This window comes from Meriones unguiculatus, chromosome 2, assembly GCF_030254825.1.
Source record: "Meriones unguiculatus strain TT.TT164.6M chromosome 2, Bangor_MerUng_6.1, whole genome shotgun sequence".
NCBI classification, from domain to species: Eukaryota; Metazoa; Chordata; class Mammalia; order Rodentia; family Muridae; genus Meriones; species Meriones unguiculatus.
Window position 1 is genome coordinate 172,290,244 of NC_083350.1, and position 58,864 is coordinate 172,349,107.

At 46.3% G+C, this 58,864-nt stretch overlaps 1 protein-coding gene and 1 long non-coding RNA gene across 3 annotated transcripts in view; both read right to left on the reverse strand.

Annotated features, from left to right (window-relative positions):
• Positions 1 to 1,293: 1,293 nt before the first annotated feature.
• On the reverse strand, positions 1,294 to 37,487 carry Rarres1 (retinoic acid receptor responder 1). Its single transcript, XM_021659630.2, has 6 exons — positions 37,009 to 37,487; positions 17,520 to 17,585; positions 12,728 to 12,911; positions 5,789 to 5,925; positions 1,990 to 2,052; positions 1,294 to 1,910 (listed from the first exon to the last, which is right to left on the reverse strand). Exons 1-6 carry the CDS (start codon positions 37,249 to 37,251, stop codon positions 1,743 to 1,745), a joined length of 861 nt encoding a protein of 286 aa, XP_021515305.2. The 5' UTR covers positions 37,252 to 37,487; the 3' UTR covers positions 1,294 to 1,742.
• Positions 37,488 to 50,718: 13,231 nt separating this feature from the next.
• LOC132652228 (uncharacterized) overlaps positions 50,719 to 58,864 on the reverse strand; it is a 14,764-nt gene continuing 6,618 nt past the window's right edge. Inside the window, exons 3-4 of one of the 2 annotated variants that reach the window (XR_009589707.1) lie at positions 53,768 to 53,938; positions 50,719 to 51,255 (exon numbers count right to left, since the gene is read on the reverse strand). This is a non-coding gene — a long non-coding RNA (uncharacterized LOC132652228). The remainder of the gene's footprint in view (positions 51,256 to 53,767; positions 53,939 to 58,864) is intronic. The other variant, XR_009589708.1, reaches the window with a different exon arrangement.

The window sequence follows — 58,864 nt, forward strand, 5'->3', positions numbered from 1 at the left end:
CCTGATGAGGATAGTGGGAAAGTTTTAGTTTTGACTTTGTGGGTTTTGCATATGGTTCCTCCTCACGCTCTTCACCAAAATTAGTCTGTCTAAGGGTTGTTTGCTTATGTGGCTGAATTATGATCAGTTGTAAGCCTAATGGGAAATGCTTTTTGAAAGTACTATCTTGGAGAAAGCTGAAGCATTGTACAGGCGGATGTTAAAAGAATGTTAGACTCCACAGGACGGCGGTGTGCTCTAATGGACACAGTGCTCATAGATCTGTTCTGAAAGGTCATTTAGGGAACTTCCGTTAGAACACTTATCTGTTGGCTGGACTTTGGCTTAATGCAGGCATTATATATTGCTTCTTGGGTGTTCTGAAAAAGTACTTTGTCTTCACTATTACACGAGTGGAAGAGTGTGTTTCCCTTTAACAGTTACGCAGTGGATTTAGAACTTGTTGAAAGGAATGGATACTGGGAAGGTAAATAGAAAAAAAATATATACAATTAGATCTGCTTCTGGTTGTGTTGTTGTGCCCCTGTCTAAAACCTTTCTCTGTAGTGTAAACTTTCCCATTATTGAATCGTCTATTACATAGCAGACTAGGGTAACATAGTCCATTTTTAGTAGTTGACAGTGATGTGAAAATGATGTTCATTCTGGAAAACCATATGGGCAGTTTTGATCTCAGCTAGGAATATACCATATGGGACTCTGGAAATCTGGGACAATGGCCGAGGACACAGCTGCCAGTCACGTGAGCACTGGGGTACACAGCCCATGGTGTTGCTAAGCTGGGCTGTTTAGGTCAGGTGTGTTAGCTGGGTTTCCAGCTCCTGATATTTTCAACTTAAAGTGGGCTTCTGGGGCCGTGACCTCATCCATCATGAGGCTGCTTCTGCGTTGTTGTGAGGCTGATGCCTCATCAGTTACTGGCCAAGGAACCTGGCTCGAGGCTTTAAGACAGACAGAACTGTTCATTAAATTTTAATGATTGTGAGAGGCAAGTGATGGCAGCGTTTCCTGGATCAGTTCTTCCCTGCCTTGAGGGGCTTCACTGAAGTTGATTATATTATGTTTGCTTTTATAGATTACTTATACCAACACTGGATCCAAGTTGTCCTGATGAATAAAAAAATAAGGATTTGGTCTATTCTGAGCTGTATCAGTGGTTCTTTAAGTGTGTGCTTGCAGTTTTTATCATGTGAGGCAGTGTGCAATTTAAGATTTGAGTCAGGCAGTATTGGGATTTGTTTTAATTCCAGGTTAGCCTAAATCTTGCTGTGCATACAAAAGCTTACAAACACATTTTATTATTTAGAAATACAATCATTTATTTGAAAATAGATATCAAGTTAAAAAGAGAATACTTGCCTGAAATTAGCAGTTAATATTTCCCTACAATTCACTTGCACTGAAAAAAAATGTTGACATAATAAGGAGGAACAATTTAGCAACGTAAAAGAGCTGCAGTGTATCCAGAGTTAGGAAAAAATACAAATTCAGAGATGAACCCTCTTCCCAAAAGCAACTGCTGATCCACCTTTTGTGTGGTGATTCATTATGATTGGTTAAGTCCTGAGCAGACAGGAACACACAGGCTGGCAGTTAAACACCAAGGCTTGTAAGTGCAGGCTTGCCCGAGCTGCTAGAGTGCCTGGACCTTTGCTCATACAGGAGTGATGAAGTAGACCTGTGGAGTCGCTGTGTTTGGAATATGATTGAAGCAGATCTTTTTTTTCTCTCTCTCTCTCTCTTTAGAAATTATTGAGCTCTGTTGGTGCCATAGCTGAGGTTTCTTCCATCCCAGAGGCTTCTTCCATCCCAGAGGCTTCTTCTGGGCTCTGGGGTTCCTGACAATAGTACTTTATTTTAAGTGGTTTACCAGGGTACCAGACCATCTGAATACGACAGGGTATGATTTCCTAGGAAACAAAGGTTTAAACATTATAAACTTGAAAAACTTGAAATAAAGACAGTTTAACACACAGCTTTGCGTCTTACCTGTGTTGAGAATTCATGAAGTAGAGCAATAAAGTCAAAATCAATGCCATCATCTTCAGTTTTCTGGAGGAAGGAAAACAGAGTTAGTCCAATGGACAGGCACTGTGGGTTTTTGTGAGCTCAGGGTTTGAGAGGCTAGGTCATGTGTGTGGTGCCTTAGCTCTTTGCCAAAATAACATGTGTTCTGGGTCAAGTTCTAGAAGTCTGTCATTGGGTTCCATGGAAGAACTGCCTGAAAGTCCTTAAAGCTTTTTTTCTCTCTGGTATTTATGATTTTTGTTGATGGCTGAAGTCTGTGAAGATAAGGAGACTCTTCTGGCAATCACAGTGATCTAGGTACTGCAAATGTACCTCTGATAGGTTCGCTCTACTCTCCTCTGATAGAGAAAAGCATATTATTTCTACCGTGCTTACCAAGGGCCAGGAATAGAAAATACAACCAAACATGTGCGGGCCTGTTTTTGTTGCTGTTCCCTAAACAGAACGGAGTAACAATTGATACAGCCATTATATTGTACATAGGCAATCTTGAGATAAATTGTGTGGGGCTTATGAGCAAATATTGTGGTCTCAGTCCCCACAGAAACAAGGGGATAACAGAAGGAAATGCTGATCTTTCCCAAGTCATGGATGCTGCTGCCTGTTCTGTTTCTTGAGTCCTGGCTTTACCACGCATTCTTAAAATGTTAAAATTTATATGTACTTTTGAGATATGGTCTTATATAGCCCCATGCTGGCCTGGAACTCTGTAGCTGAGGCAGGTCTTGAATTCCTAACCTTAACCTTCCTGTTTCCATCTCCTAAATACTGAGATTACAGGCAGTTGCTACCATGCCTGGCTTTGAAAGCAGCGTTTTTGAACGAAATTATGGTAGTTTTCAGGTTTTCAATAAAAAGGGACTGGATTTTACATAAACGATAGAACACCAATTTCATTTAACAAACTTCTGCTCAAACCACGGAGTAGTGCTGAAACTCTGTAGTTGAGAGGTAGAGTACCTGCCTCACGTGTGTGAAACTATAGGTTCATTCGCCAGCAATGACAAAAAGAAAGCTATTGCCCGTGGTAAGTGTGTAAGTTGAATTATAATCCACTGTGACTGCAGTGTTCCGTACTAAAGCTGTTGAAGCACGCTCTTCCATTGTTCTTCCTTCGGGAGGAAGGACCCTGGAAACCATACCCAAGGCACAGCTGGTTACAGAGCTGCAGAGGTGAACGGAGACCTCCAGTCTGCCCTCACCACGTCAGGCCCTGCCGCGAAGTCATTATTTTTAGTATTATTCAGAAATAACCTCTTTAGCTTCTATTTAAATTATCACAAATGCCAAGTGCTTTTATTCCAAATTGATGGTGATTTATTATTATTACTACTACTACTTTTTTATTTTTGTAACTTAGCACTTTAATCTTCCTGGAAACCATGAGGAAGTCTTGTTTGACCCCATTTTTTTGTGACCTTCCCTCCATGTCCTCTCCACCTCCTAAACAGAGAGACTAAACCCTAATAGAATCAATGTGGTTTCAGTAGAGCAAGTAGGCCTAGGCTATTAATATACGTGATGGAAGAGAGACTTCTCAGCAGAATAGATATGGCCAGTGAGGCCATTTCTGTTACTTGGCTTGGGCTAGTGGAGACCTTATGCTGGGATAAAATCTGGAACTGACTAGTGGTGAGTGGTGATGTGGTAGGTAGGTATTTTAGAGTGGTTACAAGATTTGGTGGTGGTGGAATAGAATCCGAATAGCATCAATTCATATTTAAGGCCCGGGGTACACCGAAAGCCTTTCTCCCCACTTTCTCTTAGCTGATATATACTCCTGTCCTTGCCATAGTCAGTTCTGTTGGGACGGCCACTTGTTCTTCAAGTCTAAAGAAATAGTCGGGCTACATGATGGGGTCTTATTTCATGAGTGTACTTCAGCCCATCCTTTCTTTGCCTCCTCTTCTGTTGGTCCTTGTTCATTTGGGGCTGTGAGTGTATAAGTTTACATTTCCTTATGCTACTGCATTAGCAGGTAAATTTAACCCTGGGTATTCAGATGATAATTTGCACCCAGAAAGTTTTGGGATGTGATATCTTCCTGCTTCTGAGCTGTCTTAGCTTTATCAGCTCCATTATCCTGTTAGAAAGAGGAACGAGGGAAACATAACAAAAGAAGCAGGGCCATACCCTGACTTGTTCACTAGCAATAACCGAGTAGGGAATAATTGACATTAAAAAGAATTCTATAGAAAGATCGGTGAAGAAGACGACGAAGCTAAGTTCCATTTAATGCTGTTTTACAATGGTCTTTGGAAAGCTGACAAAATTATTAGCATTAAAAACACCAAATGTTTGTCAAGTTCCTAGAAGATACTGATGAGCCACCCATGCGTAGATCGTGAAAATTATTCCTGTTAGTAGGTACTTAGAATTGGTTCAGCTTTTAGGCTGGAACCCCCCCCCCCCCTCTCCCCGCATCACATTTACCTGAGAAAATTCCCAACCCTGGCTAAAGGCAGCTGTTTGCCTTCTTCCCCCTGCTCAGGGCAGCAAGCCTTGCACAGATCACTACATTAGCGTGGGGGGTCCGCGTCACCACCTCACGTTCCCAACACCACCTCTCGTCCTCACCCTTGGCTCACGACTGCCTTTCCACGGAGAGGACAGGATGGACAGCAGAGAACTTGGACTGGCTCCCACCCGGGCTAGTGTCACCCGGGACTACTGTCTGGCTGCTGTTGTCTCCTTCCTTTCCAGATGGCCTCCGCTGTTAGATCTATGATTAGAAGTGTAGCAGACTCTATGTGTACCACACTTGAGATCTCGCCCAGGCAGTGGTTTTAAACCCCATCTACACGGGCGTAATTATACTGCATCACTGTCTTAAACACAAGCCTCTATGCTGACTGTCTTCTTGCCACAGACCGAGGAAGTTTCCTCTAAAGCTGTTCTTGGTGTCCTTCCTAATCAATGAATAGAAGCTGTCCTCCCAGGTTCAGGCCTAAGACCCATCCTTTAACTCTTACCATTCTTTAATGTGCACATCTAATGTTCACATAAGCAACATTGCCCGTCCTCCTGACCCCAAGCATTCCCCCCCTCCATTGCTGCCCCTGAGTCTCTGCCACCGCTGAGCCTTCCTGCTGCCTCCCTTGTTTCACAGGAGTCTGTTGTCAGAACGGAGCCAGAGAGATCCTGTGAAAATCACACCATGTCACGCTTCTGCTGACAGGAAAAAGACAAGCCTCAACCAATGACCTCCCAGACTTACGAGGACAGATACCCTCCAGTTCCTGCTGTTTCATCTCATTTCCTGCACAGGCTCTGCTCACTCTGTGCAGCCACACAAGCCCTGCTGTTCCTTCAACCCCTCAGCACCGTGCTGCTATGGTTTCCTGTCTCAAATTCCCTTCTCTCTCTCTCACAGCCTTTCGGCTTCCGCTTCAGTGTCACCGCTACTTCCATTGGCCTTACTTTGACTATGCAAGTTGTCTGTCAAGATCCTGTATTTCCTTCTTTCCACTCTCTTTTCACTCACTTCTCACCACCGTTTGATACATGTTTGTTGGTTTATTAACTCTTCACTGGCTTTTTTTTTTTTTTGGTCTCATTGAAGTCAACAAGTGTGGTTTTGTTCACTGCTGCCTCCTCAATCCCTCAAACAATCCCTGTGCCACTGCAGTCACTCAGATGTTTGCTAAATGAACGAAATCTAATTAAAACTCTTGCCATGAAGATAAACATTCTCATTGGTTCAGTCAGGAGCACTGCATCCTTGTGGCTCTGCTGGCCCCGCTAATTTTCAGGGTCTTACCAACTGCTTCACACTACTGAGCTGGATCAAGTAGTAGTGCAAAAACTGGGTTGTCTTCTCCCACATCACGTAAGAGCTGCCGAGAAAAGCCAAGTCCCAGAGGGGTCTCAATGAGGGATCAATATGCCCATGACTATCTGAGAGGAGAGAAAAGCACATTAGTACTAAGGCCTTCTTAAGACAAAATGTGAGAAATTTCAGTGATGAAATCAGGGATGTAGTATCCAGGTCATCTCAGCATTAGCTCAATCTGGACTTGTCAAGATGGAGCTTCTGTGCTTCAGTTTGCTGTGTCACGTAAGCCCAAACTGACATGATGGCAATTTGCAGCACCATGTACGTACAAAGCAACAGCTTCAACAATGCTAAATGTTAATCTAGACATTTGTTAGTTGAGAAAAATATTAATTTGGTTAAAAAGTCCACCGCCATCTTCTTCCCTGCTAGCTTGGTTAAAAGTGCCATGGTGTCCTTTAACTAGTGGCTTTAAAGCTAACCAATGAATCGGCAGCTTCCCAGTGACTTCTTAAACATATGAAAAAAAATCAGAAGTTTTTCCTGTGCCATTTGTTTTTGAACCATTTTGTTGTTGTTGTTTTTAATTCAGCAAACACTTAAAACCCACTCAATACCAGACTTCAAGAGGTAGGGATACAAGGACTAATCACTTTTAGAAAGTCAAACTTTAGTTATTAATTTCTAGGACAATGTCACTGACAGCCACTGTGTGCGGTTGGTGGGGACAGCCTCTGTCACAGCCTGGCAGCAGTGTGGTAGCCAACAAAGCAAGTGCATTAGGAAACATTCTTCAGGTGAAGTAAATATTCGCGTAAATCCTATTGGCTGGTAAACAGTTGACTAGTCTGGCGATTCACCATTCAGAGATGACGCCCTAGTGACTTTGGGGCTTGTGAGGGCAGAGAAGCAGAGCTGATGCACTCTCAGAGACCGCTAAAGGACAAACAGGAAGGGACCGAGTCTCTTTGGCCTGGAGAGTTTAGGGGAAGGCGCCAAAGGAGCAAGGTGTTTTTCAGGGCCTTGAAGCCCAGTCTTGTAAGCGGGGGTGGGGGGCGGGGGGCGGGGGGCGGGGGGGGTGGGTGTGCGGAGAGGGATGAGTGAGCGAAGGAGTGCGCTGCCAGGCTCAGGCTCGGTGACTGGTCTTGAAGGAATAAATGGCCTCATGTGCAAAACCAGGTGGACGTGGATTCTGTCAGTATGAAGTTTGTACAGGCAGACAGGAGGACTGAAATCTAAGACCTGAGAGGAGTATCGCGTAGTCCTACAGACATGCCGCTAGAGTGGTTGGCAGACAAACTTCAAGAGTTTGAGGACAGCAGAATGGCTCCTGGATGTTTTCTGGAGGCCACTTCCTAGGAAACGGCAAATTATTAAACACTAGGAGACAGGGGTGACAACGACCGACTTTTCTGGAACCCTAGAACAGTAACACAATTGAAGGGCAGAATATACAAAGCTTGCTGGGGGAGGAGCTTGTTGAGGTTGGTATTAGATGGATGAAGAACAAGGCCAAAGAAACCACGGAAGTGTATGCTGTCACGGTTTCTGTTAGAGAGTGTAGAAGATGGTTAGGAATGCTCCAGGCTGGGCAACGTGAAGAGACTTCTTAGGAAGAGCGAACACAGTGAGGAAGGAAAGGGCCAGTGGTTCTGTGAAGCACTCTGTAAAGCAGAACACTGTCTCTGGGACAAGATCAGGAACTGCTGGTGGACAGGATTTCAGGGATGGGAGGATGTTGATGGGCAAAATCATGGGAGAAGCTAGAGAAATATGAATCGAGGATATAAAGAAAAGGATCTTAGGCAGGCAGAGGTGCCGCACACTTTTGATCCCAGCACTCGGGAGGCAGAGGCACGTGGATCTCTGAGTTCAAGGCCAGCCTGGTCTACAGAGTGAGTTCCAGAACAGCCACAGCTATACAGAGAAACTCTGTCTTGAAAAAAACAAAACAACAACAACAACAACAACAAAAAAGAATGTTCCTGGGATGGAGAGAGGATGGTTTAGCAGTTAAGAGATTGTCTGCTCTTCCAGAGGACCCTGGTTCAATTCCCAGCGGCTACATGCTGATCTACAACCTCTTGGAACTCTAGTCCCAGGGGATCTGATGCCATCTGTCCTCTGTGGGAATTACACACATGTGGTGCATAGACAGACATGCTTGCAGGCAAAACACACACACACACACACACACACACACACACACATAAAACTAAAGTTTTAAAAAATCAAGGTCCTTGGTTGAGAGTCTGGGAAGGTAAGAGCTGGTGGGCTGTGAAGTTGTGGAAGCAACGAGCTGGGCACGGGCGGGGGGAGGGCGATCAGGGGAAGAGCTAGCCACACAAGCCAGAAGGCCTGAGCTCAATCCTGGGGCTCCACATAAAGGGGGGAGAGAGCTGACGCCACAAGACTAGCCTCCACATGCATGCCCCCCCCCCACCGCCATCCCTCACAGAAATCAAAATAAGTAAAACCTAGAATTTGCCAAAGCAAAGGGCCCATGCTCAGCAGAGCAGAAGGTGAACTGCCTCGCTGTCAGTACAAGAGGCAGGCGTGCTCTGCTGTAGAAAGGCTCGTTTCACACGGAGCAAGAAGACAGCAGTAATGAGTGCTCTCGGGGGCTGGCACCTGGAGGGTGCTTTCAGAAGACAACGCGAGAGTGAAGATGAAAAGCCTTGGTCTCCTGCTCTGCCATCGTCCGCTGCTATGGGATTCCTCCGAGGGCTTGCTCCCATCATGCTCTCTGTTAGTATCCAGACGCCTCCCACTCAGAACTGAGCGCTGCTACGGACAGTCAGTCGACTTCTCAAGGTAACGTCTGGAAGCAGTTGCCGTTCTGCCAGGACATGCTAGTCAACAGGGAGCTGCTCCTGGGGCGATGCCTCGGACGTCGGCCTTCCGGCAGAGTTATTACCGTTCTAGGAATGCATTTGTAGTGTCTCCTTCATGTGAGTAGCTAGCTGGACCGTTACAGTTCCAGGGTGTGTCAACAGAACATCCCTGCCTCGGTTCCCTGTTGCAGGCAGTGCCAGGCCCATCCCTGCCCCCAGGCCCATCCCTGTCCCCGTTCACCGTTCTGGCAGCCTTTTCTCCTCCTTTCCCAGTGACTGAAACCTTCATGCAGCTCACCAACACTTGCTTTATCTTACGGTGGCTTTAGATCTGTGACAGCCAAATGCATTACCGTCAGACAAATTCGTGACTCTAAAAGCTTTGAGGACATGTAACAGAATGAGTGCTCTCTGCGAGACAGGGCATCACTGACAATTTGTAGCTCCCCCAGTCTTTTCCTCTGACGGAGATTGTGTTCCTCTGTGGGAAGAGTGTGAATTAACTGAAGAGAGTGAAATTATTATCCATAATAAAAGCACGAGGGAAAGCACTGTGGAGCCGAGATTTGATTGTCATGCTTATGAACTGAACTACCAAAGTCTAGCGCCTCAAATTAACTATATACTGGCTAGAAACCGCTGAAACAGCCAGGCATGGTGGCGCACACCTGTAATCCCAGCACTCAGGAGGTAGAGGCAGGTGGATCTCTGTGAATTCGAGCCCAGCCTGGGCTACAGGGCGAGTCCAGGACAGAAACCCTGTCTTGAAAAGCAAACAAACAAAAAAAATTTTAAAAACCTGCTAAAACTTAAAACTCCAGGCCTGTCTCCACAGTCGGACTCAATCTAAATCTAAAGCCAACACTTTTGTCTGGTTTTGTTTTTAGAAACTATGATAAATTCAATTGATTACAGACATCCACTGTTACTTGATTTGAAACTGGATAAGTAGATTAAATGGGTAATAATATTGAACAAAGCTATATTTTTTCAACAAATAATAAAAATGCATTTTAATTAGAAGGTTAAAGTAGGTATATAGTGTGTGGTTTGTTGACTTACAACAGTATTTTTATAATAAAAGTTCATGTCTTTTAAACAAAATAATTACATTTTGTACCTCCTACTGATAGTTTGTACTTTCTAAGCGCTTAGAGCAACTGCCTCAATTAGTTTTATCGTGTACTCAGCAAGTGACACAGGACTATCCCCTGGAAGGAGAGATGAGAAACTGTGAGTTCATTAATAAAAAGACCCCCTTAGAGACCAGTGAACTTTCAGCACAATCGGTCTCTTCAGCCCAAAATACAGACCAAGCTTTGGTTTCTCTGTCCCGTATATCACTCCTCTTGGCCCTAAGTGGATAGTTGTGCGTGCACAAACAATCAACGCTCCGCAGCTGCAGAGTTTTCAGTCAGCAGACTCACATTTTGTTAATGAAAAGTGGCCTCCATTATGACGGAGTTATGTAAGTACGTGTGTGTGTGTGCGTGTATGTGCGCACGCACGCATGCACAGAGGTATATGTCTGTACATCATATGCACATGTGTGTCCTTGTACATATGCATGCATGGAAGCCCTTCGTGTCCTTTGGAGCTGTAGTTAACAGGTGTTTGTTGGATACTTAGCTTCCTACTTGGCTGATGGGATCCAAACTCATTTCCTCGTGATTGTGACGCCAATGCTCTTCACCACTGAACCATCTTTCCAGCCCCCCCCAAAAAAAATTTTTTTTGACATTTTATAGTAGCCAAGTCTAGGTAGACTGTGGAATGGTCCCTACCCAGGACTTAGTAAGTGAATAAGATCCAGATTACTGGTTTTACTGAAAAGGGTACCAAAGCTAATGATAACGCAGCAGGTATTTCTGGAAAAAGTCCTCTACAGTGTCAGCAGTTAAAGCTTGCACTGCTCTCTCAGAAGACCCATGCCAAACAGCCTACAAACACCTGTAACGGGCTCTGGGGCTCTGGTGCCCTCTTCTGACTTCCAGGGGCACATGCATCCACATTCCCACACATACACACATGCACATATACACATAATTAACATTTTTTTAAAAAAAGCCAACTATTTCCCAAACTATAAGGGGACAAGATGCCCATTTAACTATATATTTCTAAATATAGGCAAGCAGCATGGATACTTTAACAATATGTCCTGAATTCTCACAGCTCTTTATACAATGGAATACTACTCAGCAATCAAAAAGGAGGAAATCATGAAATTTGCAGGCAAATGGTGGGATCTAGAAAAGATCATTCTGAGTGAAATATCCCAGAAGGAGAAAGACAAACATGGGATATACTCACTTATATAGACCTATAAGATATGATAAACATAATGAAATCTATACACCTAAAAAAGATAATCAATTGAGCGGACATGGGGTAAGATGATCAATCCTCGTTTAGAAAGACAGATGGGATGTGCATTGAACGTATGACAGGAGTCTACTGAGCGCATCTGAAAGACTAACTAGCAGTGTTTTCAAAGCAAAGACTCATGACCAAACCTTTGGCAGAGTACAGGGAATCATAAGAAAGAAGGGGAGTTAGTCTGATGGGGAAAGGATAGGAGCTCCACAAGGACCAAATATATCTGGGCACAGGGTCTTTTCTGAGACTGACATTCAACCAAGGACCATGTATGGATATAACCTAGAACCTCCACTCAGATGTAGCCTGTGGTAGCTCAGTAACCAATTGGTTTCCCAAAGTGAGGGGAACAAGGAGTATTTCTAACAGGAACTCAATGACTGGCTCTTTGGTCTCCCCACCCCCGAAGGGAGGAGCAGTCCTGTTAGGCCACAGAGGAGGGCTTTGCAGTCTTGAAGATACCTGATAAAACAGGATCAGATGAATGGGGAGGAGTTCCCCCCTATCAGTGGACTTGGAAAGGGGCACGGTGGAGATGAGGGAGGGAGGGAGGGACTGGGAGGGAATGAGGGATCGGGACACGGCTGGGATACAGAGTTAATAAAATGTAACTGATAAAAAAAAAAAGCCAACTATTTCCCAAACTATAAGGGGACAAGATGCCCATTTAACTATAGATTTCTAAATATAGGCAAGCAGCATGGATATGCTGCTGAACAATATGTCCTGAATTCTCACAGCTCTTTGGCTCAAGCTTTGATCTTTGTTGTCAATGAACAGTTAGGTGAGAATCCTTCGAATCCTGGGTGTTAGAAATGCCAGCAGCTGTATTGTTGCTGGTGATTAGTAAGTGGGGCAGCTGAAGTTGGGGATGGAGCCTGAGGTCCTCAGGTGTGGATGAGGAAATCAGGGGTGCCTGGGCAAGCAGGGAGTGTGGGATGGAGAGTTCTATAGAGGTCAGATGTCGAGCTCATACCCAAGTGCAAGTCCAGAGATGACTTTTGCGGTTTGGGAAATTGGATTTGCCAGTAAGTGCTGAATATCAACCGCTGCCCACACACTCTGTTGAGTGCCAAGATAAATGAGCTGTGCTCCACTCCAGCTGAGTCACTGCAGAGGGCAGGGCACATCTCTTGGAGATGGCTCCAGTGCCCATTAGCCACTGACCTGAAATGAGATAAACGTGACCACACTGCAGCAGTTCAGAACAGCCCAGACAGCCACTCAGCCAGCCCCGGGGGCTGAGGGCTGAGCGCAGGCTGAGTGCCCCGTCAGCTAAACCTCTTAAGGCTAACAACAAAAACAGTACAAGTGTCCTCAGGTTCCAGACTCCCCTCAAATCTGCACTCTAATCTACACACTTTTTTCCCCAAAAAAACTTCTGTCTTTTATTTGTAGAGTCAGTTCTTCTGGGATGCAAATTGTCAGCTAAAGGGACTCAGCTTTGGGTGACATTAGTACACTGTAGAGGTGAACAGAAAATGACACCTGTGCTCCTTGTTTAAATTGTGGGACACATCCCAATCCATGGCTGAAATTTAGCATCTCTCAGGACATGCAAAAGTAAACAATCATTCTTTTTGAGATGTACTGATTATATATGTATATATATATTTTATATATGTATATATATTATATATATAATATATATATGTATACACATGTATTTTACACAGACACATACATATAAAGCCTAGCAACTGATCCTTACCAGGTATGCTGCTGATGTCCAGCGGAGTCTTCACTTGCTTCATTTGCTTGTAAAGCAGATAATCCCTCGCTTGTCTCTTCACTTTCTCAGTGAACCGCGCGCAGGTGACATTAACAGCTGGCCTGGGTTTATGATTCTTGAAAAACACCCTTGCAGAACATTTTCCCAGCTGTTCCTCACCTTGCTGAAATACAAGTTTGGAGGTTACCCAGGGAGGCTCCTTACCAACTGTCCTCACTGTAGTTCACACAGACACAGACCAAGAAGCCGGCGAGCTTGGCTGGCTGGCGTGGACAGACGGGGCTGAACGCTATAGAAGGTGCTTTTCTGTGCTCCATGGCTTGTGGTTATAGCCTGCTAGAATTAAGAATCACCTGGGAGGTGGGCCTGCTCAGGGGGTGGGGGGGCTGATTGTGCTAATCAATCCGGTGTGAGTGTATGTGATCCTCGATTGTGTACGTGGAGAAAATGAGGGGAGCACCCTGTATATTCATCACTCCCTGCTTTCTGATTCGGGGCACCGTGTGGACTGTGCCCTAATCTGTGAGCTAGGCCGTTCCCTTTCCTCTTGTTGCTTTTGTTGCTATTTTATCAGAGCAACAGAAAGGTAACTAAGACACAGCAATGCAGTATACTATTCCATCTTTGCTGTCATTTTAACTTTTACCGTATGGTTTCCTCTTTACATAGTAATGCTGGGCCTCTCCTAGAGAGATAGCATTGATGTCTGTTGAGCCGTTGTTGGCACAGACTTTTGGACAGTGGCTGCTTCACTCTGTAACCAGCACAATGGGTGCTTGGATGTTAAGCTTGCTAACTTGAATTGGAAGACGAAGCTGGTTCCTATTAACACAAATACCATCACATCCATGCATGGATTAGCTCTTTTCATTCCACACTTATAAGAGACCAAAATGCTGAAGTTTACAAAGTAACCCACTTTCCATCTTTGGATCTCAGGACTTGAATTGGTTCCCATCTGAGCTCGGCTATCAACCTGCGCTGTAATAATTCTGCCTTTCTGTTCTGAGGGCTGATCCAAAGCGGACACCCCAGTCTTGCATAGAGTGAAGCTTGTCTGCACTGCGGATCCTGGGCTCACCCTCCCTTATTTCAAATCCAAAGACACTGGAGCTTCCACTGGACTTCAGTCGAATGCTCTTGGGTAGTGATTCCTCCCCATTTTGGTAAAGGTTATTTAAACTGACCATTAGAGCCAAGGACCTGTCCCCGGAAAAACGCACATGCTCATACCACCAACGTTAGAATTGGAATGAGGAATTCACAGTCACCAGCTGCAGCCCCACCCAAACCGAGCCAGGAGTTCCTAGTCAGGGTGTCCTATCCACATGTGGCCAGCTGAAGCAGCAACCTTCATTCCTTTTCAGTGCTTTAAATGGCACCCTGGTTAAGGCAAGAACTGGAAATAAAGTCGAAAGGTCCACAGTGAAAGAAATTATAATCAAAGTTGGGTCTTCAGAATAAGCCTGTGTCTAAAGCTAGTTCAAAACCACCGAAATAAGCTCCCCATTGGGCAACCGCTCTCCTGCAGTACTGGTTCCAGGTGGGAAGGGGTTCCTGGGGTGCATCATGCTGGCGCAGCACAGAGAAACTGGAAGGCTCTTTGAGCTCGTACCAGAGCGGCCCTCCGCGTCTCCTTTGGTGTCAGCCATTCCCAGGGAAGAGGCAAGATGTGGGTAGCAATGTCTCCTTGGTTTGGCCCCCACCGCACAGCTCCATGGAAGCAGGGCACTAAAAACGAAAGACTCACCTCCACGCTGGTTAGCTAGCTGCACTCCAAGTCCAGGGAACGCATTGTGGGTCAGAACAACCCAGGAATTGTTATCCCCTTAGCTCTACTCTTGTGCTTTCAGTGTGCAAAGAATTAAGCATCCTCCCAATCCTTAGAGAAAAGCTAACCGTGAGGCTAATAAAGCCAAGTCTGAGGGTATTGTTTGTGAATTCTGCTCAGCCCTCTTCAGGGGTACCGAGTTGGGGATTAGCATGCTTTGTCCTCTGACGGTCCACCTCCCTGTGACTCTTTGATGTGGGGCATGGCCTGCAGTTCCCAGGCTTCGAAGACCCAGACCACTGCTGACAGTCTGGGCCGGCCTCTCAGTCTAGCTCCTCACAGCGATGTCCATCTGCTTCTAATTTCCACAGCGGCTTTCCGCTTGCTCTCTCTCCTGAAGATCGAGCGAAGGCGACTTAGCAAATCCTGGGCTGTGTGACGGGCATGCAGTGAGGCACCTAATGCGGACAGCGTGCATAGGCACAGATGAGTGTCTTATGCAGTGTCTCTATGCACGTGATTCTTTAACCTGATATGGAGTTGGCCCTGTGCTATGCCAGCCTGCCAGCTAGAAATGTCACCAGCTGCCAGGGAAAAGAACATATTGACATTTCATAGTGAGTCACTCTTAGGACTATGGTGTGTGAGGAGGGACACCCAAGGGAGCTGTGAAATTCTCTCCCAGGGGCCCCAAAGGAAGAGGAAAAAAAAAACAGGCATGTGGAAAGCTTTAAAGGCAGATGTATAAAGCCACTACTTTTTGAAGCTGTTAATAAGAGATGAGAGAGTGGGCATGGGGTGTGGCAGCAAATGCTTGTAATCCCAGCACTCATCGAGATAGAGGCAGAGACAGGCAGATTTCTGTGAGTTCGAGGCCAGCCTGGTCTACAAAGTGAGTCCAGGACAGCCAAGGCTAGACAGAGAAACTCTGTCTCAAAAAACAAAAATGGGGAGGGAGACAGAGAGAGAGAGAGAGAGAGAGAGAGAGAGAGAGAGAGAGAGAGATCAGATAAGGAAGCTGTTCCTCAAGCATGGTCCAGGAATTCCAACTGCTACCACAAGCGCTGTGGCCACAGAGCTGCAGCCTGACATCCGTGACCTGAGCCTTTGAAACCAGGACAGATAGGTGACCAACTAGAACTTCTCTAATTTGCATGGTTCCTGATCACATGGCTGAGACTGCACACCTGGAAATTATGTACAAAGTGGCTCATGCTAACTTTCAGAACAGTATGCCTGCCAATATGATCTGTCCACCTTCACGTGACAGGAATTGTCCATTGTGAAATGCCACTCAAAGAAACACCGTCTCCCAGAAGAAATGGGTTTTAAAAGAAAATGCTAGGTGCTGAGCATAGGAGACCTCGCTACAAGTCACTAGTCAGGGAGGCTCTGGGTGTACTCCAAACATCATGATTAAATATTAGGACCCTGTTACTGAAGGCATCAACCAGGGTTGCGGGACATCAAGAAATCAATCTCAAACTGACCAGGAAAGTCTCCCTGCTGCCTGGTTTCCACAGGGCGGGAAAGTGCTCCACAGGCTGCTGGGGGAGAAAAGTGATCAGTTGTCTTATTCCTCACTAGACCCTGCAAGCTGGAACACTGACCTGCCAGGACAGTGGTACCCACTGGGGCAGTAGTGGCGTGATGCGTATGGAGGTGACCAACCCGTTTCTGCCAGATTGTGAGGTCTTACTGAAAGCCCTAGACTTTGGCAATTCCAGCCCCCAGGCTATTGTTCTGACAAATGGTCACACTGTCCCATGACCCGTACATGTGTTACTTTCAATCTTGGTTGGAAAAGTTTCGCTTTGCAGCGAGTGGCCAGCAGTGCTGAGACGCATGATTGGTCAAAATGCCGAGAGTGAGTGAGTGAGTTCTCAGCCACAGATGAGCAAACAGGATATCTGCGCCAACCTCCCCCTCCAAGGCTCAGGAACAGCAAAGAAGGCTGTGCAGAAAGAATGTAAGAGCCAGAGGGAGAGGATGAAACCTATGAAAAGGCTGTCTTCATGCTAGAGAGATGGCTCAGCCTTGAGGGCGCTGGCTGCTCTTCCAGATGACCCAGGGTTGATTCTCGGCACTCCCTTGCAGCAGCTTACAGCTGCCTGTAATCCAGTTTTAGGGGAGTCCAACGTCTTCCAGCTTCCAGGGTCCCAGGCACATGCTGAGTTCACGGACATGCCTGCAGGCACACACCCAGTGCATAGACACGCATGCATGCAGGCAGAGCACCCATACACACAGAACAATTTTTAAAAGCTGTCTTCCAGGAGGTGACTGATGCGCATGTCCGCTCACGTCAGATGTGGGTGAGCTGCTGAGGCCCCACCCCTAGCTGAGAAACTTGGGGGAGGGGGAGACTCACTTTTCTTTGGTGATGTGGCCACTGGTAGGTTGCTGACGCCACACACATCTGTGTGTGGTCAGTACCAGTTAGACCCGGTGTGCTATGGATAATAATCACAGCAGTGACGCTAATGAGCATGAGGTCTGCAGGGAGAGAGGTTGGTGGGTGTTTCCGGTGTGGGGGGGATCACTAGGAGGAGAAGGGCACTAGGAGATGGAGAAGTTCAAAACACGTACCGTATACGTGTATGGAAATTTCAAACTTTTAAATGAATTAAAGTAATTTTTAAATGAAAACTGAGCCTATTGACTTAAGGAAAAACCTTCAGCACGACTGTAAAAGTAACTCCCCAGTGGAGCCCCTCCCCCCCACAGTCCTGCCTTACCTGCTGGCTACATCCTAGTCACAGCACAGCCTGCTGGCCTCCTTCAGCGTACTCAATAAGCTATTTTCCTATTGCGGTGAAGGGTACGTTCACCTGCCGCCAGCCAGGCCTTTCTCCACCGCTTAGTGGGTACTCGGTCTAAGCAAACTGGATGAAAAGAGAACTATCTCCAGGCTTGATTTGTTAGGCGTTTCTGTTTTTCTTCGAAAGACTGTATTCGCAGACATTGCTAAAGGCGACGTCACCACGCAGGGCGGCTTACCTGCTCGGGGTTGTAGCGCTCTGTACTAAACACCAAGTTCACTTCACAGCCCCCTTGAGGGTCGACCTGAAAGACAGAAACCAAATCTTCACATAGTGGAGGCTCCACAAGCATTTTCATATCAAGAATCATACTCTTGTGGGTTATAATGGTGCACGGCACAGAGGCAGGCAGATTTCTGTGAGCTTGAGGCCAGCCCATTTGATGTAGTGAGTTCCAGGACAGCTGGGACCACAAACAAAGTACATCCTGTTCTTCGGGACGGAGAGCTGACCCGGTAGTTAAGAGTTAAGGGGGGCCTGGTTCCATGCCCAGCACCCAGATAGCGGCTTACAACTGTCTAACTCCAGTGCCAGGGGATCCGTGCCCTCTTCTGGCCTCCAAGGACCCCAGACATGTATCTAGTACACGTACATACATAGATATACACTCATTCCCATAACACTTTTAAACTACCAAAAGCATGGTGTTCTTGAGGCAGTGGGGCATGGCAATGGAGTTGCTGTACATATGCCTCAGCGAAGCTGGGGATTCTTCAGGAGGACAGAAGATCTCAGACTCTGATCTGATTAAAGTGTTCTGCTTATGGCTTGGCTCCTACTCACAAAGACAAAGCTGGGGAAGGGATCTGGCGAATCCCCAGTGGAAGCTGACTTTTGTAAGACTAGTTTAGTGAGAAGCCAGGGCATGCACAGGGTGGGCGTCAGTTCTTACACACACACACACACACACACACACACACACATACACACACACACTGTCCCCAGGTGTTCTGCACCAGCCCCAGTGCCTGATCTCGGTAAACCTCAACAGGAAGGTAGATGAAGGCTTCCTTGTCTCATTCTTGGTCAGATGGGATGCAGGCAACAAATGAATAGTGAGTTTTCAGGTGAGAGCATAAAGAAGGGGATGGGTAGTCCAGGTAGGTGCCTGAGACAACTCAGCGAGGTTGAAGGACAGCAAGCAAGGCAGCCCCTGTGACTATATCTGGGGATGCCCTCCAGGCAGACATACTGAAGGACTCCTCACGACTTATGCTCCTTGATATAGACTCAAATTAAGTGTTCCCTAGAGATCCTGTGCTAAAGGCTCAAAGGCTTAGTCCCTCGAGGTGCCATTGGGAGAGGTGGGACTTTAGGAGATAGTGTTCAGTGACAGGTGTTTAGGCCGCTGAAGCCTTTGAAAGGCCATGCTCTGTCTCCTCCTTTTTCTAGCTTGCCCTTCCTGGCCATGAAGTGGGCAATTTTGTTCAGTCACGCATTCCCACTATGATGTGATTCCTCACCAAAGGCCCGAACACAGACAGAGCCATCCTAGATTGAAACTCTGAAACTGTGAGGCAAAAATAAAACTCTTCTTTTCATGAACTGGTTGTCTGTTATAACAGAAAGCTGACACAGACCTTCCTGGTAGTCTTCACCGGCAGGCAAAAGTTCTCAGCTGTTTATACGGATGCTTGGATGCTTTAAACTTCTAAACTGCTTCTAGCACACATTTTTGGAGTAAATGTAAATTATCTAGAATTTTATATTATTTGCCACTATTTTTAAGACAGAACAAAATGATCATTCAATAAAAAGAGTATTATCTAGAAAAAAAAAAGGGACCTTTGTGTTGCATATAGCTGAACATAACCCTGATTAAGTGGAATTTTATAAACATGAATTTCCTTTTAATTTTGGTCCAAGGACCTAATGACTAACCATGGTTATTTTATCTTAAATAGATCATATATCATCCAATCCTACTATCACAACTGAATAAAAGATATGCTTTTAATTGGTAATTCTTTATGTAGAGAATGTAAGTATGAAGATGAATGGCTGTTTCTGAAAGAGAATGGTGTTCATTTAGGGTTCACTATAAACTTTCAACATGTTTCCAAAGGCACACACAGAACCCTGTCTGTTCACCCATTTCCTCTTGTCTACTTCCTGTATCAGGCACTGGGAGCTAAGAGATAAATAGACTACCCTAGCCACCTTTTCCAGAGCCTCTTTCTACTGTGGAAGCACCAGAACACAATTGGTGCGGCTGAGGGCAACCTGTGAGTGAGTCCTAAGTTCAGGAAGGTTTTTTTGCAGCAGGCAAGGACTGAAATAACTATTTGTTTTTTAATTTATAAATTACATTTTTCTTTGGTGTGTGTGTAGGTCAGGGGATAACATGTAAGAGATGGTCATTAGGCTTGGTGGTGTGATAGTTAAAGCTACGTTTTAACTTTACATGATTGTGCTTAAGACATAAATGCCTCTAACCTGTAAGCCCCACTTGCCCAATGACAGATAATATCTTTGAACGCTGGGCCCTGTGGTTCATTTAAGAGACAAGCTGTGTATTTCCGCTTCTGTTAACAAGCTTGGTTACACCAGCTGCACAGGATGTGTGCTTGATCACATGCAGGCAGGAAGTCAGGGTATATTTTTGCTTCTGATTGGATGGAGGCAGGATGTATGTAACCTTGCAGGCCTGCCTCTATAAGCCCCTGCCTAATGTAATTCAGTGAATCCCCAGTGTGGACCTGGCCTTTAGTCATGGTCCTGGCCAGTATTTAATAAAGCTTGCTTCATATTTGAAAAAAAAAAAATTGTGGTAGTGGTCTTATTCTCTCCTGGTGAGATTGAGAGTGACAAACATTTATGCCCACTAAGCCATTTTACCAACCCCTGCACGAACTCTTGAACCATTGTTAGCTAGACAAAGGTGTGGAAACAAAGGGTAGGAGTTGGCGTCCCCGAGAATGGTCAGAGCTCGAGGAAGGCAATGCTCCTTGCCCACAGGTCAGATGTTTGAAGGCTAGCTGCTGGGCTCTGCGCCCCTGCCCTCCACATCTGACCCCGAGGACCTGACATGTTCCCTGGGGTGTCATAGCTTCTGAATGCTGTCTTATCTGTGGGAGCCAGAAGGCCCCTCAGGTCTCCAGATAAGAGGGGCAAGGGTGGAGGGGAGCCCAGGAGCCCTGTAAGAGAAGAGGCCGAAGAAGATAAGCTGGATGGGAAGCCTCTGAGGTGTGCAGGAGGACTTAGCGAAGGTGGCCGAAGTGCAGAGGTGGATGGGATCTTCCAGGGATGACATAGAGAGAGAAGAGCCAAAAGGAACATAGCCTTCATGTCAATGACAAATCAGGACTGCTGATTTTCCAGACAGAAAACGCTCTTCGGGTCTTCCCTTGTCTTGAATAGAACTCACAGAGATCCACCTGTTTGTGCCTTGGCGTGCTGGGATTAAAGTCAAGAGGTGGCCTTAAGATAATATTTGAATTAGCAGTGTTTTGGAAACACATGAAGCTAAGTGAAGTCTCAGTAAACTGTTCTTTGGCAGGAGGGGGAAGGAGAAAGCCAGGGCCGGGTTCATCAAGGCTTTCAGCTCAGCTGGTCTCTCTGAAGTGTTACTTTATTTGCTATTTGATCTTCTCGTTTTAACTAGACCCCCTTGAAAGCTTCTACATTTTTATCCAAAACAGGATTTTCGTATTTTCAGTTGTCCTTTATCTTGTATCAAGGCTCACTTTTATCTAATCTCCCCAAAGCCTATCTCCTCATCCTTACCCAAAGTCACAAGCTGCTTAGCTGGCCTGCTTGAGATAAGGCCCAGGAGTCAGCAAAAGGGCGTGGGGGACCTCATCTGGGGCCTTGGGTTTGCCTCTCACTGTCCTTGATTGGCAGCCTTCGCTCTGCAGCAGTACCCTCTCTAGGACCACAGTGTCTGCCTTACCCTCACCCTAAGCAGGGTGAGGGGAAAGCAGGCAAAAACACCACCATTGTCTGCCCTCGGGCAGCCTGAAGCACAAAACGACTCATTTATATGCCACTGTGCACATGGTTATCTGATTAGAGTTGGCTTATGAGCTTAGAAGGCATGAGTGAGCCGGTCTAAGGGTCTGGAGGTGATATTTGAGTTCAACTCTGAAGACTGAGGAGGAGTTGACTTTGGGAGTGGGAATGGGCACAGGTGGGTCATCTACGGGGGGAAGAGAGGGCTGAGGGGCCTGAAGAGCGGCAGGTTAGTGTGAGCATGACTACAGGGAGGGGCTGTCGTTAGGATCTCTGGTGGGAGAGCAGAGAAGGGATACAGCAAGGAGAAGGCAGAGAGTGCAGAACACACAAGTGGGGAGGGCTTGGACTGAGGTGGGGACCATGAATGTGGACGGAAGTGCACACTGGGTTGATATACTTCCCTAGGAAGTACAAAAGGGAGGCTGGAGAGATGGCTCAGTGATTAAGAGCACTGGCTGCTCTTACAGAGGACCCAGGTTCAATTCCTGGTATCCACATGGTGGTTCACAACCAGCCTTAACTCCAGCTCCAGGACCTCTGATGATCTCTTAAGACGTGTTTGCATCAGGCACGCCTGTGGTGCACAGACATACACACAAGCAAAACACACACACACACACAAAGCTAAATTTAAAAAAAAAAAAAAAAAGAAGGTACAAAAATAAGTTATACACAGTTATTCAAGGTGTTATTTGGTCAACCGTGGGCCAGATGTGGTTCTGTAAGATTATTTAGCCCATGGGCTGGAGAAGTGGCTCAGTGGCTAAGAGCACCGGTTGCTCTTTCAGAGGACTTGAGTTTGGTTCTCAGGAACCATATTAGGTGGCTCATAGCACTTGTAACCCCAGCTCCAGAGGATAAGTTATAGTGTCCTCTTCTGCACTTTATGGGCACCTGGATACACACACACACACACACACACACATTAAAAAACCTTAAAAGTGTACCCTATCGAATTACATGTAACGTGCAACACTCGATGAGACATTATTGTCCTACATGCTTGCTGTGCTGTGCGTTTACCATTTTAGAATACATTCTACTTATAAAAAGAAAAGCTTGGGGCAGAACAGTATGATGTGCTAGGCTGACAAAGTCCTGCTTTGGCAGGTCCAGGGGAGAATCTGGGGACAGGACAGCAGAGTCAGCCTTTGCTTTATCTCTTAGGTCGCCGAGCTGATGGCTCAGGCAACTCATCATGACACACTATTGAAAGAACAAGAAAGAGGAGAGGAAAGGCCCCTAGGGACTTGGGACTGGCTGCATTGCACTAATGAGGAAAACTTAAACTGACCACTTTTTTTTTTTCCCTGCAACCAAGGCTGTGAAAAGTGACTTCTGGCCAAAAGACTGTAGGGGGTGTAAAAATGGGCTCTGATCTGAGATTAGCTCCTGCGCAGGAACAAGCCTGCTTATCTTAGAAGGCTGGTGGCAAGGCCCTGAATCTACTAACTTATTTGTGAATCTACATGGGAATAAGAAATTAGGGAGAGAGAGAAAATAGACTCCTCACACACTCAGGCATTCAAGAGGGAAAGGTGGATGAAGTTAAAGACTTCAACCCCGTTTATTTTTTGGTCACAATTTTTATACTTCCGAGACAAAGCTCTCTACACCGGAAAAAGAATTACCTCATAGTCAAAAAGGCAATTAATCACAAAACAGATGAATCTGAGCAAGATAATAGGTTATCCCTGTTTTTTCATAACTATTATCTGTGTATCCACTACATTAGCTCATAGTGAGATCAGAATGACAAAGGTTGACAAGGCCTAAAGGTTAATAGGACCAAGAGGTTACAACAAGGTATATCTTTTTTCCATTAAGACTGACCTGGCCATGCATTTTCTAGCCATCTCTCAGTTTATAGTGAGTTCAGGACAATAATTCTGTCTTTCAGTCCAAGATTAGTTAATTGTCTATTTTCAGTGTACAAAGAGACCCGTGAATTTATCCTGAAGCTAGAGTGAAAGCATATCTGAGCCGGAAGTCTGTCTCAAGCCTGTCTCTATTCTAGTGAAGTTTATGTGTCAGTGACAAGTGAAAAATCACAGAATTCTTAGCAGATTTAGTTATTCTGCAGGAGGGGCTACAAAAGCTACTTGCATTAACTTAGGAGTCATTATCAAGAAGTATAAAATCATCCTCATAATGATTCTGCAAGAATCTGCCTGGCAGAGAAAAGCAGTCATATCTGAGCTTAGGCACTGAAAAAAAATATGCCATGATATATATATATGTGTGTGTGTGTGTGTATATATATATATATATATATATATATATATATATATATATATACTCATATGGGGGATACAGCAAATACAAGCATGGAAAGGCGATCAGCAGCAAGAAGCAGTCTAGAGATGGGGTCCCCAGGGACTTTGCCTGCTAGGGCACACCATCACAGATACTGCAGCTGTGGGCCACCTCCAAGAAGCTCACTTGCTTGCCTCAGGTCCATTCCTGCATGTGTGGCTCCTGACAGTTGGCAGCCGCTGCACACAGTTTGCCTTTTGCGCCTCTTGCTGGCATTAAGGAGCCACGCCGAGTGACTGATACCACCTAGCTTTGTGTGGTGGCACATTATGATGCTCATACAAGGACAAATAGCCTAACAGTGAGGTTCGCCACACACAGTCCCAGTGTTAAGTGCCAAGGGACCACAATGCAACACCAGAAACACATTTTTGTACTGAGACAACATTAACATCAGGGGTCATTGGAGATGGTCATGTCTGCAGAGCAGCAGACCGGGCTGGGTACTTCCCGGGCACCCTCCTCGAGCTAAGAATGCTATGGCCGCTCTTTGAGCCCATCGGAGGGAAATGCAAAGTAAAGAAACTGAGCTGTCACCTAATAGCTCCTGGACTACTAGCAAAGGGAAGTTAGATGGGCTCCCTTGCTGGTCATGACTTGGGCTTACAAGCGCCTTGCCTGGCTGCTGGGAGGCCAGCCTGGTACAGCCTGGCTGTCGGCAATGCTCATCGCTCATCAAACCAAATCGGCATGAGGGTTCTCCAGCCTAGACACCCTGCTCTGTATGTCTCAGAGAAGCTGTGAGCAGGTTGACTGAGGAGATTGACTCATGAAGGTATTAAGTGAGGTGCCATGTGGTATGCTGGCTTCCGGGAGCAGCTAATGTGGGTGCCTACACGGAATGAGATGGCAGTCTAAGGGAATGAAGCAGGCAACCAGGCAACGTGGACAAATCCTAAAAACCTTGATTCGCACGCAAACTAATATATCCTCTATAAAAATGGTTACAAATAGACTGCACAGCTCGTATTTGGAAATTGCTGCCAGTGGGAGGGTGGTGAGTGGTGGGTGTAGGGCAAGCATAAAAATGATCTCTCTGTGTCTCTGTCTCTGTGTCTACGTGTCTCTGTCTCTCTCTCTCTCCTTCGCCACTAAGAAAAGGTAAGCATGGACCTTGAACCAGGAACTTGCTTCTTCAGCACCCCCAACACCCCCCCCCCCCAGCCCTTCCAAAAACAAATTTACAAGCAGGCCTTTAAAGGACTCAGAAGCATTTAAAAACATCAGTCTAACCCAAAGTGACGACACAGATGCCGAATCCCAGGGCTTAGGTTAAGGTAGGTTTTCATTAATTTTCTCACTCCTAGAATAAGTAGACCCAGGGTAAACACAGCACAAGGATTTGAGTCTAGCCCAATTCCCAGGTCCTGGGATAACTATTGATGGTCAGCTGACCCCCTTCGCCCACCGTGCAGTCTGTCTCTCTCTCTCTGTGAACCTTGTATAGTAGGCTGCTGCATCTGTGTTGTGAAAAGTGAGGCCATTCAATTCATCTTAAAGGCGCCTATTCCAAAGCTGCAGAGGGGAGACATTCTCCAGCTTTCCCACCACAAAGAGCAGCCTGCAGTGAAGAGCACAGTGTCTAATGCCCAGCCGGCATCTCATGCCACCCAAAATGACCATCTGCAAAACAGATGAGGAGGCCACACTACGGTCTTAAACACAGCCAGAGGCAGAGAACATTATTCTCACGCTTTCCAGAGAATAAAGTTCTTTGCTGAGAAAAGGCAAACAAAACGAGTGGCCGTGTGACTATAGCATGGAGGAATTAGCAGCGCCTTACTTCAGACTCCTTTTTAGCTCCGTGTGAGAGAAGAGTCTATGTGCCCCAGCCTGGAACGCCTCGTGTCTGACAACCTGGACCATTAGCTATGTGTAGTTTATATCTGAATCTGGGCTTCGTGCGTTTTGTTTGTAGATTCTGTAGTTCCCACTCCCTGGTGGCCTTGAGAAGAGTTGTGTCTGCCCCTCCTGGCTGCTATGCCCTTCTTCTGGTTTCTGGGGACTGCTCAGCAGTTTTGACTTTGTTGGCTTGTCTTGCAGTCCTTTGGGAGGGTGGGAGACGACTTTCAAAGTCCTGTTTGAGAAAGCATCCAGTGGGGTGCCTTCAAAGGACTAGATCCATCATCACCCAGCGATCTTTCTTCTTTGGTAGGAGAGATGCTCCTCAGATCCTTATCAAATCAATACCATGTCTTTATTTAGTGCTTATGTATAAAAGCACTCTGTAAGCCACCAGGAAGGAAGGAATTTATTTCTGTCTGTACCTATTACAGTCAGTCATGCTCATGCATCATTTATCTATCTTTTCATCTATCTATCTATCTGTCTGTCTGTCTATCTGTCTATCTATCTACCTACCTATCTATCCTGCCCACATCAATCCATGCACATCTATCACTCTCATTCTACTCTGCATCACTTGGCTTCACATAGATCCTGTGTAGGAACTTACATCGCCAAGCCTGAAGGAAGATATGCTCAGGGTATATCAGAAAGACTGTCATTTTATAAATGAAGAAACAAGCAACTTGTCCCAGAACAAGGACTTTCCCAGTCAAGAGCTGTTAGTTGTAGCATGTGGCCTATCCCCAGAGCTCACCCTCCCAGACTCAAGCACAGAGGTTGCAAATCAGATCTCAGCAGCAGCCCCTTCTAAGAAAAGGAAGGCAGCAAGCTGGCTGCTGGTGTGTGTGCCCAAGGGGGAGGTGGAACAAACCCTTGGCCTGAGGTGGACTTTGGTCTGTGCCTGCAAAACAGCTCCTGTAGATGAGAACCTTTCTCTGGGAGGGAGTGGCCAGGAAGGGCCTGCCTACTGGTTTGCTACAGTTTCATAGCAGAGGACCACAAGCTGGGTGGCTAAAAACAAGAGGTAGTTTTCTCCTCACAGTTCTGAAGGCTAGAAGCCTGGCGTCAAGGCGTCAGCAGGGCTGGCTCCATCATTTGAGACTGCAGGCGGAATCCATCTTTGCCTCTTCCTGGCTGATGGGTCCCAATCCCTGGCACCCTTAGCTTGCAACTACATCACTGCAGCCTCTGCCCCTGAATGCTGTTCTTCCCCCTGCCTGTCTGTGCCTTCTCATGCCACTATGGCCCTTTTATGACAGTGGCCACTGGATTTAAGGCCTAGGATAATAGTATGACCTCATCATCTCTTCATTACATCTTCTGAGACTGTCTTTACAGTCAGGGAGTACCAACTAAGTTAGGACTTCAACAGGTTCCTTTGGGAGGATATGATACATTCCCCCGCAGCTTGGATGTAAAGATGCTCTAAGACTGTAGAAGGAATCCTAAGCATAGAACCTTTAGGAGTAATTGTGAACAGAAGCATGGCTCTGGATAGCACTGGAAAGTGCCAGAAAAGGTTAGGACCAAGACAAGCAAGAGGAAAAATATGTGCTCCCAACAGGGCAGCATCTGAGCCAGTACACAGGAGAAGCCCAGCTTGAGAGTTCAGGCATTAACATGGGGCAGACTTGGGGTTGAGGTCACAGGGCCAGGCAGCGGCCAGGTTAGAGAAGGTCTGTTGTGAGGCCTTTTTCCCATGCTGTGGGTGTCCACCAGAATGTCCCAGGGGACCTGCTAAAACCCTGTGGGCTGGGCCCGCCCACCCATTGAGGATTAATTCAGTCAGGCTGGGGTGGGCTCTGAAAACTTGCCTTTTAACAAATCCCAGCTGATATCAATGCTGCTGGTCCCGGGACCACACTCGGAGAAGTTCCTTTTAGCTGCCGAGTGGAAACACTGAAGTTCTGCGGGATAAGAAGCGACAAGCTATTCTCGAAACCACCGTTCCCATCAGTCCCAAACAGGAGGCATCGCCAGCATCAGTGAACTGCAGGAGTTCTTTCAAAGGGTGCCCAGTGTATACACCCGGACTCCCTGGAGAGCCGAGCTAGGGTTCTTCAGAGATCAAGGCGGCAAGCCTACCCTCTGCGTCAGCAGCAACTGAGAGAGCATCAGCCTGGTACGAGCTGTTTTCTGAGAAGAGACATTTGAAATCCAGCCATTGCTTCCTGTCAGAGGGATAAGGGCTCTGCTCTGTAGCAGCCGGTCCCCTCCTAAGTGCAGGCATCTTAGTTACTGTCTATGCTGTGACGAAACAATGACCAAGGCCATTCACAAAGGAAAGCATTTAAACTCCTGGTCCTGGGGGATAGCGTCCATGGCCATCATGCTGGGGAGCACTGTGGCAGGCAGGCGGGAGGGCAGGCGTCCACATGAGGCACAGAGCTGGCTGGGGTGTTACGGGACTTCTTCAGGTGAGATAAAGCCCTGAGGATCTTAGAGTTTGAAGTTCTCCGATCAGTAGGCTCCTCCCTCACATCTCCATCCTAAGTTACAGGATCCCACTTCCTCCTAATTAGAGATTAATGCTTTAACTCTGGACACATCCCAAGGCTGGGGTTTGAATTTTTATTGTAATTCAGCCGATCTCATAATAAGAGCTTTGGTTTGATTTTCTATGACTTGAAGCTCCGTGGAGATTGCTGGAGATTTCTCTTCCAAAGGACACTTAGGAAACTTTAGACTGCTTATCCATGTCTGAGGCTGGGCAATTGTATTACTTAGCTCATTCTTTTCCTTTGTTACTATATCCTGAGATGTTGGAAATGGATTAATTTTATCATAAAGCTCATTTTTTTTTTTTTTTGGTTAATTTATCTGGAGATGCTAGAAGCAACCAGACAGAATCATCATTTTCTTTATTTTTCCACGAATTCTCAAGTTTTATGTATAAGGACAGTCACCAGATTTTTTGGCTCTCAGTGATTCGGGATAATCGAGTACATTTATGTCAATAACTTTGATAAAGGGTTCACACCATGGATTTTCAGTGCTCTCCATGCTTCTAGAAGTGGCTCCAGTGAGTGTGGGTGCGAACAACCTGGAAAGCCCCTACCAGGTCCTTTAGGATGGGATTTAGGCCAGGCATGGTGGTGAACAGTACAATTCCTAGCAGAGGAGGTGATCCCTGGGAGTGTGAAGCCAGCCTGGTCTACAAAGTGAGTTCCAGGGCAGCCAGGCGATGTAGAGAGACCCTGTCTCCAAAAGAGGTTTGCCGTTATTAGAGCGGCTTACAGGCTGTAGTCCAGCTAGTCCAACAATGGCTGTCTCTTGACAGAAAAGGCCAAAACTCCAGGAGATGTTTAGTGCACAAGGCTGGATGTCTCAGCCAGTCTTCGGTCTGTGTTAGAGTCCCAGCGAGTCAGTTCTACCAGCAGCGGAGGGATGCCCCGGCATCAGGGTCGACAAACCTGTCAGTGAGAGTGAGGGCAGACAGGCAGAATAAAGCTTCCTCCTCCCCTGTCCTCCTAGGTCAGCTGCCGCCAGAAGGTGTGGCCCAGATTTAGGGTGAGTCTTCTGACCTCCTGCGATCCAAGATTTAGGGTGGGTCTTGCCGCCTCGATGGCCAGCTGTTTGGGTTTTAGTTCATTCCAGGTGTGTTTAAGTTGACAGCCAAGCTTAGACACCACAGCAGGGGTGTGACCTAAGACCCTTCGTGGACGCCTGGAAACATAGACAGTGGCCAGCCCCATGTGTGGCATTTGTCCTATAGAGGCATGCCTGTGACGCCAGCACTGAGTTAGGCGCTCTAAGGGATGGACAGGCTAATCCTAGCTATCAACTGTACCGGATCGAGACATGCCTGGAAAATGAATAGAGCACACTCCGGGGTGTGTCCATGAGAATGTTTCTGGAGATAATTGGCGTGTGACGAGTGGAACAGAAAAGGGCAGACGCACCCTGAACGTGCGCCTGATAATCTAAAGGCGCAGGGGGAAGAAAAAGATGGAAGGAGGAGGAAGCGTGTGCTTTAGATGGCTTCTCTTCCTGCTGACCTCTGTAGCACCTTATTTAGGGTCTATTTAAAAATGTGGAGGAAGTTCAGTGCGTATTTTTAATAGTACGTTTTGTTCTTTCATAGTTCCGCACACGTACACCGTGTTCTGGTGCAGTGGACACCCCGAGCTGCCATTCTCACTGCGGCTATTTCTGTGCTCCAGACTGAGCAGCCTTCGCGTACGCACATGCGCAGTTACCCTCTGGGCCTTCAGCTGTCCACACCGTTGGTTTGTTTTGTTCTTAAACCACAGGTTCTGGAAATGAGCAGCCACTGGCCTCACAAGCTTCCCGTTCTGCAGGTGGCTCCTGTGGTGCTCCTCCTCTAACTGGGTAAGCGGGTCTCATAAACCCCCACTTAAATTATCCGTACATTTTAGCGGTGCTGCGCCACGAAAAGACCCCAACCAACAAGGGTTTTGAGAACTAACAATAGTAAAATAGAACGATTATAATATTCTGTGCTCCAGGACCATTCCTAGATAAAATGGCTACGACACAGCACTGACGCTGTGACAGTTGGGTAACTAGGACAGCTGCTAAGTAACCAGCGGGTGGGTGGCGTTTACAGTGTGGGCACACTGGACCCACAGGGCGGGACAGGGTGGGCTGGCATGGGATTTCACACTATTAGGGTGGGACGTAATTTAAAACTTGGCAATCACTTATTTCTGAAAACCCCCTCTTAGTATTTCTACTACTGACCGACAGTAACCAACCACGGAAAGTTAAAACCGCGGTGGCTCTGTCAGAGGCTATTTTCGGTACTTGTATGTCTACCAAAAAGTGAAAAGCGCATGTTCTAAGTACAACTCTACCAATGCAGGTCTTGTTTTCAGTAAAAACTGTTCATCATCAGCCACAAAGTTATTTTCAGGCTAATGGATCAAAGATGTTTCTCTCTGCATTGGGATTAGAATCTGGTTAGGCTCTAACCAACGTCGCTGGCTTCATCTGTTCTGCTCTTTTCTGAATTATTGTATAAAATCATTGAGGTGTGAGCATTAGGACTAAATATAAATGACTTTAAGCTCATTTGTAACACAAGAACTTGATGGATGAGACACCCCAAGCTCATGTGTAGAAAAAAAAAAAAAGAAAAAGAAAAAGCCCTGTGCTCCCGCAGAACCCACCCTTGATTCCCTGCCGTTGCTGGCCAAACCCTGGCCCCTCCTTTTGTCTTAGGCCCACACCTGAGGACTTCCTGTGTTTTCAGGCAGGGGAGGTGTGCAAGAGAGAAGCAGGTTATACCATCAAGAGTTCAGAGGGGCTCTAGTCTCCTCTCTCACCACACTGGGACCCACTGCTCTAACATTCTGCTTCTAAATGTCCCTTCCGGCTTCCCATTTGGTGAGAAAACATAAAGGCCATGCTATTCCAAGAAAAGCAAACCTCCCCACTTTATAAGGTTACTTTCATGAGTCAGGCTTTAGTTGGAGAAAAATAACTCATTTGTGAGTAAAAACTGCTGTGCCATTCTTAGGTTCTGGACAGAGTGCATATTGTATTATACCCCGGAATTATATTATTGCATTTCCTACTTGCAGGCAAGGGCAGATAAAACAAACCGAGTTTATATTTAAAAAGTCAGGTGCTTTCAGAACAGGCCACAGCCAGAGGAGCACAAGGAAATCTTTACCTGTGGACACCTTACATCAGCAGCCGGACTCAGTGGGCCAACATGGAAGGTGTATTGACTTTCGTTTGGCAGAGTCTGGATATAGGTTCTTGACCTGGGGTAGGAAGCTAGGAGGGAAATTGTCAGAATCTATTTTCAGCTTGGCTCATCTCCGGGCCCATGGTGGGGCTAGGAAGGAAAGGCTAGATGTAAGAGGATCACGGCTTCCAATGTCTCCTCTCTCCAGGGAGGAAGGAGCAGAAGGGCCTTGGCCTGGCCTTCTCCAAATTTCCCAATGACCTCAGCACCCTTTCTGCCTTTGTGATTTCCGGTTACAGGTACCTAACATCTCCAGCAATGTCTTGCTCTAGTATGGTACAGGAGCTGATGTGATGCCTCCTGACCTGCACAAGCTTAGAGTGTAATCCAAGAGGCAGGTAGAACCCCAAAGAGAAAAAGGCTGACTATTCAAGAGCCTGGTCCATCGCAGGAAGTGGGGCAGGAGGCAGGCAGTTCTAATGAAAAAGACTGCCATGGTTTCAAGGGTCTGGCAGAGAGCAAGGGCAGCCATTTCCCAAGAACCATCAATGCCTGGTGATGTGGGAAGTATTTTCAAGGGCCTCAGGACTGGTGTGGTCAGACAAACAATGACCCTACAGATTTTATGTTGCAAAGTGGAATTTCCCCAATGTCATTCATTAATGGTTATGGACTGATGAAATTATCCTAGGTTATTTTGGAGATAGGAGATGGGACGCTGCTGGCTTTGGGGATAACAGACAGAACCATGAACCAAGGATTACAGCTGACACCAAGAAGAGGCTAGGCAATGGGGCTTCCCTGGAGTGCCCAGGGGAGTGGGGCACTGGGACGCTTTGCTTTCCGCCTAGTGTGACCCACTTCAGATCTCTGACCTCCAGAACTTCTGGGGAGTGTATTTCGTGTTTGGAACCCACTAGCGCTGTGGTAAGTTGTCATACGGTCATAGGCAGGGATAGAATTAGCTGTGATCCCTGATGCGATGTTTGCTGTGGACATGCACCCTTGGTGTGGCTGTGAGTTCACGTACACTTTCTTTGCTGCTACACAGGAGCTCCTCTCTCCTAACTTGATTTTAGTGGTGGATGATGCCCTGAGCAACCATACAAAGTACCCAAGCCAGACACTTGTCATGGCTATTAACCTTAGCCAGTGCGGGCCCGGCTCTCCCAAACATTCCCCAGATGAGTCGCCACTGCCCTGGCTGCCTGTATGCACATCTAAGCATGGAGTGGCTCACTGCTTAGCAGTCACTGAAACTGGGTTATTTGGTATTAAAAATTAATCTTTTGGGGGTTGAGTGTTTGCATTCAATTTCCAGTGGAACCATCAAGAGCCTTTCTCTCAGAAAGACGGTAGGGCAGACTCCTGTGGGCAATGTTCATGCCCCCCCCCAGTAGTCTTTATTTAAAGCACTACTAATCCTGTGTGACTACAAACATCCCGGTCTTACATGCCAAAAGCCGAATGTGAAATGCTGTGGACAGGGGGCAGAATATGAACAAAAGCAGCTTGTTACAGAACAGTTGAAGGCATTCCTAACTTGCTAGTTTATCTGGGTACTGTTAGCTTGGGTGATGCGGGCACACAAAGCCAGTCAAAGTTTTACACCTGCTGGCGTTCTCCACTCAGGCTCTCCCTCAGGGAGCTGGAGCGGTGCGGCAGAGACTGCAGTCTGCCTGAGCGTTTTCGGGCCAGGGTGGGGTGTGCTATCTCTCTGCTCTGTGCTGTGCTGTGGGGTCTCCCCCCTGGTGGTGTGCTGGCCAGGAGGCAATGCGGCTCTCACAGGAGAGCCTCTGATCTGGCTGTTGTCTCTCAGAGGCCCTGGAAGCAGCTGAGGTTTTATTTCAGTGCAAGAAAACACAATTCCACGTCACTGTTTTATTGTCTTGCCTCCTGCGTGTGCTTTGCTGCCTCTTTGATTCTCCAGGTTTTGTTTCCATGTACTACATTCTACGTAATGCATTGCTTTCCCATTCCTAGTGATTGGCTCTGAGTCATTGACATTAGTGGAGGGACGGCTTCAGGAAGAGTCGGGATGGGATCTGGTGTTGGACTAAAGTGCTCTGTAGCTTGAAAAGTGAGGAGGTTCTTTCCTAGTGCTGTGCCTGCGCTTGGGCCTGTGTGGCCAGGGGACAGATGCCAACCTGCTTCAGGCCTAGAGAGGGCTAAAACCTGTAATAACAGCCACTTCTCTACCTTCTGGCTTGACAGGGGTGGCCCAGTGCTTACCAAAAACCAGCTGACTTGCCTTCAGGCTGGCTATTCGGTCTGTAAAGAACAGGTACAAAAAATGTGTCATGTCCACTGACCTCTTTTCCTGACATTCCTGGGACAGAGGCCACGTCCCAAAGCAACCCAGGAGGAATGGGTTTCTTTGGTTTGCACTTCCGGCAGAGCCCATCGCTGAGGGAAGGCAGGACAGGAACTCAAGCAGGAACCCGGAGGCAGGCACTGAAGTGGAGGCCGCATTGCCTCACTTGGCTCCCCATGGCTTGCCCAGTCCTCCTCTCAAAAATGCAACCCAGGACCACCTGCCCAGGGTGGCAGTGCTCACAGTGGGTGGGGCGGGGCCCTCCCACATCAGTCATCCATGGAGAGTAAGACTGGAGTGTTATGTATCGTATCCAAGTTTTGGTCACTGGCAGTGGACCAAAACGCAAACGGAAATGTGTAGGATGGGCATGTTTTGTTGCTAGAAAGACCCCATGGTGCTCCAGTCAAATGCCCTCCATCAGAATGAAAGGGATGTTGCTAGTTTTTATTGTAATGAAGCAGGGCAATCCCCTTCTCCTAATACGCATTGCCTGGCTTTTTGAATTGTCTCTGGTCCTGGATGGAAAATGAGGCATTTGTCAGTTCCCGACCAACAGCTGATTCCTGAGTGAATTGGGTCTCTTAGAAAGCATATGGCCGGGAGTTATCCTCGAATCCCGAAATTTCTGTGAAAGCAATGTACCCAGGGTTGGAGGAACCCCATGGGCCTGCCCCCCGTAGTCTAAGAACTCCTACCACCACCTGGAATCTTCTCCAGGCCAACTGTGGTCCTGAGGTCGTGTCATGTTTTGGTTATGGAATGGTGGTGTGGGACCAGGAACAAGGAGACATCAGGCAGCAGCAGGAAACACAGGCCACTGTAAAGTCTCTTCCAGGAGACCAGAGACCACTTCCTTGCATTTTCTTAAACCGTAATCTGCTGTGATTGCTGCATTTGACCACCAGAGGGCAACAGTGTTTCTAGAATGAGGGCTCTTGAGGCGCTAGGAAGAGACTCTGGAGCTGGAAGGACCCTTTTAAAAACCATTTGGCTTCCGGGCTTTCATGTTTTCGTTTTTATTTTTTTAAGACAAAATTTACATCAAGAATTGCGTCCCTCATCACGACCTAGTTTGCGCACATATGATCGAACCACACCATGAAACGCCACTCTTGCTTTTGTTATGTACTCTCACAGTCCACATCATTTCATTACCTAGGACTCGGGATGTGGCTCAGTGGTAGAGCACATGCCCCGTATGTATGCATGGGGCTGAGGACTCAATCCCAGAACCACAGTTTAAAACAACTGGACCCAGTTAAACTGACTTCATAATTTGCTGATGGGCCCTTACTTTGAAAAACTCACTTAGTCTCTACCCCTGGCACCAGCTGGGTCTTGGGTGACGGACAGATGCAGTGTGGTAGTCTAGCACGTTGTTCTTCTACCAAAGTGCCCACGGGACGAAGACTGCAACCAGAGGTTAGCCATCGACCAGCGGTTCCCTTCTGCAGTGAACGCAAGTGGCCGCTCTTGACACTGGAGCAGGAGCTCCTACACTTTCTCCATGCTGACCCCACCCAGCTGAGCTTGTGTTCTCACTTAGGTTGGCCAAACACTTCCGAAACCGAAAGAATGCCAAAGATGCCTTTCCTAAGGATGCTAGGTACATCTGAATTAAGGCCAGAAAATCTAGCTTGAGGCCTAACACAAAATGCTCAAGAAGTAGCTCCTGGGAGGAGACTACCCTAACTCATAGTGTGACACTTTGGTGGATGTGTCACTTTGGTGGATGTGTCGTATGATAACATGTTTTATAACCACATGGTGTTGGCAGAGTATGGACTATTTTCACCCTGAGTGGGGTGTTAGCTAGAGAAGGCCACATATAGGTGGTAAAACAGGGACCGGTTTACAGCATTAACACGACCTGTTGGAGATCCTAGGAAGCCAGCTCAATGCAATCCCCATCAGGAATCAGCCCCCATTCCTAGCCATTCCTCCTCATGTTTGCCACTCTCACAGACCCTAGCATGTGCTTGCTAGATGTTTCTCTCCCCAGCACTGGCCTGCTTGATCGTCTTTAAGGGTGGACCTTTCTTTAGTAACCTTTGACAGGAAACAATTTCACCGGATTCATGGGAGAAATTGATTCTTGACACACTGACCTCTTTTCCTTGGCTCCTGCAATCACATCAACCAGGGAGGCTAAGGGGAACCCTGACCACAGGGGATTGTTTCTCCGGGTTCATGCCTTGGGTCCCCTGTTTATTTACTCTCTCACGCACCCCTTTTGATGAGGCAGGTCTCCTCGGAGTCCAGGAATGTTGTAGCACTACACACGATAAGAGCTACAGAGCACTTGGCGAAGGGAAAGGGAGTGAGTTCTCCCCAGCTTCTGAGAGCTAGCTTCTTTTGTAAAGACACCAAGGGCTCCTTTATCCAAGGGGTAGCTAAAAGCACAGAAATGTAAGGTATTTTATGATTTAAAAAAAAAAACACATTTATTTATTACATGTGTGCCCGCATGCCATGGCAGGCCTGGGGAAGTCAGAGGACAGCTTGGAGGACTGAGTTAGTTCTGTTCTTCCACCTGCAGGTCAGAGGACCAAACTCCGACCAAACTCAACCTTCTCAAGCTTGCCAGCGGGTGCCTTTGCCCAGGCCAGCTCACTAGTCCTGTCTTAGGATTTTTAAAAGCCATCTTGGAATGAAGGAAAAGAATTCCCGCTATTCAAAAACTGGTGTACTTTGTCAGTCTGATTTTTGATTTTTGGATTTTGGCGTTTGTATTAATAGATAATTATCCCCCCAGGAGATTGCCGTCAGGGCTCCCTTTTCCTCTCTGAGAGTTGTGACCTCATTTCTGGTGAACTAGTAAAGAGCTGGAGCTTGGTGCTGGAGCTTGGGGTAAGGTGTCCCTGAGACCCCAAAGAGTGCTCTTTTTTTTTTTTTTTTTTTAACTGTCACAGTAGTTTGCCTCTTTCTAGAAATAAGGGACAAAAATGAGAGTCCAAAAGGCAGCTCACATCATCTGATCCCAGACAGCCGGTCTGTATCAGCCCACCGACTCCAATCTTGTGCTCAGCTCTGTGTAAGCTGTCAGGCTGGGAGGAACATTGGGGAGCTACACCGCCCCTGTGACTCTGCAGCTGTCTAAGTGTTTGACGGAGGGGGCAGGGCGGCCTCGCTCACACAACCCCACACGCACAACCACTGCCTGAAAATGAGCGAGCAATAGACAAGCTGGGAAGTTTTCCCGCTTTCCGTTCATGCGGGGGACTGTCGCCCTGTCACTCCCCGGTCAGATCAGGAGGACGCCGGGGCTAGACGGTCCTGAGCGATCTTTGCCACTTTATCCCGCAGCCTTACGTAGTGGCCTGCGAACGACGACAAAACAGAGCCCCAGAAGCCCGTCCGCGGTGCTGAGAGCCGGCTTACCCTGTGGACACACCTCCCCACTGTGCTGGGAGCCGTCGAGTCTAAGCCACGGGTGGGCTGGGCTCGCAGTGAGCACCCCAACAGCGTGGGACCCTTTCCCCAGACCCCCCAAACGCAGCCCTGACAGGTGAGGGCTCTGTGGCCTGGGAAAGGCCTGGAGGGCGGAGGCCCCCGGCCGGGCGGCGCCCCACTCACCCGTGCGCGGCCCTCCTGCACGGCGGCCAGCACCCGCAGCGCGCTGGGCGAGCCGGCGCGGAAGTTGAAGAAGTGCAGCGCGGCGCGCGCCGCCAGCTGCAGGATGCCGCTCGGCAGCCCCGCGGCCGGGGGCCGCTCGGGGACGGCGACGGCGGCCTCGGGGTCCCCGAGCGCCGCCGCGGCCACCGCGGGCAGCGCGAGGCTCAGCAGCAGCCAGAGGCTCGACGGCGGCGCGGGCTGCATGGAGGCAGACGGCGGGGGCCCACCGGGCGGCGTGGATGCAGGAGGCTGGCGCGGAGCTCCCCGAACCCGGCTCGCGGCGTTCGCGGAAATAGGTCGCGGCGGCCACTCCCCTCCGCCCCCGGGTCGCCGCCCCTGTCCAAGCACCAGGGCCAGAAGGCGCCTCCGGGAAAGCGGGTCAGAGAGCGTGTCCCAGATGACGGGCGCAGTGGGGCGCCCCCTCGAGGGGACACCTTGACCTCAGCTCTGGGAACCTGACTTGTAGCCCGCGGCGGCGGCGGCGGCTGCTGCTGCGATTTCGCAACCGTCGGGTTTTAGAGCGAACCCAATCCAAAGGTTAGCTGCAGAGGACAGGATGGGCGGCCTTGAAGGGAGACTGCTGGGAACGGGGAAAGTGTGCTGAGGGCGTGAGCAGGTAGTGAGCACCTGGGGGCCAGCCTGGAGGGGAGGCAGGGAGGAGGGGCGGGGGTGGGGAAGGCAGCAGGACAGAAGTTCTGAGAATCAAGGAAGCCAGATTCTAGCGGAGGGAGGTGTGGATGCATCTGGGCAAATGCAGGAGGTGGCTGCTGCTTCTGAACCACAGGTGACAGAGAAAGCCCTTTGAGGACCTGCGAGTTGGCTCAGCGGATAAAGGCACATGCCACGAAGCCTGATGACTGCAGTTTCTTCCCAGGACCAATGTGATGGGAGGAGAGAATATACTCGAACAAGTTGTCCTCCCACCCACCAACCAACTAACACAGCAAGCTAAATAACAAGTGAAATGAAACGAGAAAGCCCAGAACAACCAGAGATACCCAGGGGTCTAGCCCCGCCTCATCGTCATCAGTGGCTCTACTGAAGGGCCAAAGAATATTTGAGATCCGGCTTGTTAAACACTGCTTGCCATGCTGGGGGAAGCCTGCTGGAGAAAGGGAGCAGTTGGCTGGGTAGCTTCCCTGCCGTTCCAACCTACAGCCTACAGCCTGCTGTCTGCCTTAGACTCCAGCACTCAAAGATGGGGTTCTGGAGTGAGCCATCCATCCTACCATCATCGAAGCCACAAACCCGTGGGCAAAGAGCAACTGTCCAGACAATGTTCCTTCCTCCCTGTTGCCCATCTGTGTACAGGCTTTCCAGTCCACCCAGGGCCATGGGGAGATGAGGATGAGCAATCAGATAAACATCTGGAGCACACCTAGGCAGGTAGGGCACGGTCAGTGCGGCCAAGAGAATGTGTCCTGAGCTGTTTGCAAAAATCTACTCTGCAGGAAATTGAGGAAGGAGCAGGAAGCCCTAAGACAGAGACTTAACCCAGGTCAGGACTGGCAGTCATATCCAGAGGGACAGCAAAATCATTGGAGGATTTCAAAAAGGCCCAGACACCCTTAGTTTCTTCTTTATTTTCCTCTCTCTCTATATCTCTGTGTCCCTAGACTAACCACGGTCACTACCAACATGGTCACTTGGGAAGCAACTTGGACATCAGCCAGAAAACAAGTATCTCCTAGTGTACAGGAGTGAGATGTGGCCAGAACACCTGTTCCCCACCCTCACCACACACATGCCTGCCACAGAGATGGGACTGAGTCTTATGGTGCAGTCTGAGAAGGTAGCCAATTACCGGCCTGAGGACAAGCTTCTGTCTCAACCAGCCAGGAGGGAGGCAAGGCAGGCCATCACTCCAGAGCTGCCGTGCCCTCTGCTCATGGGGTCAGTCACATCTTTGAGACTAGAGATATCGGTGTCATGCTCATCATCATCTGCATTCGCCGAGCATCTAGGTTCAGGGGCTTCCCTGCAATATGGACTCTAGTTGACGTCTTCTGGTATCAGCCCTGCGTTTATCCAGGGCTGGAGAGTTAACCCGGAACAAGCAAGCTAGTCACAGCGTGTATGTACTAAGCTGCGAGCATATCCCTTCGGATTCTTTCTGACAATATGGAATTCCAAAGAGTCCCTATCCATCTCCCCTGTCAAGACTTCCCAGGGCCCTCTGGATTGTCAGTCTGCACAGAACATCTCTGGAAGAACCAACCAGATGCAGTGGTTGCTCTTGGAGAACGGAATGGGGGGGGCTTATAATGCCTTGTCTGAGCACCCTCAGGTTGTCCAGAGTCTGGAGAGAGGATTCCTGGGTTAAGGTGAATTTCCTGTGTTTGGGTTTGACTGCCCCCTCCTGCCGTACTGAGTGATTGTGCCAATATCCACATCTGTGTGCTCAGCACAAAGTAATGGCGGTTTGCAATTGCTAGCACCGTTGTGCTGTTGTCAACTTAAAAAAAGATAGAATCTTGACCAAGAGTAAATCCAGCTGTGACTTTCTTTCTATAAACGATGAAGGGGTTGTGCAAAACAACAAAAACAAAACAAAACAAAACAAAAACCTGCTTGGCTATTCAATAAAGGCTTAGATATTTCCTCTAGCCTCTATAACCTAACCTTTTATAAGTACCGTTTGCAATCAAGCCGTATATAGGTCCTCCTTTATTTCTCAAAAGATGAAGGTAAATGGTTTTGGCAGAAGGATAGGGTAACTCTGCCTTGACTACAGAGAGCTGAAGCCCAGTGAAGCCCACTCATGATAAGAAAGATGCTTCTGAGCCATGGAACCAGGGACACGGGTGGAGAAAATGGAGATCGTCTGATTCCTTGGTCCATCTCACGTTTTAAGAGGCCTTGGCTCTTTCTAAGGTTAAACCTTGTGAACTTACGCATTCCCTGTACTGTGTTTCTAGCCCATAATGTCTGTCTCAAAATGCCCTGAGGAAGGCTCTTGGCTGTCTACAGAAATGCAGGGTCCTACTTGATAGTGCCAATTGCTTTCCTAGTAGCTATGGTCGCTCTGGTCTCTGCCATGAAGTTACTTTGGGTTCGTGGGGGACTTCATGGTGTCCCTGACCCAGCAGAGGCTCATAGTAGCTGCAGTGAGATGGGGGGAGGTTACTGCTTAGAAGGAAGACCCTAAGTCTGGAGCTCCCGGCACTATCCACATTACTCCAGACTCTGCCAAGGAGTGAAGGGCTGCAGTGCAGAGGGAGGCAGGCTGCTGTTGAGCCACTAGGCAGTGTCTCCTGAAACAGATTAAGACTGAGACTTCCCTGCAGAAGCAATTCTGTTCTGAGGGCTGAACTGGAAGGTTCTTTCCCCAGAGATGGTGTGGGAAGCAGGTTGCTCGTATTTTCTTCCGGCACCAAGGAAAGATTTCAAAGAAACTGGCATTTGATGTTCTGACCTCAGGACCCAAGGGGACAGGGCACCTCCCAGTAGAGCTTTCTGATGAAAAGTTTGTATTTGCACTAGGCATATGTAACTTCAATTTTGCTTTAGATATGTCAAATGCAGTTGAAGAACTGAAATTTTAATTTAGACGTATTTAACCTTAACTATTTGTGGCTGGTGATGATGTAGATTTGACAGCACAGCTGAAGAGCTGACTTTTGGCTGCAGCATTTCACTTAATAAAATGGCAGGTGGTAATTTGGGGAGCTTTAGACATGGTGCTAGATGTTTGCTCTCACAAGATGATCTTGTAAATCTCCTCAGGGAATGGGGTACCCTGGGAACTGGAGAGGTTGAGCGTTCACTCAGGTTTCATCACCTTAAAAAAACAGGGAATGAAGTCAGGTCCACTCCAGGCACTACCTTATTTCTTCCACAACTGCAGGTGTTGCCAAGGTCAAAGCCTGAGCCCTGACAGTTTTACCAAGTTGGATGTGGCCACTTGTTCCTAATGGAACAATTACAGAGACGATAGAGAAAAGCAGAGAGGTTGGTGTGGTCACATTGGACAGATAAACAAATAAATAGGTCTAGTGACCCCCCCAAGTTTTCATGGTCCTGGTGTCAGAGTTAGGTTTGCGCAGAGGGCAAGAGGTATGTAACTAAGTGACCCTTTCCAAGGGGCCATGCTACCCGTGACGTAGCCATCAGCGTATCTGCTCAGTCTGCCGCAACTGTGTGACATCTATTCTCGAGAGGCAAACTCCCTTGGTTGGTACCTGGCATTAGCCTTTTCTTCCCACGGAATGATTCCCCAGCGGAAACTGTGGTAATTTCGGGACCACCGTTTTAATACCCTGAGGAACAAAAGGAGGATGCAAGTGTCTCCGGTTAGTTAAAGCATTTTCACTCTTGCCAGAACAGGGAGAGCCGAAGGATTTGGGGCTACAGAAGCAAAACAAACTGAAGGAAGCTGGGATGATTGTATTTCTAAAGAAGAATTCTGGAGGAGACAGTCAATTTCTGGAGGACATCTCTCTGTCTGTCTCCAGCTGCTGAAAAGTGTTGTGTTGTCATTCGCGGGGATATGGAAGGAAGGACATAATAAAGTTTTTCTCTTCACATCTCAGCAAGCATGAAATGATGTTAGAAGTATCCTAAAACAAGAAATAGAAATAAAATTTCTCCAGGAATTGAATGCTAGTGTGGTAGGTGAGGCCCTACGGCCCTGACAGTTCTCACACATGCATATAATCCTGCCTTAGTTTTGTTTTGTTTTTTAATGAAATTATACTGCTACAGCAGAGGTAGAAACTTAGAGATTCCCCAGTTCTGGCTAAAACAAGAGTAAATTAATTTCATTTTATCAATTCCCATTTCCTTTTTTTTTTTTTTTTTTTTTTACTTTTGAAAAAAATCACTATCCTAATTATTTTTGAAATACAGGGGAACTAAAATGGTGAGTTTATGTACCCAAGTATCTAGTAAGAAGCCAGCCTGGAATCAGGTCTTCATGCGTGTAATTCATGATCCAGGAGAGGCTCACGGCCTAGCCTTAGGCCAGTACGAGTAGCAGCTAGGCTAACCTGAAACATAATACAAACTTCTGTCCTATAGAAGATGAAGTATCAAGTTTCTTATGCTCAAAATATTTGTGCTCTCACTATTGCCTGTACGTGAAAGTTCACAACAAAATGAGTGTGTGTGTGTGTGTGTGTGTGTGTGTGTGTGTGTGTGTGTGTCCCTGCTCAGGATGTAGGGGGTATCACTAAGCATGAGCTGATTAATGCAATTTTGTACTCCACTTAGCTGCGGGCATGAAACAATCCTTTTAAAATCCTCTTGTATTCATGTTTGAAGCTAAAAGTAATTTTTAATGCTTATAAGCCAAATTTGCATGGAGTATGTTGTCAAGGCCAAGCAAAGCCAGTCCTTCATGCCCCAGGAAGGTAACTGCCCACATACATGGCCTAGATAACAGACTGATGGGTGAGAGAGCGTGTGATCAGTGGTTCTCCTCTTGACATTCTTTCCAGAGCGTGCATTGTAGGGCATGTTTACAGAAGTGGAGATAAACACAGGTGTATTGATAAGGACATCACCTGGCTGATGGAGACGTGACACAATCACCTTGGTGACCTAGGACACAAAGACACCAGCAGGCTGAGTACCTTTGAAGGTAATGACACCAAGGGCGGATTTTCATCTTAGGAAGCTAATCAAGAAAATCTGGATTTGTAGGGTTGCAGAAGGAAGAGCTGAGACCAGCTGTGCCAGAGAGAAGGGGGGGCTTGAGAGAACTAGCTATAGGAGGGGTAAGAGTGAGCTCAGCTGGACCGGGGCCAGTAACATCCTGAGGCAAACGAAAAGTAGAACTTGGAGTTCCACAGTGGACACTTGACTGGCAGACAGCTCAAAAGCTTCTGGGCTGCAAAGAGGTGAACTTGATTCTGGGCACATGGACGTCCAGTTCCAGGGCATCAGTGTCTTCTTCCCACCTCTGAGGTCCCTTGCACTCATGTGCGCCTTGTCTGCTATACTTGAACAACAGCAGCAGCAAAGTCTTAAAAGGACACAGAAAAGAACTGAGGAGCATGACACAATAGAATGGAGCCGGGCTCCAGCACAGCTAACCTGATTGGCTCTGCCTCTTCTGTGCAAAACGGTGGGTGAAGAGTGGATTGTGTGACATTTGGACTAAATAACATTTTCTACCTTCTGCAAGAAGCTTTGTGTCCTCTGACTACCATGCAGGTGCCAGACATTGCCTTATTATTATAAGATATTTTAAGTCTTTAAAAATTCATACCCAAAAAAGATCAACAGATTTGATATGTCTTTTTTTTAGAAAGACTTTTTAAATTTATTTTTTATTTTTTTCAATTTTTATTAATTACACTTTATTCACTTTGTATCCCCCCCCCCGTAAACCCCTTCCTCTTCCCCTCCCAGCCCCACCCTCCCGCCCCCTTCTCCACCCATGCCCCTCCCCAAGTCCACTGATAAGGGAGGTCCTCCTCTCCTTCCTTCTGATCCTAGTCTATCAGATCTCATCAGGAGTGGCTGCATTGTCTTCCTCTGTGGCCTTGTAAGGCTGCTCCCCCCTCAGGGGGAGGTGATCAAAGAGCAGGCCAATCAGTTCATGTCAGAGACAGTCCCTGTTCCCATTACAATGGAATCCACTTGGAGACTGAACTGCCATGGGCTACATCTGTGCCAGGGTTCTAGGTTATCTCCATGAATAGTCCTTTGTTGGAGTATCAGTCTCAGGAAAGACATCTGTGCCCAGAGTTTTTGGTTTCTGTTGATCTCCTTGTGGAGCTCCTGTCCTCTCCAGGACCTACTATTTCCCACTTCTTTCATAAGATTCCATGCACTCTGCCCAAAGGCTGGCCATAAGTCTCAGCATCTGCTTTGATACCCTAGAGGGTAGAGCCTTTCAGAGGCCCTCTGTGGCAGGCTCTTGTCCTGTTCCCTGTTTTCTCCTTCTTTTGATTTCTATCCTCTTTGCCTTTTTGAATGGGGATTGAGCATTTTAGACAGAGTCCTCCTTCTTGATTAGTTTCCTTAGGTGTATAGATTTTAGTAGATTTATCCTATATTAAATGTCTAATATCCACTTATGAGTGAGTATATACCCTGTGTGTCTTTCTGCTTCTGGGATACCTCACTCAGGATGATCTTTTCCAGTTCCCACCATTTACCTGCAAATTTCATGATTTTCTTGTTATTTTTTTTTTATTGCTGAGTAATATTCCATTGTGTAGACATACCATAATTTCTGTATCCATTCCTCAGTTGAGGGGCATCTGGGTTGTTTCTAGGTTCTGGCTATTACAAATAAAGCTGCTACAAACATGGTTGAGCAAATGTCCTTATTGTGTACTTGAGCAACTTTTGGATATATGCCTAGGAGTGGTAAATCTGGATCTTGAGGAATCGCTATTCCTAATTGTCTGAGAAAGTGCCAGGTTGATTTCCAAAGTGGTTGTGCAAGTTTACATTCCCACCAGCAATGGAGGAGGCTTCCTCTTTCTCTACAACCTCTTCAGCATGTCTTGTCACTTGAGTTTTTTATTTTAGCCATTCTGATGGGTGTAAGGTGAAATCTCAAGGTTATTTTGATTTGCATTTCCCTGATGACTAAGGATGCTGAGCATTTCTTTAAGTGTTTTCGGCCATTCAATATTATGCCTGTTGTTTAAATTAACTGAAACTATTGAATGTTGGAAAGTTGATAAGCTGTACAACTCATTTTAAGTTGTGAGAAAACTGAAGTTGCAGTCTGGATAGGTTAGGATATGCTGCAAAAACACAGTGCCTGTATGTGAAGGCTTAATAACCAAGGCTCGTGGTGTATCTTACTGCTTGTACCTGACCGTTGGGCTGGAGGCATCGCTGTGTGATTCACCATTGTCTTAGTTTTATGAAATAGAAGGATGGAGCAGATTTTAGTGGAGCACCGAGCGTTGCTATGCCCAGATGAAAAAGAAAACAGGGTAAAGAATAGGTAGGTTCTTAGTGCTCCTGATCAGTGGTGACACAGTTGCTTCTGCTCACCTTTTATTATTCGAGGTTGGCCATATGGCTCAGTGGGTAAAGTGCTTGCTGCCAAGCGTGCTGATCTGAATTCCCTCCAGGAGACCACAAAGTGGAAGGAAGCAGAGCATCAGCTCCCTATAGCTGTCTTCTGGCTTCCATACGTGTCCTGTGTCACATGCAGGTGTGCACACACTTGTAAACATAAATACAATACAAAGCCAGGTTTAAAACAAAGACTTGGAGATAATACAGAATATGTTTAATATTTTAACAGTTATTTTTATGTTACGTGTATGAGTGTTTGGCATGGCATTCATTGGTACCCCAGGAGGCCAGAAGAGGGTGTCGGATACCCTCGAACTGGAGTTACACTTGTGAGCTGCCATGTGGATGCTGGAAACTGAGCCCAAGCCCTCTGCAAGAACAGCAAGTCACCTGCCCTCAGTAAGCCAACTAGATAGACAAGGAAGAGTGAGAAGCAGAAAAAGGAGATTATTAAATGTAGACACATTGGTTAGAGGAACAAAAAAGGAAATCTAATGACTACCTAAGTCCATTTTGGGAAGTCTAGGCGTGAGGTTTAGATTTAGATTTAGATTAGATTTAAAGAGTGGTAGGAGGTATGTATAAGCAAAAAGTTGTACCAGCTCCAGTCTCACCTGCAGAGCGATACAACCCAGACTATGGGAAATTTCTTCTTAAAAATGAGTCCCTTCTCTGGGTGGCACTGACCCCGAGTGGTATTCCGATTTCCGAGGCCAGAGCGATATGCTGTTATGCCTGATATGACACTGAAAACTCTGGTCCTGAGATGGCTGGCCTCGCCTTCAATCGCTACAGGTAAGCATTCGTGTTATTTAAAATAGTACCGTTCTCAACCTCCTGGAAAAGATGATGCTGTCTGGGGAAACTTAGGCAGTTGTCATAAACGTCCTGGAAGAAATGAAGATGTTCTGAAGAGAACAGAGCAAGGAGGATGTCAACAGAGGCCCCCTGGGTCCACAGGGGTTGTTGAACTTCCATTGAACTCTTTTGTAGAGATACTGGTTCTTGCAACTCCCTACGATGCCTTCAAACTTTCCTTTCTTTAGCTGATGAAGTCTTTCCTCTTTCTGAACACTTTTTTTTTTCAGAGTTTTCAGAAACTCTGAAAAGTGAACAGAAACATTCTTGTACTCCTCTTGCAGAGGTTACACATACGTGTGGACATGCTGTACCTCCCAGATGTGAAGATTTCTCTCACTGTCTCACACCCTACACTGTCTCTGGATAGAGCAGATACGGCATAAATTCAAAAGAGTAGTATACTTAAAAGGGCTTTTTCCTGGGCAAGGGCGTCTCGGCATTTGGGAGCTAAGGAATACCACAAAGCCGCTCCATGCAACAAACCTCACACAAGAGACTCATTAGGGGAGAAGAACAGAAAGCCAGCTATGAGAGACAGAGAGACAGCAGCGGTCAGGGCAGAGGGGTGGGCATTTACAGGGTCCTTGGAGCATGTGCAGTGAGCTAATAGAAAAGTCCAGTCCAGTCAGAAGTACGGCTTGGCTGCTAACTCAAGCATTGTTTGGCTGTTAAGGAGCTGGCGCGGGGTGGGGAGGAACTTTACACAGGCTGGTTACCCTGCAATATTTTTTTAAAAGCTGATTTTAAAGCAGGGCAGTGTGTCGAATTCCTTTAGTCCCAACACTTGGTAGGAGGACCTCTGAGTTCAAGGACAGCTTGGTGTACAGAGTGAGTTCTAGGACAGCCAGGGCTACACAGAGAAACCCTGTCTTGAAAAACAAAACAAAACAAAATATATATATATATATATATTTTGTGATGTGTGTTAGAAAATCATAGACTGGTGGCACAGTATTTATAATTACACGCTGATTTTAGCTAGTGTCTCACAGTCTTCAGTGTGTGTCAGAATCCTCTGCTGAGCAAAACATAAAGCTGCTGGGAACAGAGAAATATACTTAGAAGTTGTCGGAATTCTCACATTGGCTCCCTGACCTGTGTAGTGAGGGCTGCTATGGCTATAATGGAAGCCTTTAGAGTTAACAGGCTAAGAAAAGAACAGTGTTGGGAGTGGTGACTGATGCAGATTACCATGGGAGGCTGGGCTCCTCCACAATGGAGAAAGATGATGTCTGGAGCACAGGAGGAGATCCTTCAGGGCTTCTCTTGGTGTTACCGTGTCCTGTGGTGGTTAAAGTCAACAAGAAACTCCAACAGCTTAACCTGGGCAGGATGACAAAGGGCACAGACTCTTCAGGAATGAAGGTATGGGTGACTCCTCCAGGAAAAGAGCCAAAGCCTGCTGAGGTGCTTGCTGAGGGTGGAGGAAATACAGAGTAGGTAGTAGAGGAGGGTAATTATAAATGCCAGCTAAGGCCATGAGACAGGTGGCAGAAACAAGGATTACAGTTGACATGAGCTTTTCTGTGTTTTGTTAAGAATGTGCTCGTACAGGTATTTGTATGGGTGTGTTTTCTTTCCTCAATTTTTTATTATGTAAAATCAGTTAAGAGTTAAGCTATCAGCGGTTATCGTGTTTAAGTTTGAGACAGTAAAAGAATGTCCCTCCAGGGCCATTGCCAACTATTCTAAATGTGAGATGCATTTGCAGCTGTTCAAGGGGTAGTTCTGTCATGTCAGGCGCAATTGCAGCCTGGTTATTGCTTTCATTTGGAAACTGAGCATGACATAAAGTGTCAAGTTGAGGAGTAGAGGTGTAATGGCTATTCCTGGTCATCAACTTGAACTAATTAAACATAATTAACTGGAATTAGCTAAAACTCAAATGACTAGGCACACTTGTGAGGGATTTCTTTCTTTCTTTCTTTCTTTCTTTCTTTCTTTCTTTCTTTCTTTCTTTCTTTCTTTCTTTCTTTCTTTCTTTTTTGTTCAGTCATTTGAAGTGGGAAGGCCCATTTCTAATCTGGATCTTTTGATGTGGGAAGATATACCCTTAATTCGGATTTTCTGAGGCAGGAAGCTCCACCTTTCATCTGGACCACACCTTTGTCTGGCAGCATATATAAAGGACATGGAAGAAGGAAGCTTTGACTCATTGCCTGCTTGCGCTTGCTAGGAAGTGTTTTCCCTCACTGGCATTAGATCCTACTTCTTCAGGATTCCAGTGCATACTGAAGACCAGCTGAGACATCCAACCCCATGGACTGAACAATTATTGCCTTCTTGGACCTTTCACTGGTAAACAGCCATTGTTAACTGATCCAGAGCCTGTACCATTCTGATAAATCCAAATGTATTTATATATTCTGATTACATATATATATATATATGATTTATCAGATTTCATTATAAGAAATCACCCAAGAATTCTTTCCTGATATACCCATCCTGCATAAACTCCTTAAGTGTGTGTAAGACCTCAGTATATTATGGGATTGCTGTCTCTATTATAGTGTGAGCACGCGTGTGTGTGCATACACACACACACACACACACACACACACACACACACGAGAGAGAGAGAGAGAGAGAGAGAGAGAGAGAGAAAGAGACAGAGACAGAGACAAAGACAGAGACACACACACAGAGATTAATTCTATAAAATCTGTTCCACCAAATAATCCTGACACTACATCTTGATACATAAATATTTTATGGAAAAGGAAAAAACAAAAACCAAAAAAACAAAAACAAAAACCCAGTTTAATGCCTGAAAGTGGATGACCCTGATTAGAACCTTCATTCCTTTCCCAGACATTGGCCAAGACCCTCAAAAAGAATAATCAACTTTGTTTTTGGCAAGGTGTCCTGCCTTCTTGTATCCCTGTGGCTGGACTTTTGCCTTACTGATTGTAAGCCTGTCACTTTCCTTCTCAGGAACCACTCGGGGAGCTAATTTAGATTCACTGGCAACCCTTTGAAGACAGTAACTTCAAACTCCATGAAAGTGTCGCCTGTGACCTCTGTAAACACAACAAAGAGACTCAGAGGAGCCCGCCCCCATGTTCTGGGATGAGGCCCTCTTTCAGGGAACACAGAGGATGAGTTAGGCTCTTTCCCTCTGTTAGGAGCCACTCACGTCCCAGAACCAGGTTCCTCCCGCCTTCAACGACTCAGTTGAACACCACGTCCTTACTCAAGGCCAACCTGACATGTCATCACAATATGACACATTTTCACTGTCGCCATACCCATGTGCATGCTTGCTCCATGCCACCCCCGTAATCTCTCTCTCCATAATCGAAGCGGAAAACCCTTACACCCTTCTCTTACAATCTACACCCAACGCATGGAGTATTTATCTTGAATAATTTTGAAAAAATACCCCCCAAATAAATTAGCCAGCTTTCTCAGCATCATTTATTTTTCTAGATGGTGAAACGACTTCTGTCATAATTGGCTTTTCCTGTGTTAAGAACCTCAAGCAGACACAGACCATTGTCTGTTTGTCTGCTTGCCCCATCTGTGATACAATGTCCATTTAATGCCACTGGACTTTATAATGACCCGTATTCTCTGAGCGTGAGACTCTTTTCACTCCTCATCAGTGTTCTTCTTAGCAATTCTTTTTTTTTCTTTTTTTATATTTTTACTACCAGTTTGAGGATGAACGTGGCAAGTTTTCTAAAAGAATACCTATTTAGATGTTTAATGAAATTGCATTGCTTTTATTGACTAATTTGAAGAAAATGTACGCATTTAATAAACTAAGTTTAGGATTTTTTTTTGCCATGGTGAATGGATGCATTTGTTACAGTTTTCTTTCCTGTCCTTCATTAATCTGTTTCATAATGTCCTCTGGATCTTACACCATTTTTGTTAAGAGTTTTTCCTACTAAATTCATGCTTATTTTTTTAAACCTTGTCTTAGGATTGGAATTTCCTTTTCTATTGTTATTTAATTAGTTCATTCTAGTCTAAATGTATTTTGCCTTTTGTCCACTACCTATTTGGGAGCTCTGTTAATCTATTACCTTAGTTATAATCATGTGTAATGTATTTCTATGGATTTTATATTTTGTGGTAAGCCAGAATAGCAACCAAGATTTCTTTCTTTATATACACATCCTGCGTAAACTCCTTTCCTTGAGCGTGTGCAAGACCTGAGTATATTATGGGCTAGCCACCACTGTTCTAAGAACTGAGTTCTAACTGTGAAGGAGTAGGTCCCCCTGGTGGCTGTGAGAGGGTAAACTGTGAAGTTTGTGAGCAGCTTCCAGAGCCTGTGGACAACCACTGGGCAACAACAATTAAGAAAATGGAAACGTACGTGTCACAAACAGAAGACACCAAACTGCCAACACTGGCCGCAGACCCACTGCGTCTAGTGGAGAAGAGAGGCCCAGAGCCACCTCGACTGTTTTGTCTGAGACCAGGGACACAGAAGAGGTCTCTGACCAATGTCACTATGAGATAATGAGCATATGTTGTTTTAATATATGTTATATATTAGCAAGGGGCTGAGAAGTTGGCTCAGTGGTTGAGAGCAGACTGTTCTCCCAGAAGACCGGGTTTCATTTCCCAGGACCTACCTGGTGGCTCACAGACTTTCTGTAATGCCAGTCCCAGAGAATCTAATGCCTTCTTCTGGCCTTCACTGGCACAAGGTTCACACACGGTGCACAGATATACATGCAGACAAAACAACTTTACACATTGAATGATTACATTAATTTAAAAAATTCATGTCACAATATGGCTCAGTAAGTGGAGGCTACACAAGTCTGAGTTTGATCTCTAGAACCTGTTTAAAGGGAGAAGGTGACCATCAACTTCACAAAGTTGCCTTTTGACTTACTTCATGCCATGGCATGTATAATAATAATAATAATAATTCCTTGTATAATAATAATTAATAAAAATTTAATAGATGTTAAGTTTGCAATAAGATTTAAATCAATAACAAAAAGCTACACATGTACAGTAATTAATGGTAAGACTGGCTCTTCTTTCCAACCCATGGTTGGCTTCTCCCGTGGGCTGCGGTCCTAGAAGGAATGAAAAGGAGGAAGGGAGAGAGACAGTTGAGTACCAGCTCCTCACTTTTGCTTCTTTGAGAGGTGTGAGCAAGTGGCATGTGCTCCTGTTACCACAGAGCCACCTGCCACCACAGCTTCCCTGCCACCACGGAATGTACCCTTCAAACTCCGAGACAAAAGAGACCTGTCTTCAGTTGGTGTAGTGGTGCACTCATGTGATGTCAGCACTTGCATGGCAGAGGCAGGGGGACCTCTTTTAGTCTGAAGCCAGCTGGATGTATGTAGCAAGCTCCAAGCCTCAGAACTGCATAGGGAGACCCTGTTTTAAACAAAACAAAACAAAGCTCTGTAAGATTCTTGCTAGTTGTTCAGTCAAAGAGTAGAGTAACTAACTCACATAGAAACTTGGCACCGGTAGTAAACAGGATGGTTGCCATGACCACCTATTCATGTAGTTCATAGGTACTTGAATAAGGAAGGTGGGGATAGTGTGGGAGAATTCTGAGAAATTGGCTGCTGAACCCCCGGAATGCTGTAGGCAGAGCTTGATGCGCCATTTCAGTGGGAGTTTGGAGGACCGGAGTGCCAGCTGTGGAGACTTTTCATGTGCCATCCGAGGGGAGCCGTGCTTTTTATGGGTTTGAACAAAAGTGTAATGTAGGATCATGGTTCCAGACAGAGCAGCTTTACCTCACACTTCCTGCTCTCCCTGTTCATTTTTCCTTCTTCCTGGCCGTATGTGATTTTCAGACTGGCTTCTTTTACTGGCTAGTGTGGGCTTTTGAGTTTTCTCCATGTAGTTACAAGGCATGACTACTCTTCGGCGTTTCTCTTCGGCGTTCAGTACATTTCCATTATCTTGATGTATGGCAATTTATCTGATCATTTACCAAAGCACCTCCTGGTTGTCATGGAGTCTGACAATTATGATGAACAGTGTTGCTATAAACACCCATGTGTGGATTTGGGGGTATAAGATAATCTTATGACTCATTGGGATAATAACCAACCAGTGCGCTTGCTAAACTGTCAGGATATTTAGCTGTATAAGAATGCCCACTGTTGTTTTTGTTCACATGGTCTTTTTAATTTCTTATTTATCTGTTTGTTTGTTTATTTATTATAGGCAGGTTCTCACAACATAACTTTGGTTGATCTGGAACGTGCTTTGTAGACCAGACTGGCTTTGAACTTAAGGATCCTGCTTCTGCCTCCAGGGTTCTGAGATTAATGTTATGTAGCATCATGCCTGGTTTCTTCATTAATTTGTTTCTCTTTTTTAAAATTTTCAGTTTATTTACTTTACATCCCAAGGGTGCTTTCTTTAGTCTGAAAGAAGCTAAACAACAAGGAGGACCCTAGAGAAGATGCTTAATCCTCACTCAGAAGGACAAACAGGATAGACATTGAAAGCGGGAGAAGACAGGGAATAGGACAGGAACCTTCCACATAGGGCCTCTGAAAGACTGCCCAGCAGGGAATCAGGGCATATGCTGAGACTCATAGTCAAACTTTGGGCAGAGTGCAGGGAACTTGTGGAAGAAGGGGGAGATAGAAAGACCTGGAGGGGACAGGAGCTCCACAAGGAGAGCAACAGAACCAAAAATCTTGGCCCTGGGGGCCTGCAGAGACTGATACCCCAACCAAGGACCATGCAGGAAGAGGACCAAGACCACCCTGCTCAGATGTACCCACAGGCATCTCAGTTTCCAAGTGGGTTCCCTAGTAAGGGGAACAGGACTGTCTCTGACATGAACTGAGTGGCTGGCTCTTTGATCACCTCCCCCTGCGGGGAGCAGCCTCACCAGGCCACAGAGGAAGACAATGCAGCCAGTCCCGATGAGACCTGATAGGCTAGGAAGTGGAGGAGGACCTCCCCTATCAGTGGACTAGGGGAGAGCCATGGGAGATGAGGGAGGGGGTTACAGCCTGAATACAAAGTGAATAAATTGTAATAAATAAAAAATCAGTTTATTTACTTTACATCCCAAGGGTGCTTTCTCCCTCCTCTCCTCCCAGCCCCTCCTTCCCCTCCTTTTTATGAATTTTTACTTTAGAAATTTTGGTTGGGCACAGTAGCACTCGGTGAGGCAGAGGCAGAAGAAGATGGATCTCTGTGATTTCAAGGCCAGCCTGGTCTACAAAGTGAGTCTAGCACAGCCAAGGCTACACAGACTGTACAATCTGTGGAACAGGGCAGGGATTATACAGTAGTCTCCATTGTGTCATTACATATTACATCCTACTGAGCAGATTGTAATTTATTTGACCTCCAGGCATCCTCAAAGATGGATGGAAACTTTGATAGGTCTTAATACAGGATTATAAAACAAAATAACGACAATGTGCTATATTTTGGGAAAGTAGGAATGAGGTGGAGGATTCCTTTTTTTTTTTTAATATAGAAATACAGGGTTTCCCTTTGGCTTCTTGATGAAGGCAAGTCATCTTGAATGCTTAAGGCATTGGACTTAGTCCTTAATAAGGAATTATTTTAATCTACCGTGGCTCTGCACTCACTTAATGGGTGGAAACTCTCCCCAGAGTAGGCCAAGGTGTCTGCCTCTCCAATCTGCCTCCCTCTTATCTGCTCCCAGCAACCCCTTCCTCAAAGTTGCAACTGCACCTCATTACTTTTGCCAACATTATTTCTGTCAGTCAGATCAACCCTTAAATGAACGAATTTTAGTGCGTGATTGGCAGGATTTTTTTCTTATCGTGACCTGAAGCATCAGACACATATCACCCACAAGATGGTGCCTCAACAGCTGGAGCAGAGAGACAAAATATCACCAGCTGATGTTTTCCAGGCACCTGTGCTAGGCACTCACCAGACTAAGTATAAGTGATCCTCAGGCATCTCTGTGAGGAGGGAGCAGGCCACTGTAGCCTGGATTTGGAGTTTGGCAAGGCCCAAGTCCTTACAAACTGCTGCTCTGCCAGTTCACACTGTGTACATGGTTTCTCCACAAGTTCAGTTTTCTTGGCTCCTTAACCTTGACCTGGAAATGTTTAGAAATGTGATTGCCTTGGGAGGATCGTCCCCTTTTAAACTGATAATTGTTTTCTTTTCCTTCGTGAGCAAAATAGCGTCATTCATTGTGGTATTCATCTTATGCACCCTGGTCAAATTTTCCCCCTCTTGTTCCTCCCTCCTTCTCCTGGTGAGGAGCAAAGTTCTTGATGAGTATGAACAGTTTCAAACAGAGTCTTATCTTGACACAACCACAGGCTGCATTTTCTCACAGGTGTCCAGAAAGTGCAGATCCTGGTTAGATCACTTGCTACCCACATGACCTAGATAAAGGAGGGAGAAAGATAGATCTCACGGAAGATGGCAACATGGAGTCAATGAAAAAACAGTCGAAGTACTCCATCTCAGATTTCTGATTGAGGAGGTTCTGGGAAAGGAAGAGAATGGGAGTTTTGGGGAAATGCCAGGTTAGAAGTGGCATCCCATCACCTCCCAACACTGTATATGCGCTACCAACTTTAGGCACGCAGAAAGGCAAGAGACTTCTGTAAGTCAGAACACCCTTCTCCTGTGAGAAATTCAGGTCATAATATCACAAGGTAGCACATCAGAGTGGTGCAGAGTGCAAGTCCTTCCAGATGCGGACCTTCAGTCCTGAACAGAAAGGAGCCCTGGGGTCCTCTCTACTCACTTCCTGCACACAGCTCCCACCCAGAATTTGGTCTTTATATGGACTCAAGACACCGTGATAGAGTGAGATCCCCTGTGTCACACACAGAAAAATCTCAGGACTAGGCTGGAGCAAAACAAGAATGATTTCACAACTTCATGCTGAAAGGACACAGGAGCTGGCACTGAGAGGCCCCTGCTGCCTTATGAGCCATATGAGGAGCCTGAAGAAAAAGATGGCTTCCGTTAGTGGAATGACTGATGTTGTAAAACCAGCATAGTATTTCAAAGAAAGGTTGACATAAAGATGGAAGCACGAGTGAGTGCACTGATGGGTCTTTGATTTTGCTTTGTCACAAACAGGAAAACAACAGACAGTGGATGTGGATGTTGTGTTTCTCTTTGGGGCTGTATCTACGTACGGACACTGGGAAGTGTGTGTGCTTGTTTCTGTGTGAGAGGAGGACGAGGCTGTGTTTGGCATTGGCCCTGAAGCACCTGGGCCCTGTGTCAATGCTGGGGGGGGGGATCACTGCAGGCAGCAGGGTAGTGGCAGACACTACAAGCCTCACATGTGCTGTGATGGAGCAGTTCAGTAATGTCACTGTTATCTTTTAATTGTGCCCCCCCGAAAATTCATGTGAGGGGAAAATGTGTTGCATTTAATTCTCAAATGCTATAGTGTTGAAATTGGTTCTAGTGGGAGGTATTTACCTCCTGAGGATTCTCTTCATGAGTGAACTAGGAAGTGAGTTTGCTATATAGGTGAGTATTTGATCTTTTCTTGTTCACTCTTGCTTTCTCTCATCCATGTGATACCTTTGGTGATATTATAACAACAACAACAAAACCCTGCATTAGTCAGGCCTCTCTAGAGGAACAGAACTGATATATATATATATATATATATATATATATATATATATATATATATATATATATATGTATATATATATTAGTCATTCCTCAGGCAGCAGGAAGAGAGCTAAGACACACGATACACATCCTCCAACAAGGCCACACCTGCTAACAGTGCAACTCCCTGTGAGCCTATGGGAGCCATTTTCTTTCAAATCACCACATGCAACAATGACTGTCTATGAATGGAAGGTCCAAGAATCTAGTCGTTGTTCTGTCAACGAGGCTGAATGTCTCAGCTGGTCTTCAGTAATGTCAGAATCCTGAAGAAGGAGGCTCTAATATCAGTGAAGGAATGGACTTACCAGCAAAAGTGAAGGCAAGAAGACCATTAGTATTTTAGTTAATTCTATATGCGGTAGCATTGACAACAAAGAATAGCTATCATAGTGAGCCTCTACCTGCTGGAATTCCAGCCACAACTCAGAGACCAGTAAACTTCTGCTCATTCTAAATCAATGTTATTCTAACATAGAAGCAACCTGTCTTACTTAGGCTTTCTACTGACCACAAATCAAGTTGAGGAGGAAAGAGTTTATTTGGCTTACACTTTCATATCACTGTTCATCACTGAAGGAAGTCAGAACAGGAACTCAAACAGGGCAGGAACATGGAAGCAGGAGCTGATGCAGAAGCCATGGAAGGATGCTGCTTACTGGCTTGCTCTCCATGGCTTGCTCAGCTTGCTTTCTTATAGAACTCAAGACCTTTCTTCAGGGCTGGCCCCACCCACAGTGGGCTGGGCCCTTCCACATCAATCACTAGTTAAGAAAATGGCCTACAGGCCTGCCTACAGCCTGATCTTACTGAAGCATTTTCTCAATCGAGGCTTCCTCCTCTCCAGTGACTCTAGCTTTTGTCAAGCAGACATAAAACTAGCCAGCACAGAACTCAAACGAGCTTTCTCCTTGTCTTTTGCTCTCAGCTGGATGGTGGTGGAACCTTTCCTCTGTGTCATTTTGACTAAAGACATGGGTCAAGGCTGTAACAGGAGAAAACTATAGAGTGCTAACAGAATCATTCAACATTTGGCCAATGTACAAACTGTGTAGCTGAGTTAGCCTTTTAACACTGTACGTAAGCCTGCATTTATTTTCTTCCCAGGGAGGAGAGATGCATGGATTAAGACATTCAGACTTTATTAATAAATTCTAGAGAACATGATGTAAAGGAAAAACTCTGAGTGTATTTAGAACATAAATTTGTCTGGCTACACCCTGTGCTGGAGTGGTAGAGAGTGAACTCAGATATCCTATTTATAAAAGATGGTTTGTCACAGAACCATTTATTCACACGTCAAGTGTTTGCTGAGAGGTTCTGATACAGCTGGGCCAGGCATTAGGAAATAGCACAGCAAGCAAAACAGACGTGGCTTTGCCCGTATAGCAACCAAGGCTTAGAGGGGGAGGATGACATCGATGAATAATAATATGTAATTTAATATTGTGATAAATTCCTGAAGGAAAGGCCACTGTTGTAGGAGAGGTAAACGAATCTGGGTGATGAGTTTACTGACGTGTTCTTAGGAGACTAGGTAAAGGGGGCGGCGAAGGGAGAGTGCTGCAGGTAGAGGAACAGCCCAACTCGAGCTCCAGGGTCAGAATGTGCCAGATGGGGTGCTCATGTGGCAGGGACAGGAAGTGAAAGAACAATGGGCAAGTGGGTGAACCCTTTCTCAGAAAAACAAAAACAAAACAAAACAAAACAAAAAAGAGTGATGTGAGCTGAGATCAGCCAGTTCTTGAAGGCATCACTTTGGCTGCCCTGCAGTGAAGATGTACCCAAAGGCAGAGGCTGCTTGAGGCTCAGGGAGAACTGGACAGTTGGGATGCTCAGTCAGGGAGGGGGTCTCCTTCCTCCCTATGCCGTCACCAATGTAGAGGATATCAAGTTACACGACATTTGGAGAAGTTATCTTCCTCGGCAACTTGTCCTGGGTTTATGGAAAGATTTTGAGGGCCCTCTAAGGTTTCAAAAGCTCCACAGGAGTGATAAATATTGTTACTGACTTATGAGGATGAGCTTTCCAAATCACACAGGCCCCGTGTCCTGCTATATCCCAAGTGCTTTTCTGGAAGTGGCTTGTTTGAGATTCCTGTAACCCTAATTCCACTTTGCTTGAGGAAAGGGGTCTGACTTAAGACTATATCTTCAAAAATCTTAGTACTTTATAATTATAAAATCCATTCATGTTTCTCTTACTGACTTACAGGGCTCTTTACATCTTTGGACATTAACTATGAATTTTCTGGAGACTTCCAAGAAAACTTTTATCTATATTTTAAATTTTAATAGTGAAAACTACAGTTATTTTTATAGTATTAATTTTAATCAATATTAGTATGGTACCAACCTCCTAGAAATTGAAGCTTGTTCTAGGAACTTTTTATGTTTAAAGAAAATATAACTATATGTTAGATTCAGCAATCAAGCATTTTACTTAGAGACAAATTATGTTAAAAATCACTTTGCAGTTTGCTAATTAAAGGGAGGTACTTATCATATCATAGGATGTTGATTGATTAAAATGGAATGAACTAATGGGCAAGAGGAAGCTATATAAATGCAGATTTGTTGGGAGCAGCAAGGGAGGCAGAGGGAGAGAAAGGGGAGATTCGCTTGCAGAGAGAAAGAGAGAGAAAAAAGAGAGGAGAGCAGAGGAGAGGGAGGAGTGGAGGGAGAGGAAGGGCAGAGAGAAAGGGAAGGGAGAGAGAGAGGAAAGGGCAAAAGCAGGAGGAACCAAAATGTCTGGACAATGTAGTGAAGGGCCTCTGGGAGAGGGGAAGCCCCGCCCCTAAGAAGAGGGCAGGTATGTCAGCCACAGCCTGCAGCAGATAGGGACCTAAGAGAAGCATTTTCACTCTTTCCACCATCTTGAAACTTGCGGAGGCCTCCTGGAGTAGGATTTGGAAAAAAGCAAATGTCTCTTGAAGGCTGTGGTCTGAGAGCGTTTTTTGCTGGCTCTGAGTGCGAGCTAGGGATGCAGAGGGGCCAGGAATTGAAAGAACAAATGGGCAAGTGACTCTTTTTGAAATGGAGATGAAAGTAACTTCTATCTGGGCAAAATATAAATGTACTGACACAAAGAAAAACGTTGACTCCCTCTGTGGCACACCAAACAAAACCAGAATAACTGGAGAAAGGTAACGAGAATGGGTGGAAAGAGCAACATGATTCCTGCTAAATTCCTAAGCTTCCTTTCTGTCAAGGCCATTGGGCACAAAAACCATGTGTACTGTACTCATCAAGGTCTCAAATTCATGGAAAAATAAGCAAAATTCTAAGGTCCCTGTCTTCTTGGGAAGGTATCAGATATCTGTGCTAAAGGGAACAAACTCGGACTGTGGGCCTGGAAGGTCAGGGCATC

Excerpts from the sequence above, each read along its gene's own strand:
- Rarres1 (XM_021659630.2), bottom strand. The coding sequence starts at position 37,251 with ATGCAGCCCGCGCCGCCGTCGAGCCTCTGGCTGCTGCTGAGCCTCGCG. Across the intron at positions 17,586-37,008 it reads TGCAGGAGGGCCGCGCACGG|GTCGACCCTCAAGGGGGCTG; the intron begins GTGAGTGGGGCG and ends TCTGTCTTTCAG. Across the intron at positions 1,911-1,989 it reads TTCATGAATTCTCAACACAG|GAAATCATACCCTGTCGTAT; the intron begins GTAAGACGCAAA and ends TTTGTTTCCTAG.